The following is a 57,791-nucleotide window of genomic DNA, read 5'->3' as shown; positions in this document are numbered from 1 at the left end:
GCGCAAACAGGAAGAGGCCCAAACAAATTAATATGACTTTGGATCTAGTTAGCTTATTGGCGTTCAATTTTTCACGCCTGGCTGATGTTTTAATGGAGCGGGATGAGAAACTATCGCACATAGTCACATTATTTATCGGGCTCAAATATTTAGTCAACATGTATTTGCGTTTTGTGCTAAAGTATGACTACAGTAGTGTTTGTAAGTGGGTTTTATCCCTAACTCTGCCCGGGAGGGTAACCTGCTGCGCTAATCGAGGCACAGAATGTTAGTAGGAGTCTCCTCAAACTCGGCGTCGTGCAAGGATCGGAGCACAGACCATATGGCAGCGATCAAGCTCTTGATCTTCTGATTAATTTACCGGCCATGCCTACCCAGTTATTGAAATATAAAGCCATCCTAATACTACCCAGCCCTAAATTACTCTGGTATTTCTCACTTATATATAGTGTGACCTCAGCCTGATGATACAAAAACTTTAATTAATTAATCTCCTGATTATTTTTGCACAAATTAATAGCTTGCAAGAGGGTCACGGGTAGTCTCCAGATATTTGTGGCAAATCAAAAAATAGCATTATGCTTTGCTCCTTATGCGAGACATTCATGAAAGACCTCTTCGAACGATGGCTGAACATACCGCGCGACAACTTTGTCTTTACCCACCAACTCAATCACGAAGCTTTGGGTAGGTCTGCAAGAGACGGTTGCAAGCCCTGTCAAGTATTCCTCAAGGCCTGGCCACCACTAGATGTTGACTTCCGTGAGGCCCGCGAATCACGCTTCATGCATTTCAAGATCCCCTTCGCATCTTATCTCATAAATCAGACCCTCGGGGAGAAATTGCGCTACGACGTGGAAGGACTAGCGCTACGCTTGTGGACCTTACCCTAGTCCTGTGGACTCCTGGACCAATTAGATCACACCGAGGGAATTTCTCCCCGAGAGTCTGAGAGCTTATGGGCGCCCTTTGTATACAAACTCAAAGTTTCTTACTAGGCAACAACTCTTTGTTTACAACGCTGTATCTTAACCCTTTTATAATGTCTAATTATTATAAAAATACTATAAGGTAGGAGCTCGTTAGTTTCTTTATCCATTAAATATAGGCAGTTGGTTATATTTTCGTTTGTTAGTCATGTTTTCATTAGTTACATTTTCGTTGGTTGCATTTTCGTCGGTCGCATTTTCGTCTCATCAGTTGCAATCTTGCCTTACTACCATACCTTATATACTTCTCTACGTCTAATTATCTCTAAAATACTACGAGCTAAAAGCCCTTTTTCTTCTCTATCGCCTCTATATTGTGGGGATATTATAACTCTGTTCTACAAGGGGTTGGATATAGGTAGTCGGTCAGTTTTGATCGCAATCTCGCCCTACTGCCTCACTGCTATACCTTATATACTTCTCTATGTCTAATTATCTCTAAAATAGTACGAGCTGAAAGCCCTTTGTCTTCTCTATCGCCTCCATATTACGGCAATATTATAGCTCTATTTTATAAGAAGTTGAATATAGGTAGTTGGTCGGTTTTAGTTAAACATTTATTGTAAGGGTTATTTTGGTCCTTACTCGGCTGCATCGCCTAGGGGCTCTCAGGGGTCGCCAAGGCTAGCCTTCGGCTAGCCCTTGGCACCTCCTTATAAGCACCTCGGGCTTGCAGCCTCCTTCCTCCCCTATCGGTTCGTCTCAGTACGAGGCTATTGCCTACCTCATTACCATATCGTCCTCTTCCATCGACTCCCTATGTGACTCATGCTCGGCTTGCCTGCTCCCTACCGTACACCCTGGCAATACTGCCTTACATTTATTTTAGAAATCTAACTTACGTTCTACAACAATGTATCTTACCCCTTAGTATTCCTAGTAGGGGGGTATAACTTATATAAATGGAGATATAATTACCTAAAGAATCTATTACATCAATAAAATATGTAATAAATCTCATGGTTAGGACGTCGCTCGTAGAAATATATAAAATTCGATTTTTAAAAACATTCAGTTTGCACCAAAACGACACCTATAAGCTCTCAGACGCTTCGCAGAAGATTTGCTGGTGAGAGGGGGTACGCAGGGGGCTGAAACTAGTTCACGGTTCTGATTGGTCTAAGAGTTCGCAGGAGTTGGTATGCAGCCCGTGCGTTGCCCTAAGTCACCTGAATCTTCTGCGAAGCGTCGGATTTTTGTCTTAGCATGCTTAGACCACATAGGACGCCGGATAAATCCGGCCCGATGGCACTAAACCAGTTTAGGCCATCTGTCCCTGTGTGGTCTAAGACACTTTGGCTAACGTTTATAAAGCACGTCATAATATCCGCATAACTAATATTACGGATATTTACTTCTTATTCTTACGACAAGTTTAGGCAGCTTAAAAAATCCATTAATTATACACTAGGCTCCGGCGAATTAAATAGTCTATATAAGAAGTCTCCCTGCCTTCCTATTTCTAATATTAATTTTAAAATAGCCGTAACGCGGTTTACTAAAGTAAATAATTAGCAATATCCGCACTAATAACATATTAATCTTAACTATCTACTCTCTATCTATTATAACGTGTTTAAGTTCTCCCTACCTTTATTTAACCCTCTATTCTCCCTCTACTACTTTTAAGCGCTATTTACTAATACCTCCATTAAAGTAAATAAGGTAAAGAGGTTATAAACTATAAGCCAGTTAAGCAGATTAATAAGCTAGCAGTACGTAATGGGCTAGGGATTATATTAAAATAGATCCCTAGTAGTCTCTATAACTATATAGCCTACGAAGGGAGCTACCCTAGCTTATAAGCAGCTCTTATAAACTTTAAATAAGTAAGCTAGATAAAGCTATTACGGAGATATATCTATACCGCGGTTATACGGAGCAGCTTAAGGCCCTAAGGGTGCTAATATTTAAGCGGCAAGATCTTATACTTATAGTAAAGACGTCTTTTAGTAAGAGTATAATAATATAAGTACTACTATGTCTTATACCTAATATAGTTATTATTATTATTCTTCTATTTAATATAATTAGGTTAGAGTAAGTAAAAAAGATTATAAAGCTACCTTATATTTAACCTGTTTATATATAGAAGAAAACAATATCCGCTAAGCTAATTAAGGATATCCGCACGGGCAGCTATATATATATCCTTATCTCCCTAGAGCTTTTGGTTAGTAATAAGCTATATAAGGTTCTAATAGACCCAATATTTCGTTCCTATATTGCCCTTATAATAGTTAATAAAGTACACCTACTTGCTAATTAGGGAGAGACCTTCCGTATAGCGTATATATAACTCTTTAAAGTATATTTAGTCTTAGTTAATAAGCCTTAGTTTATATATACCATAACACTAAACCTATTTACATTTTAGACTATATATAAGCTAGCTAGGTTTAAACCTAATATATAAGTTATTAAAACTCTAATTAATTGGCTAGAGCTAAAGATTATACAGAGGGTTATAACCGCGCTAGAGAAGAAGGACTTTTAAGCTCTTTACTTTACTATTGCTGCTGCTCTAGTATATTTGTATACTGCTAGTAATAGTAACTAAGGAAAAGGCGAGCAATTAAGAAGCCGCTTAATATCCGTATAGCAAATATACCGCTAACAGTTTAATTAACTTTAGCTAATTCTAAAGATAATTATCTTCTTTAATTCTAAGGAGTAGATAGCTACCTATTATAATACTATTTGCAGCTAGTTAATCTATCGCGGCTACAATACTGCTATTATTAGAGAAGCGGTATAGAGCTACTACGTAACGCTTACGGATATTAATAAAGACCGCTTATACGCCAAATACGCGCGCCCAACGTCTTAAATTTGAATTTTTATTATATTAGATGCAGTAGCACATAGTATAAATATCCTAGATATCTACCGTTTAATCTAATATAGAATGCCTCGCCACAAATCCTATAATATACTGGCACAGCGGTTTAGCCAGGTAGGCCAAGGAGAAGGCCTCTTAGGCAAAGCAATCTTTATAGTTAAGAGCTACTAGTAGGGTTCTTATAATAAATTAGGTGGTTCTAAGTATATATAACCTTAGTATATAGGCGATCTTCGCGTAAGCGCGCTGTGTAATAATATCCGCGGGCGATAAAATATAAAGACTGCGGATATTACGGGCGATGCTTTATTTATAGCGTCAGTTAGTACTAAGTAGTTAGTAGATATAAGAAGCGGGCGTAGGTTAAGCCCTAGTAGTTCTACAGTACGCCTACCTAAAGAGCTTATTATACCAACCCTACGCCTAAAGAAGCGGTTAACTAATACGCAGTTATATAGTAAACTGCCGTTCACCCTATAGCGGCTAGTTAATAAGGATTAGGTATACTTATAAGTAATATAACTTATATACTATAGAGACCCACAGTCTACTATTAGTAAAGACTTATATTATAGTAACTATAACCTAGCAATATTTATGGATTGCGAGTATAATATCCGCACTAGCTATAGTGCGGATATTGCGAAAACCCGCTAGGAGCCTATATTAAGTAATATATAGAAGTAGTTTATATAATAGACGGAGGCTAGGTATTAGGATACATTATAAACGCCTATAGTTAATTATATTATACTAAATAAACAGCTTTATTACCTTTATAATATAGGGTAAGTTCTAGATACGGCATTATTAAGGTAAGTAATACCTAAGTGGGATTCTAATATCCTTAGTAAGGAGCTTTCGTCCCTTATTAAGCTTTTAGTAGATAAGGAATAAAAGTAGAAATAGAAAGAAATAGGGCAACTCTTAGGTTCTTCTAGGTTAATTATATAGATATTAAAGCGGTTTTCCTAAGCGTTAGAGTAGCACGCTGCTGCGGATAAGCGCTTATTATAGGCTCTTATACGGGCTTCGTAGGTTTTAGATAGGAGATTTAAAATATTAGCGCCGTGGCAATTAGCGCCTTACTATGGCGCTAATATATTATAGGCTAGTTAATAGTTAGCCATAAACCTCTTGCTAATAACTTAGAAAGAGAATATACCTATGCCTTTACTAACTCTTGGGTCTCTAGCTCCTACTCCTCTATTATTACCCTTATACTAGCCGTTAGATATATCTATACCGCTAGTAACCCGCTAGTTAGATATATCTTTATTAGTACCGTAAAGGTGGTTAGCGTAATTAAATAGAGGTAAATATATACGAAGAGCACTATAGGAAATTAACGGTAACGCTAATTAGTATATAGCGGGCTAATATTAGGTGAGGTTAGTTAATATTAGGTAGAGTTAGCTAATACTAGGTAAGTTTACCTTATATCCGCTAAGCAGATATTGCAACTATAGTAGCTAATATCTATTAAGATAACGCCCCCTCTTTCCCTTATACCCTATACCCCTAGTAAGCACGGCTTAGGAACTAAATAGATTAATTAATTAATAATATTAATTACTTAGGAATATATACTAGTACTACTAACTATAGCGGATATTAAACAGTTATAGTAATAGCTTATAGCTAATATCTTATATTACTTATTAAGCAACTTATATATAGGTTAAAGCTAGGTTTAAGTAAAGTTGGTAGGGAGTATAAAGCTATCTAGCTTATTATTATTGTTATAGAGATTAAGCTTATTAAACACAGCAGAAAGATTACCGCCTAGCCGTAAATTAAACTTATTAAGGGTAGATTAATTAAGTCGTTTAATACCTAGTTATAGTAGAGGCGGCGCTTCTATCTTTACTCGCTATACCTAACGGCGGATAATAAAACCTTTGGTAATTATATTAGTAAGCAATTAAATATCCGCTATAGGAGATTTAATAGTATATTAAGTAGACATCCGTTCGCCGAACGTGATCTTAAACTTTATATATAGTAGCCCTATATAATTAGTTATATAAATGCTCCAGTAAAAGAGTAAGTCTAGGTTAAATATTAAATTGCTATAAGTGTATATAAGCTGCTTTAGCTCCCTATTAAGTAGCTTATTATTAAAATCTATTAGGTAGTAACTATTCTATTTACCGCGGATATTTACTAAACTATTTACTAGAATAGCTTACTAGAGCTTAAGGGAATAAGCATCTATTAAAGTTAACTAGAAGAAACGTAATATCTCTAGTAGATAGTTCTTATTTTAACTACCTATAAAATAGATACAAATGCGGGGGAGCACGCGGCTGAGTAAGCCAATATCCGCAAGCTTAATAGCGTGCTTAAGGACCTTATACGTCTTTACCAGTTATAAAAAGCGGACGTACGTTAGAAACTCTGTATTAGTAGGCTTAGGAAGTATTTATAAGAATGCAGTACTACTAGCCTACTTAAAGTAACCCTTTTGCCGTAGTTCCGTAGGCTAGCTAGCATAGTTAGCCGCCTAAGAGACTTCCTAACCGAAAACTACTGTGTGGATATCTTTAACTACTGCTAATAGACGTTGCAGAGATAGGCTTTTAAGGTACTGCTTAATATCTATAGGCGACTTAGTATTATAAGACTTCTTAATCTAAGTATGGAGCAACGCTATAATACAAGCGTTAAAGCTATAGAGAATTAGCTCCTCTATATAATAAAATAGCGCGCGCTTAGCTAGGATATTTCTTTAACCTAGGTGGTTTATATAGGTATATAGCGTAGAGTACTCTTAGGCTAATTGCTTACCACTATAGTAATACCATATAACTATATACAGGTAGTTTAGCTTTAGGTGCTAAAGAGCTAAAATAGGCAGAGCCCAACGCAGGCTATTATAGGCGGATATTAACTTAGTACGTTTTCCCTAATATAACCAAATAAGCTTTACGGTCTTTTAATCACCATAGATTAGAAACAGTCGCTCCTTAAATGCTTTATTAGTACGTTATAGATTTATTTAATAGAGAAAAATGTTATCTAGTACCTTATAGGTTTTAGATATAGAAGCCTCTCCAGTTATAATAGGTCTTAGGTTAAACCTAGACGTCCGCGTGGCGGGTATTACATTAATAGAAGGCATACGTGGATGTTTAAACCGTAGGTTTTTACTAAGTAATATATTAAGGCCTAGGTACGCCTCTATAATAGCTTTATAAATTAAAGCTATTAAGATCTACTTTTATATCTCGTCTTATAAATTACCTAGAGCCTCTACAATATCTAAGAACTTAATTAGAATATCCGCATAAAGCATACTCTATTAAAGCCTACTATTAGGTATACTTATACTAAAGATAAGCTTACTAGTTATGCGCAAATAGAACGTCCTAGTATCCCTAAATATTTAATACTAAACTTATTAGAGGTAGCTAAAGTTATTATAGATAATAATAGTATTAAAAGCTGCACCTATTAAGTGGATTTTTACCTATATATAGGTTAGTATATACCTATACCGCGGAGATTATAGGCTAAACCTTAATTTTTAGGCTATCCGCTCCTTTTGCCGGTTTAAAGTAGTATAACTATTAATTAATCCAAGCCTATAGAGTATAGAAAGCACGCGGCGCTTAACGCCATTAGCTTAGAGATATATCCCTAGCAGCCATAGGATACAATTTATAGAGTTTCGTAAAAGGCCAAATACAAGCGTAGAAGCTATTAAAACCGCACGGCCTTTATATAGAGAATATTTACGTTAACCCTCTTAACATGCTATAATTATATACTCTAGTATAGGTGCGTAAGTCTTTACGGCTTAATAGTACTGCCTAAGGTTAAGCTGCTTAATATCCGCATATTGGTTAAAGCTGCTAAATAGTAACTCTTTCTCCCTTAGCTCTTTAAGCTCTCCCTAGATAGTAAGAGCAACACTAGCACCTACTATGCCGCGCTTCTCTATCTCTTTAGTATAGATATCTAGAATATTAGCATCCTCTAGGAGTTTGTTAAGGAGCTCCCTTACTCTTTTTTTCTTTAGTGCCTTGCGTAAACCTTTAGCCATTATAATCCATTTAAGCGCTAGGTCTCCTATAAACATCCACTATAGCCTAAGACGGTCAATAATTACCTAGACCTTCTCTGCAGCGGATATCTTCTTAGCGGATATTACGGATATTGCGGGTATTTTATTAACTCCTACTTCTTTATCCTCTTAGGGATCTATATAGTTTAGTAGTAGTAAGTAGGCTATTAAGGACCGCCATTAAGCTGCGGATAGCGATAGGGGAGATAACGGGGGAGACGATAGGGGAGACAATGGGGGTAGAATAAGACGGCTAATGCCCTTAGGCACTATATCCGCTGTATCTCTTAATCCTCTAGCAGTATTAGTTAATAGAAAGGGTAGTTTATTATTAAAAGCTTAAGAAGACTGGCTCCTGCTAGACAAAATAGAGGGGTTTCTTTGACGCCTTTTAGATGCGCCCATGGCTGGCAGTTAGTTCTAGAAAATCTATTAATTAGAGAGCTGATTAAGGTAATTCTAATGTAGGTATTAACAGGATAATAGACGTAGCGGTTGCTTATATTAATTTCGTTAAAGTTAATAGTTTGCCTTATATAAACAGACCGGCTCGGCTTCTAAAAGCTTGCTAAAGTGGCTCAGACTAAGAAACAGATGGATCGATTGAATAGGTTAGCTTGCGGATATTCATCGGTTTCTTGGTCTGAGCATGCTGAGTCAAGTCGGATTTATGAGATAATTCGCATTAGGGAAAACGCTTTGCCGCATTCACGCCATGGATGCGGACTTTGATAAAGAAATAAAGGCATGTAAAGTAGCCATTTTAGCTTCCACCCAGCAAGAACGGAATGAGAGTTTCGTGCTTAGTTTTACTGTTGGCTGGCAAGACGAGGATAGTTTTAACCGTGCACCCGCGGATGACTACCGCCACTACCATTTCTTCACAGACAGATCGTGGTTTGGTCCTAGCAGAATAGAGCCTATAACAGCTTACAATATGTCGACCTGAAAATAAGGTCATAAAAGAAGGACTTGTATGTAGATTAATCTACGAAGAAAATAGACTATGTATACATGAGATAGGTAGCAAAAAGGTAGACATGAGTTATAGGCTAATGTTAAAGCTAATGACGACAAATTGCCACCAGGTAGGTAGTCCCTAGCTTTAAACTCGGTTGCAGGTTAAAGCTGTATTACGGTAATGGTGGTCCGCGTTGGACTCGACCAGCAGTCAAGGAGGAATGTTCTACCCACGAAACCAAAGCCCGGTAGAAATCGGTCCACTCCAGCAGCAAATCACGCCTAATTCAACCCTCACATACCACATCCGCCCCACGCTTCCTAAATTCAAAGACTCAATGTACAAAGGCCCGTTGAACAAACGCGCCTGGATCCTTCAGGAGCGCGTTCTCCCCCGCGCAATCCTTTACTTCAGCCGCACCCAGCTGTACTGGGAATGCCGTTCCCGCCACTACGCCGAAGACGGGGACAGCCAGCCCGTGCACCCGCTGCTAAAATACATCGACGAGAGCTCGCAGGTGTATTTCGGCGAGCAGCTAAAAAAGGGCATATACCTGCTCTGCTACCATCTGATTCAAGAATACACCGGCCGAGCCATCACCTTCGACAAGGACAAGTTGGCAGCCTTGGCGGGCCTGGCGTTCAAGTTCGAAGAGATTTGTAAGACCCAGTATGTGGCGGGGCTCTGGAGAGATGATATAGAGAGGGGAATTGCGTGGTATGCTAATACCCGGGATTCATGNGTAAAAGGGGTTGAGTTTATCGCCTCGTATGATCTACGGATCTAAAATCTAGATCTACAACACCATGCGTCTATCTTAGGAAAAAGGCCTCCATTAAAGCCTCCAATTGAGCCCCCGCAGATATAGGCGAATATCACGAAGATAACGCGTGAACTTAATAAAATCTACCTCTACCTTTATAAAGCTCTTTAAATTATATTAAGTTAACCTCTTACTTTATAAAGTAGTGCCTATATATATATTTAATCACTTAATAAAAAGACGCGTTAATACTTATAAAAGTAGGCGAAAATTGATAAAGTGGGGGACTTGACAACCGCAGGGGCATATATACAGTACAAAGTGAGTGCCAAGGCACCCTAGCCGAATTGAATCAAGAACTGCCCACACCATCGCACTATATATTAAAACGGCCAAGAACCTCATTTTAACTGCCGTATATAGTAGAGCTTGCAAATTTAACGCGCTTACTAATATGTAGGAGCCCCATATTTAAAAGTCGTTAGATCTACTGAACAAATAACTTTATATTCAGATTTGAGCTCCATATCGGTTAAATATGGGAGCCCCCATATTAAATACGAAGTTGCAACTGAACGGCTCCTTAGTTACTACTAAACGGACATCTATAAGCTCTTAGACGCTCCGTTCTAGAAATTTAAAGTATAGGGAGCAGATATGAGCTTATCCTGCCTTGTAACCGAGCACATGCTGATCTAACTGAGTTCGGCTAAAATTCTACTACGGAGCGTCCGATTTATGAGATAATAATGAGGGAACCTATATTAAAAGGATTCCTATCCTTGTTGCAAACTTTCGAAAGCCAAATATGTAGAACTTAGTTCAGGGGTTCTACAGGGGGGTCACCCCCTACAAAAGCTGCACTTCTCGTCGAGAATCCTATCTAGTGCACACTCTCGTTTACGTTATAATTTGTCTGGTCTTCTCTTCATCACGGTGCGCTTTCCTTTCCAGAATCCATATGGAAAAGTTTCATGGCACCTTTTCAAGGTTGTGCTACTTGCTACCAATATGGTTGCTTATAGATCATTCGACTGCTACTCCAGCTCTTGGGTTTAATTCTACAGCAAATATATCCATCGGCACCACTTCATTTCCCGTTACAGCTGGGACCAACAGCTCAGAATGCTATCTCTCGTGGCAGTCCTATCAAAGCTCCCGAGACAGCTTCATGACCGAACACGCCTCATCTAGCATAGGGATTGCTACTTATTTCCGAGAAATCGTGTTTTTAGCTCCGGAACAAACCGGTGTCGTTTATACGACTTTATGCGACGGCGTCCCTCGTGCTAATGGAAGCCCGGTCTTCAGCACAAACACAACCTATCTCACCGTCGTGCCGAATACCACAACATTTTGGCCAAGTTATACAGTACCGACTCCGAACTGTTCATTAGACCCTCCAGCCTGCTCATCCTTATGGCAATCATATAGCCAAGCAGCTGTCATATTCTCAGCCGACAGTGAATTCCGTTCTCAATCAATCGTAACTACTCTGGGCCCGGTAGAGCCTCAACCACCAGCATGCGCTCCACCTACCTCGATCTGCGGTGGCTGCACCGTCCGCGGCAGCGAGGCGCGCCTTATATATTGGCCGGTTACCACAATCTCAGGCGACGTATGCAGCCACCCTGGAATTACGATAAAGCCCAACATCACTGGACTTGTTACCACTGACATTTCAGGCATAAAATTAACCTCACCAACCGCATATCTCTTCGTCAATGTTGTATGGGCCAATGATTTCTGCACCAGGAAAGGACCTACCATTAGCAACGCAGTTATACCTGTGCTTCCAAACTCTCTGTATAGCGGGGTGGGTTTGCACGGCATGATCCCAGAGTCCTTCAATCTTGCGGATCTCTATCCCGGTCACGTACCATTCTTGAACTATGAGCAGATGCGCGAATGCCCTTACTACCCGGAATTCTGTACCAAGACAATATACGAGGAGTGGTACCACCCAAATGTAATGATGCCGGCGGATGTTACAAATCTTGATCCGGCTTGGGCAACGTGCACGCCCTCCCATTTCGGCCTATTCGATCCTCCAGTGGCTGCAATGCCGGTTCCTGCGTTCATTTCGACTACAACAAATGTACCTCTTCAGAGCCAGACACAGAACCCAAGTCCCGGGAGTATAGGAACTACAGTAGTGAGCACCCAGGCACCGGTGGTTTCTCCAGCAGATTCACCCACAGCACCCAAAAGTGGTAATCCACCACAGAGTTCTCAAAATATTGCAAATCCACAACCGGCTCCAGCTATAGAACAAGCTTCTTCTGCAGGAGGCGGTATTGCAGTACCTAGCATCGGCCCTGGCGATCCTGCTCAACCAGCTTCAGGAGGAGGCGGCAAAGGGGCATCAGCTGAAACCTCGATGAAGCCATTTGGCGAATTCATATGGAGTGGTTTCGGTGGCATCTGGGTTGAGAACGGCAGCCCGCAATCCCTCGATCCTAGCGTAGCTATCCCACTCGACAGCCAGACCATCATGGCCTTCGATCCGCCTAGTGCAGCAGTTGTCATCGGATCCATTACCATCTCGGTTGGTAGGCCTACCGCGACAATCTCAGAACACGTTGTCAGCGCCGCTAGCAACAGCCCTGTCATTAACGGGGCGAGTATTACGTTCCCGAGCAGCGACGTGGTGACAGAGGCCTTGGGGGCAGTTATAACACTCGGAAGTCAAGTCTTGGCTGCTATGGATTCGTCCGGGATAGTAACGATCGGCTCAATTACCATTTCTCCCGGAGGACCAGCGGCGACCATATCAGGGCACGTTATCAGCGCAGCAACTAATGGTCTTGTGGTTGATGGCACCACCACAGATTTCTCGTTCGTTACGCAACCACCTGGGACTAGCACACAGGCTAGTGCTAAAGGTGGAGAGAACCCAGAGTCGGGGATGGCTACAACGACTAATGCGGCTCTTTATTCGGGAATAGCGCCATCCGGGAGAAGGCCTTCGCTCGCGGGGCTGTCATTGGCCTTGCTGCTTGTTGTAATCGTAGCTCTCTAATGATTAATGTTAAATGAAACCCTTTAATTCTAATTCCAAAGGAAATGGAGTTTTTTTGAGAATGGAATATCTATTGATCTCAGAAGTAAATTGTCGATCGGTAGTCCGTGCACCGATTGTAAGAAAAGAATGAGGACTCTGTCTATTGAATGTGGCTCTAAGAGCCTCTATATATACGTAAGAAAGGTGTAGGAAATGAGAACGAGAAGGGGGGAGGGGGTGACAATGAAAACAAGGAGTAGGTGACCGAGTCAATGGGAGGTAGCTGAGTCGGTGACAAGACAACCTGATTCAGGTCGATATAAATGCACTTCGGATGGTAATCCACGCGCTGTGGATAAAAGCGTGCACGCAAGAGCTATTCATTTAACCCTTACAATATTACATAAGATTTAGGCGAGGCCCTAAAGCGCTTCAATACTAAGTATCTGGAGGATTTTTGCGATCCTCTTAAGTACCCGAGGCCATTCATGACGTACAGCTAGGACAATGAAACTTAAATGGACGCCCTGGCGGCGCATAGGATAGGAATTCGTTGTTCTATTCTCTAACTCTCCTTTTCTCTAACATATTCAAGTCCAAGGATGTCGTCTTCCACAGTTGGCGTCATATATCTACAAGGTCAGAATTCTAGATTATAATGAGGCCTAAAAGTGTGCGTTCCAGTTTACCTTCTTCAATAAGCCCGGAGCCAGAATCCCCGCTGCAGCAGAGAATCCGACTGCGACCCATCCTACTATCTTCACATACGCAGTGAGGACGAGTGAGAGGAAGAGAAATGCCGCTATAATTGATGCTTGGAGGAGGAAGACGCTAGAGTGCCTGGACGTTCCCATTTGTCTAACGCCTTATCAGCATTTCTACTAGCCTTCTCTAGTTCGATTGTTATTAGTGAGGTAATCTATATTTTAATATATTTTTTTTATCTATTGTGTTAGCGACTCAGTCAATTAAGGCACTAGCACGGCAATACAATGCGCGCAAGCAGAGTTACGTGGGCTCACGCGACTCTAGGACCGCATAAAACTTCGAGTGGCGCTGCTTATCTTCTCCTTTCCTTTCTCTAGCTTTAGATCCTCGTTTATAGACTACCAATCGTCAGGCTTGCGCGCGTTGTATTGCCGTGCTAGTGCCCCGATTAACTGAGTCGCTAACACCCTTACTATAAAATAGTTAACTCCCTTCTTATAGGTAGTTGTCCGATATTCCTTAATGCCTTTTTCTAGTAATAGGCCTATATAAATTATTACTGCTAAGGATGTAAGAAGTTCCCTTAGGGAGGTAGGCTTTTATTTTTAAGGTCTTATAACCTTCCTACTTTTATCCTTATATTCTTGGTAGGGGTAAAGCCTTGTATACTCGTTTGTATATACGGTAAGCTCTTTAAGTAAGTCGTCCGTCTATATAAGCTTAAACGGTGCTAAAGGATTAGTAGGATCAACGTGTGGTGGTAGATGTTGGCCACGGAGGTAGCCCTACTACAGGGGTGCGACGGGTGCTGTTCGACGTCAGTTTCAACGCGTATCATCACTCTCTAGGGACCCCTGTAGGGGGTCAATTCTCTTATGTATATTAGGGCTCTTAGAGCCACCTTGAATAAAACAGATCACTCATTCATTTCTGTGTCTCTACCTATCAGCTGGCCTATGTCATCTATCGTGATACCTGCTCGGCTGAAAGTAGATTTGGTGCGCTATTAGTGTAAGGAAGGTTAATAGGTAAGGGGTCGAATTCGGGCAGTGGCTAAGGGTATGTTCGGTTGCAAATTGCCTCCAAATCAGAATTGTCTTGATCTGTGCATCCTTTGGCGTCAATTAGTAAGGTACTAGTGGCGTCTAATTTGATGGCTTCGTTTGATCTGTAATTGAGTCGATTGTTCGGTAAGGCTCCAGAAGAGGCTCCAAATCATTAATCAATTTTTGAGCCCATCTTTGCGCCCACCTTTGCGCCTACCTCTCTGCCCTCAGGCCTCTATCGCGACTTCCTCCTTTAGTGTCGTAATACAATGGGGTCTCCTACTCCTGCCAATCGTCAATCAAGTCGATTAAGGCCCTCTACCCCGTCACCCGTATCACGCCCGGCTCGCCGCGCGTGCGCAGGAAGACTCTAATTACAAAAGTAAGAAGGACGTCATATATAACGTACAGGTGCTGTATAAGGATCATATACGCAGGTGGAGTCGCCATATTTAACAAAGGCGTCGTCGCGTAGAGCTCCAGACTGATTCTGAATCTGGAGGTAGAGGTCAAGGCCTCAGAATATTCTGGTGCCAAGAGCTCCAGAACTACCTCATACGGTAAAGCGTGCAAATTTGACGCGATTGCCGATCTGGAGGAGCTCCAAATTGAAAAGTCGTTAGAATCACCGAACGATCGCGTTAGATTCAGATTTGACCTCCAGATTGATTCTGGAGTTGCAACCGAACATACCCTAAGGCTCAGGCGGTGGAATTTTGGCGGACAGGATACGGACAGTAACTCTTGGCAGTAACTTTACTGGCCGAATCTTTTGCAGATCAAGCGGAAGCTGGGGCGGTGAGGTAGCCAAGACACTACTCAAGCACCTATTTTACTAGTAAAAGCCATACAAATGCAATGTTCACCAAATACCCCGGCACCCCCCCGGCACCCCTACAAGCTATTGCACGATTAAATAAAAACACGAATTTTATCACCACCAAAATCGACGTCACGTTAACATTAACATCGATTAACGCCTCTTAATTGCCAACCACCCTCCATATAAATACGCAGCTATGGCGCCCCAGGCTCTACACCAAGCAGAACTAGATTCTTATTTAAAATAGACGCTCCTACTACCGCTATACCTTAAGTAAACCAACCAGTTAAATAGAAGGCCTACGAGAAGCTAAGAAACGAAGATGCGATTGCGGTAATACAGGCAGCTATTTAATCCATCCCTCCCAAATACTTACTTAAGCCGGAAGCTAGTAAGCACTATAATACTCGCGATTTAGTAATACAGCGCTTTAATAACTATGCGTTCTCTTAAGGCCGCGAGCTCTATATAAGTGGTGGCTGGGTTATATAGCGAGTCTATATAAAGTGTAGAGCTTATAGTAAAGAGACTTATAATAATTGGAAGCTTACGGAGGAGGACCGCCGGTAAATAGACGAGGGAGGTAGACATCTTAGGCGACTAAATAGGAAGATTTTAAAGAAGAGCTGTCCCTATTAAGTTTCCGCTTATAAGAACGTAGTTAATAAAGCTATTACCTGGCTTATAAAGATTAATGACGGTATATATACCTGCGCGGCTATACTAAATCCTCTTACTTTCCTAAAGTATAAGAACCGTTAGCCGGATTATATAGTAAGTATAGTAGAGGCTCTCAAACACCAAGCTGCCAATACATCTGCTGGAGAGGTACGGCGACTTCTATCCTCCAATAAGTTGCCACCAATCACTAGTTATAACTACTAGAATATAGGAGGGTAGATTTGTTAAGGTATATAGAAGGTAGGTATAATAAAGTAGGAGCGATTTAAGGAGCTGCGTTTAGCTCTCTAATAAGCCGGCTTCTATATACGCTCGCGTATCTACGCTAAAGTTAATCCTAAATTAGGTAAGCTTGTTACTTTTTTAAGACCTAGGCGGTAGTAAGATCTGGGCAATAGTGGGATGTTATTAAGAACAACCTTCCTTTGCCTTATTATGGTCGGCCAGATTAAGCCTCTATTAGCTCCTCTCCTAATAGTATAGATAGTGTGGTAATTTCTAATATAGCCAAGCTACTAATTAGTACTGTAGGCTTACTAAATATAATAGTTTAACCGTATGGCCGTGTAGCCCGGAGTGCTTAGATATTAAAGCATTTAGGATATTAATTTGCTTTCTTACTACTAACTAAATACTAACTTACCATTCCCCCTAGGTGACTATACCTCTTAAGTCCTCGTTTAAATTACCTTCTTAACTCTAGAGCAGATTGCTTTTGCACGTCGATTTACTTCCGGCTTCTATATTTGCACTAATGTAATATTCTTAATAAACCAGCTCCGTATACCGCTATTAACTATAGTAACTATAACAAATACTAGCAAGATAGTTCTAATTATGCACTTACTCGTCTTATCTAAGGCTAAGTAGGTATTTAAGGAGATATACGACTTTATAAACGAGTTTATGTTCTACAATATACCTGGCCTAAAAGTTTATATTGGTAATTAGGGAGCCGGCTTTATATTAGCTATAAAGAAGCTTGCGAAGGAGGATATCTAAATGCAGCTTTATGAGTGGCACATTACTAAAAATATTAAAACTATGTTGGTTAATAGTGGCGGTTATACTAAGGAGAAATGGAAGCCTATAGAAGAACTAATATGGAAATATATTAAGTTAGAGAATCCTATTAAACTCGAAGCTAATTATGCTGCATTTATATGTTAACTTAACCAGCTAGAGGCTCTTAAAGTTAAAGAACACTAGCGCCTAAAGGAAGCCTACTTTAATAGGGCATATACGCGCCGCTACTATAATCTTAATACTAATACCTTATAGTAAGGGGAGTTAATTTACCTAAGGATAAAAGCAAGGTTATATAAAGAGCTTAAATTACTAGAAGTTACCACCTAGATTAAGTTAGTAATTAATAAGAAGTTTATAGAGTATAAGAGGCTAAAGTACAAGGATTGTAGGGAGTCTTTCCGGCTTTAAGATACCTATATATTCTAGTTGCTATAGGGCTAGGTAACTAATAAGGCTATTAGGCTTATATAAGACGAATAAAAAGTCGTTAAATCTAACTATAGGTAATTTAGCCAACTTAATAAGGACTATTAAAGGCATAGGCCGCTTAAGGAAAGTTAAGTTATTACTTATACAAGTTAGCGACTCCTAGAGTTCTATACTTGTAGATTTGATACTAAGGACGGCCATAGCAAATACGGTTGCTATTTAGCACAAGGTAACTACAACCTTCCTATTTAATATGGCCTCCCATGTCGTTACTAGATAAAGAAGGCTATATAAGACTTAGCGTCGCTACTACTAAGTCTTCTATATCCGCGGTGGCTACTTAACAGGCCGCCTACTATTGCGTTTAACTAGCAACTAAGCTACACCACTTAACTTAGCGCCGATGATAAAGCTACTACTAATAGTAATTGTTTTAGTAACGGTGGAGTAGATATAGCGTTAGGTGCAGTAAGTGCGGTCTATAATACAATTATAAAGATATATCTACCTAAGCAAGTAGAGGTTCTTATAGACTTATTCCAGCGGCAGACTTAATAGCTTCTTCTTAAATTTAGAGAGCTACGGAATAAGGATAACCTTATACTAGTAGAGCTACCTAATGCTGTTTAAACTTTAAAGGTAAAGTTTAAGAAGAAGGGTAAGGCTAGAAAGCGTGGCCTTACTAACCTTAAGTAGGCTAAGAGAGTAGTAAGGAATAAAGAGCAGGTAAAATAATAGAAGAAGTAATAGAAGAATAGGCAGCGGCTAGCAATAGGTGTACGTAAGGAGCTTAAAATATTTAAGAGTATAAAGTTGTTAAATACACCTCCTGCATTAACTACGCCTAAAAGGTTACAGTACTTATTACGAGACTTACCGCAAGTAGCTACTAAGAAGCGGAAACATTAGTCACTAACCTTATCTACAGCCTCTGGAAACAAAAAGCCTCTATTAGATAACTTAGTTATATTACAGGGCAGCTTACCTAAAGCACCTACGTTAAGGGTAGAGCTAGAGTAGGAGTCTATGTTATTAAATATATTCGTTTATCCACTAAGATTACCTTCTACTATAATATTCTCCAGCCAAGACTTTAGCGACTCTGATAACTCTAACGACTCCCTTATACAGCTTAATACTAAGCTAAATTAGGAAAACGTACACTGGCTCGGAGTTAACCGGAGATATAGCTATTTAATACTGTTTCGCGGCTTTAGTGGATGCGGCTGTTCCCAATTAATAGTAGTGATTTATAACTCACTACCTTACTCTATTAAAGCCGCTACCTTACGCTGTGTTTAATACGCATATAAAGAAGTCCTCTACAACTTAGCTAGACCCTGCTACTAATATTGGTAATATTGATAGGGGGTTATCGATTACGTTCCTATGGCAAGCTTTCCGGCAATACAATTTTTGATGATCGCGATCTAGGATCTAGATACTCCTAAAGTTCGATACTACCCCAAGCACTATAGCTCTCCTACAGTGGCCGAGCAACCTTAGTCTCCTTTTAATACTCAGCGCTGAGTCTCATTGTATTGCCGCCAAGCCTTATTATATTGCCGCTGAGGCCCTTGGCCTAATAGGGCAGTAGGAGGTCGTGGGTTTAGTTCCCATTAGTGGCGTATTAAAAATATTAAAAAAAAAGGTTATTTCCTATTAAACCGCGTGTCAGCAAAGCTTTAAATTAATTGTATTATTCTTATTTTATTTTTAATGCTCCAAGTTATATTAAACCTATATATTTACATCGTGGTTTAATGGGCCACTTAAGAACTTCGGGAAAAGTGATATAATTATATTAGGCTAGCTCCAAATTAAATCAAAGTAATTGCAGAGCTTACTATACCACTGCGCCGCGGAGACTTTAGATTATAATGTCTATAATTTAATTGAATTATAACCCCTTCCTAAACCTTAATTGAATATTCTCGCGTATAACACCACGCTAAGGCTCACAATGTAGGTGCAGATTACGACTTAAGCATGGCTTAATTGCGACGCAGTGGCTTTACGCCAGTTAATTAATATACGGCTCTAAAATTAAGATCTACAACGCCAAAAACAAGCTCTAAGCCACTGATTTTACACCGGCAGAATCGAACTTGGCAAAAGATTCGGACAGTAAAGTTACTGCCAAGAGTTACTGTCCATATCCTGTCCGGAATTTTGGCCTTTTTGTTTTTAGGTACGATATATTAGTCAGGTTGGATAAGATCTGCATCATTGGAAGAACGTTGCGACCCATTGTGGTAGTTTAATTGAGGTAGAAAGCTATCTAGACACTATGGTTAAGACCAATTGCTGATGTTTTGGTGTTCGCGCACGGGCTATATTTCCTAAACGACACGACCTCAACAGCGCATGGGATAGCCCACTGCCTATAAAGTCCCCTTATCCCTTCGACCGCTGAGTTGGGCCCAACGTTATCGATAAGGGATCTAGCCAATCATATGTACTTCTGTGTAACTGCCATCACTGTACAGCTGTCCGTGCAGCCTTGGCGCCAGCGGTCGAAGGGATAGAAATCTAATAAGTAAATCTAATAATCTTTTTTAATAAGTTTAAATACCTTCTATTTCTTAAACATAATACTAAAGCTATGCTTAAACTTACTATAAATAGTATATATCTACACTGGAGCTCCGTGGTGCTCCTAGAGCCAAATCGTCTTTTTGGCCTCGGATCTACGCCGCTCTGGATTACTGCTCAGAAGAGATATAGAATAACGCCGCGGACACGTTTGACTTCCTGCTGCAACAAATAATAAGATATATCTGTGGCAGAATAAGCCGTAAAATATCGTTTAACTGATCTAGACTGTTCATGAAATGCTTGAAAAGATGCAGAAATGCCGAGGATGAATCAACCTACGAACACTTATATTCCCAAGCAGAATATGATAGGCATACCGCCCATACCGCCCGTACCGCCGAAATATTTCCAGCAATTATCGTCACAGATCGTGAACTGTACTATAACATTGTGATGATCAGGGACAGTCTAACACAGTGGTCTATTTGGACTGGCGTGGCGTGGATCTGAGGTTAAATCCACTCTAATGCTCCAGTCCAAATCCAATGCACCATACCTAAATAGGAATAATAGTTACCTATATGGGCTAGCCCGCCATTTTGGATCCAATTGGCGCAACGCCGGTCTAAATAGATCACTGGTCTAATATAGCTATATTATTTAGCATAGGGAAAAATCAATCACAGCCAGCATTCTTCCGAATGATGCCTTGCAATAGATAACGATAAAGGCGAGCGTTTCTGCATTGCAGTTTTCCACTGCACCAATCTTGAAGGGTTGATTGTAGCATTCCGCGTTAATTTAGAAGGGTGATTTAATATCACTACCGTGAGGAATTCTCAGTAATGGCAATAATCAGTTAGTTAGTTACGATTATATTATATTATATAGGAACATAACTAACCTAATTATAATCGCACCTGCTAATTATGTTACGTAGATATAACTATATAATTAACCGCAGAAATAGCGGAAATAAAAAGAGGGAGAGGTAGAGCTTTAAGGGGAGAGCTCTAGGTAATCTCTGGGGTAAGTGTATTATCTATATATAAAAACTTATGTATAGATAATATTACGTAGAGGCCCGTACCTAGGGGGTGTAATTAATATAACTATATAACCAAATTAGAATCACTTTCTTTAATTATATAATAATCGGAATCATGGGGCTGATTATGGTTATATAGTTATTGCCATCACCGGGAATTCTGTTCCAAATTCGAATCGCTGTCTTGCACGACTCATCACACGGGTGCTTTGATAGGTCAGTATGGACACCTCGCACATCCTTCCATGATTCCCCCTATGGTCTCCTTGATATCGCTGAGCCTAGTTTCGATGGCGGCCCCCTGAGCCCAACCACTCTGACCCTAATCTTTGGTATTCATCTCCTGCATCGTCAGGTTCTGGCTAAGGCCAGTATCACTACACAAGGATTCCTAAAAGCTGAGTTTAGAGAAAGAGCTGTTATATTCGGCAGCGAACCTAAAAAGGAGTCGCTGGGAATCTAGCCGCTTTGACCGTAGTCAGGGGAGATGCCCGTAGCACATGCTAGGTTTGACAGAACCTCCAACAGCTCTCGAAACGCATGGCGAGAGATCCTCTTAAGAACACACTCTAGAGCTCATCAACTCGCACGTAAAGATTAGAGAAGGGTCAGCCAACACAATGGAGTGATGAATCCCGCATCCTACAAGAACCAACCAAAGAAACGAACAAGGCAGGCTACCCGGGCCCGTGCAGCAATGCTATCACTCACTACTATAACACATAGCCCAAAAAAAAAACCACGCCAAACGCCAACGCTTACAAGAATTGCTCTGTTTGCCGTGCAAAAGTCTATTGCTTTTTCAAAAACCAACAGGAGGGAGAGGCCAGCCTAATCCAGTCGAACAAATGAATGAGTGAGAAGGTATCTCCGCCCGTGAGCAGCGTTACGAAGCAGCTTTAGTCTATATGAGGGGAGAGAGAGGGTATGTATACATGGTGCTACAACTTCAACTGAAACCTCGGATTCGTGCGGATGCGCTCGCCGTAGATTTTAAAGATGATCGGCACAGGGATGATGGCGACGCCAATAAAACCGAGCAGCGAATTGCCCCACCCGAGTCCTAGTTTGTCGTACATAGACAATCCGGCGAGCGGGAGTATGCCGCCGAAGATGGAGCGTAGAACCGTGTTGGCGGCCATGGCGGAGGCGGCGTGCAGCGTGAAGGCGTCGACAAGGTAGGTTTGAATGGTCATCTGTAAGTTCATGTCAGACTAGACCCTCGAGCTTACTTACGAGGGAGGAGGAAGTAGAAGGAACTGTGTGAGACATACCATGCAAGTCAGCAAGCCGATGCCGACGAGTGCGGTCCCGATCATGGGCACAATCCAGTGGGTGTGCTTGTCTGTCGACCAACCGTAGATGAATAGGCCGATAGGCATGCACACGCTGCCAGGCACTGTGAGAAACATCGGTAATCTGTGCTCTGGCTTCACTGCGGTGCCTTTGGCCTGTTGCTTCCTGATGACTCGGTCGCTGAGAGTGCCGAGAGCAGCCAGTCCGATAATCATGCCTACGCCTATCCCGATATAAGTAAGGCCGACCGTGCCGGAGGAAAAGTGGTAATGATCCTCAAAGACGAAAGTGATGGTCGTGAAGAGAAGGTACAGAATTCCGTATGAGATAGCCGTAAAGAGTGACATGAAAAACACAATAGGTGAGAAGAGAAGCATCTTGGTAGGTCGAATGATACTACGACGGAAAAGCTCTTTGGGAGAGATGCCAGAGTCGAGCTTGGAGCGAAGATCCTGGTTGCCCGTTTCCTTTCGTAGGCGTGCCGCTTTGCGCGCAAGGATGACGGGAGCGTATGTTTCTCGCATACAGAGGAACGTTATGAGGGAGAAAAAGCCACTCTGAGTAGAACATTATTATCAGTTAGGGTCTATGATTGGAGCAAGGATGGGGGCGCAAATTAATGTAACTTACCATTATTGCGATGAGGTAGAATACCCACCTCCATCCCTTGGCTTGCACTAGAAACCCACCGACCACAGGTCCTGCGACAGGCCCTACGAGCGGACCCATGACCCAGATAGCCATAGCTCCACCACGCTTTTCGGGTGGCATTAGATCCGCAATCGTGCCACCTCCAAGAGTCAGGGGCGAAGAGCCGACAGCGCCTTGAAGCAAACGAAAACCGGTGAGCATATTGAAGTTGCTGCTGACACCGCAGGCGATGGTGAAAATAATGAATAGCACGTTGCATATGTTGTAGATGTGCAACCGGCCGTACAACTCGCTCAGAGGTGCTATTACGAGAGGGCCAAAGGCGAAGCCCAGAAGATACACAGATACTACGAAGGTAGCAAGTGTGTTTGAGGTTTCGTGGAAATTAGCCATCACCAAAGGAACCCCGGGAGCGAACATTGACGATGCGAGCGGCCTTCATCTCCTTGTCAGTCTTTACTCCTGTACCAGGTATATATTCTGCCCGAACGACAGCGGAACTTACGTGATGAAAGTGATACCGGATAGGGCGGCTATGTTTCCCCACTTCAATGCCGTGCTCCAATTCATAGGATTTTGAGGATCGTTAGGTCCATCCCACCACACTACGTTGGGATCCTGCTCATCCACTGGATGCTGCGCTTCAGGATCTACTTTCGCTACCACTGTATCTTCTCCACTCGCGGTACCGGGATGACTGCCGGTCCCCTTTTCAGGGTCGGCAGTACTTGGCTCGTATAAGCCAAGGTTTGAGGGGATGTTAGCATCGTGGCCTTCTTCGTACGCGAGTTCTAGTTTGGGTTCTTTGAGGTCATCAATATGGCACGCTGGATCACTGGGGGTTCCTGGGGTTGCCATGGCGAAGGATTAAGCTGTCTCAGAAGCCATGATCAGTAACTGTTGCAAGCGCAATCTCTGTAGTACATAGAATTGTATGTCGAACATCTCCATAACCGTCTCTGTTCCTACTTTTCCTGATCTCTTCTTCACTGAAGAAATAGCATGTCCAGACGCGCCTCCAGCACATGCAAATGGAGTGAGGTAGCGGGAATGCTTACACAAGTCCAAGCGTTCTTTCGCAGGGAAGACAAAACTCATGCAAATGGAGTGAGGTAGCGGGAATGCTTACACAAGTCCAAGCGTTCTTTCGCAGGGAAGACAAGCCTTGGGCGGGGCGTGTCGGGGGCGGGTCTGCCGTTTCAGGCGATCGTCATTCGTCGAGAATCTCAATACAGTTTCTATGCTCTTTCGAAGAAATGGAAGAATCAAAGAATAAGTAACAAAGAATCCGCTCACACCAGGAGGAATAAAGTCTACGTCGGCGCCGTCTCTGTCCATTATTGCGCTTGCTTTGAAAGCGCGTCTAGTCGTCAGGGATTCCGGCAAGAACGGCTTGCAGCGTCTTGTGCACGCTTTGTGCGTTTTGTGCAGGCGTATAAGGCTGATCTGGAAGTCCAAGATCCCGAGGCACGCTAAAATCGCCATGAACCCCCAATAAAGCCTTGCCGTGTTGCCCATGGGCGCTGCGTTCTCGATTACGCCTCTCCGGATTTTAGTTGCAGAATCTCCCTTTTACATGTATTAGCCCCATCCGTCGTCGCCTCGCTCCGACAAATAAGTGAGTGCCTTTTATGAATCGCATCTCTTTTGACACGGGAGCTGTGATGACAGTCGCCAAGCAACATGAACGTCGGACTTTTTCTCGTGTCGGTCGTGGCTATGTGATAACAAAGCAGGTCAGCAATTTGCGATTTCGTGTTGGATGCGCTCAGTTGTGCGGTGAGTATTTGTGAGGGTAGTATGGTGAGCAGGAGTAGCGAGCGACAACACCACGACTTTTTATATCGTTCTGGCTGCCACTGCACCTTATATGTTGCATGCAAATCACGCGCACATGCTGTTAAACCCGGATCCTCAAGGATTTTTGTGCGCTAGACCCTCAGTTAGTCCGGGTGGCAGAAGTCCTTCCGACAGTTTTTCGTCCCGAGCCGACGGCAACGTTTGTCATTCATCTATCTTGCATTTTGAGTTTACCCGCAAATTAAATACTCTCGCTCTTATAGGCCATTCTATAAGAACCATAACGTCATTATGTATAACTACATATGTATTCAAGACCACCTCCACGTTGTAAATTCACATCATAACCCGGAGTGGCTCTTCAGAAGCGTGTACCAATTTCTCGGAATAGCTATGATGGCCGAAGAACGGATGCTTTGAAGGAAGTGTGTTAGTTCTGAGTAATTCCATGGGACACTTCGTTCCGAAAGGACAACTTACGAAGAATACTTGCTCTGAAGCAATGAAGGATCAGGAATTGTGTCGCGTTACGTTTTCCTAAACAGGCATGCAGTCGGATATCTGATCAATCCAAGTGGCTGCGGGGGTGGCTCACATCCTTGAACGTATACTTTTCTTACTCTATTTCAACAAGCTTGTACTTATCCGGCTCTTCTGGCCAACAGTGATCGACGAGATTGAAGCCATGAATGTACGCTTCGCCCATGAGGTGATAGCGACCGTTTTCGAGTGGCCTCAAGATGAGCGGAATTGCAGCGCCCGGGAATAGCCATACCGTATCACCATTTTGCAGTATTTTTGATCCAGTGCCAAAGAAGTTGCTCTCGGTTCGGAAAAGCCGTCTTGCGGAATTTCTCGACAACGTGCTTGGACAAGTTGCTGCGCGCTTACTCATGGTGTTATGCTCGGGGTGCTTTGGATCGTCGAAAATCCCAGCAATAGATTTGAGGGTGGAGGCGTCAGGTATTAAGCTGTCAGGGTCCTCTTTAGAAGCCTTGTCTAACAGGTCGTTTAACTGGACCAGATGCTTGGTTAGTCGAATTTTGTATTCTCCTTTAGCAGTTGACAAATTTATCAAGATTGTCGAATACACTCTCGCCAACCAAGCACGAAACACCAAAGGGACTTCTTCTCGGGTTGGCCTTTGGACATTGAATTTCTCAGCAATAATACCGCGCCAGAGCACCTCTGAGCGGTGCTGAGACGTCAAAGGGCATTTCTCTGGAAGATTGCAATGAAGGTGAAGCTTGCTTGTCAACCCTCCATCGAGGTCTCGGTCCTCCAGTGACTCCAACTCCACAATGTTATCAAGAAGCACGCCTTCCATACTTAGCACATTTCCAGAAATCGAAAGGTTGCGCGCATGGGATACTTTCCTCCACGGGCTCGTCCGAGAAACAGAGAAGCCAGAAGGGAGTGTCCAATCGGGAACCCAGGAAGGTAAGCTCGGCATTCGGTTCTCATGAGTTGGCCCCAGGTAGTGCAACACAGTGAGGTTGTTGCTGTGCTCTACCATCCTTCGTGCTGCTTCAAGAAACAAGTCTTCGATTTCTATTTCATAATCTGGCACAATCTGCTCGATTCCACATTTGGTTGCCTTAGTATCCTGAAGGACGCCCAGAAGACCGTAAATAATGTCTCTGGAATTTGAGGCCTCCGCGCCTCTGAAGTCCTGCAAGATGGCATCAGAGTACAAAGCAACGCCACTTTGTACGTTTGTTCTGAGCAGGTCCATTTGAGCGGGGGTTCTTGCCCAGTGATGTTCCGGGAAAGATGAATCGGAATGCCGGTTCTCGCGAGCGCACATGTTGATGCCTTTCCCCTTCATGGTTTCTACTAGGGTCCGGTTCCATTGAGTGTCCGCTAAGAATTTCGAAACCGCGACGATGTGTTTCCAGGGAATGAGCCATTCACCACATAGAACGAGGATGTCCTGAGCTAAGATGATCTCTTGTTTTATCCAGATTCGGCGAAACCACCTTCTGTGGAAGAATTTGCTTAGACACACCCAATCTTCCTTTGAAGGCATTTTGAATCCCCAGAGCCCGTAGAAGTGCGAACAGTGCATCTCAGATCTGTGTATTAACTTGAGGTTAACGGGAGGAATTGAAGCAAGATTAGACAATAGATCAATCGCAGTCTCAGTATCAGAAGGATTTGGATCGGCTCGTCCTAGCCAGACAATAACCTTTGAGGCCTTCTTGAATATCTTTCCCATAATCGTCACCTGGGTAGAGCGCTCAGCCATATTAGATTGATCAATGCATAGAGCATCTATCCATATAAGTTCGTTGTCAGCTGAATCATGTTCATTCCACAATTCAGCTGCGTTTTTGCGATCCCGCAATCGCAGGATTGCATCGAAGAGATTTTCGGTAATTTTGAAGGGTTGGTTGTCAATAGATATATGAAAGGAAGAATCTGAGTCTAAATCTTCCGGTTCTGTCCCTTTTCCAAAAGGATTGCCCCACACGTAACTCAGGGAGTCATAGGGCGTGTCATCTTGCAAGTCGGAAACCACTAATGAGCATCGGATGGAGTAGGCCTTGCCCGGATGGATTTTCAGCAGCCGTATTGAACTGGGCTTAGGTAGTGGAGAGTATATGGAGGGTTCGAGTTTAGGATTGCTGAAATTAGTTGGTGAAATTGAATGCTCTGAAGATTGCTCGGCGGATTGCGAGCTGCTAATGGTTGGTTGATTGCCGTGTTGAGACTCTGTCGAAGGTGGAGCATTAATCTTGCTGTGCCTAGCGTGATATTAGCGAATTCTTCTTGTGGGGGCTTGTTCGTAAAGTAATCAGCAATTTTTGTCTCTGGAGGTCCGTGTTTTGTTTATCGGATGAGAAAGTACTCGTAAGATGAGGTTGAAGCATTCCTAGCAGCTCCTAGATTTTGGACAAATCCGAACGATGCTCGAGGCTCTGAAGACAGATCGGTCCCAAAGTTTAAGAAACAATGTGTGATTCAGCGCAACTGTGAATACGTACCAACCGGTTAATCTTTTTACAGATTGTTTTAGAGTACGCCTGATTGCCATGTCTAGATATATCATAAATGTCCCCGTGCTCCTGTAGAGTATCGGCTTCGTGATGCAATCGTAAAAGGATGTGCGGCATTGATATGCGTGAGCAAACCAGTGGCTAGATTCGCACAGGTATCAGCGATAGGGGTAGTGAGGGTCTACGCTTCAGAGATAAAGTCACGGCACAAGATCTGCATCAAGGCTTTGGTGTTGAGTTTTGCGATGAGAAGGCTGAGAATCGCCATGACTGAAGCTATGTTGCAAAGTGGCTCAGCCACCACACCCCAGGTAACTTTGCTCCCGAGTCCTTTGCGTCTTGATGTCGAACCAATATCGCAGTATGGCATTGAGGAGGGTTAATTATATTAGAAGAAGTCTGATCATGCCATTAAATGAAACGGTAAGTTGCACTTAGTCAATCCGTCTTAGGGCAACAGAACGCTGCAGCAGCCTCGACCGAGGGTCCGTTCAGACTCGTTGCTTGTTTGGCGATGACTTAGAAATAGTCAGGGGCAAGTGTCTCACCAACTGCGTCCTCCAACTCACTCCAAAAAAAACTCGTAGAGGTCTCAAAAAGCGAAAATGACGTCGACAAACCATAAACTATTGGAAAAGATCCTCATTAAGGTTGCAAATCAGCTACCGCGCAACCATCTTGAATCAAGACCATGTCCAGATAAATTCAACGCACCAAGCAAAATGCAGTTAGTAGAGCCTTCCGATTTTAGCTAAGTTAACTTAGCCGCGAATATTATATTAAGCGACAGGTGCAATAAAAGGATGGGGCTGCTAATTTTACTAGCAATATATCTTTAAGAGTGTTCGTATATAGTAATGTAGATTCTAATCTATCTATATCTAATATAGGGCGAGAGCTTAGTCCAGATAGAATATCCGTAGTTTTACCTATGGATATTCTACTAAAGAAGCTAGCGTGGCGTCTAAAGACTAAAGCTAAGAAAAGAGCAGCTCTCTCCTATTATATATATGCTCTTATAAATAAGGAAAAGGGCTGCTTATAAAAGATTATATTAAAGAACTATAAGGAATAGTCTCTGTCTACTAGTAGCTAGGGTTATTACTCTAACTATAATCCTACTTTATAGGCTTTTAAAGAGTTTAATATCCGTAAGCCGTATATAGAGGGGATTTTAAGGAAGATATACTAAAAGGCCTTTACCGTAAGCATAAAAAACTAGTTCTATAACTAGATAGAGAAGAAATATTAGCACGCTATTTAGAATCTAACCTTAAGCTATATTATATTTAACAAGCAAATTGCTACCCTTTATAGCTGCGCCTAGTATATAACTGGCCGCAAGGCGCTTAAAAAAAACCTACCTAATTAGAATTATAATTAGCTTAGTAATAATCTAAAGAAGTTTATTACCTTTATTTAAGCGGAGGTAGAAAAGGTAAATTAGGTAGAGAGCTAGCTATTAGCACTAGTAAGCAAATTAAAAAATAGTATAAAGCGAATATTACCATAGTCTAGGGTAGCGGAGAGGCGTATAATATTAGTAGCTTAACGTCTATAAACATAAGTAGCCTAGCTACCTTAATTAATATCCACTAAAAATCCGTATATAGGGCTGCCAATACTATTACCTTCTTAGCCTATATCTAGCAGGAACGTATAGTTAGCTAGCTTAAACTTTAGCTAGTAGAACACCTCTAGGTTAAGTATACTAACACCCTATAATAGATATTAGTCCTAATAATATAACGGTTAGGTTTAGTTTTTAATATAGGGCGGATATTTAGGATCCTAAAGTTAGGCTAGGTATTAATAGCCCTAGGTATTACGGACGCTTTAAGTACAATATTATAACTGCTTAGAGAAGAGTTAAAAGAAGCTAGTTAGTTAATTTAAGTACGGTCTAGGATAGAGCTATATAACGAGAAATGGTAACTAAGGTTATATAATATTATACGCAGTATACGCAGTGTATAAGAGGAACGTACGTATAATATATATAACACGTACATTATATATAAGAAGGATTTTATAGGAGTATAGTTGTGTATTTAAGGACCCTTAGTCCTTACCTAGATAGTTCCTTCCTTATAGTAATTTTTAGAATATAATTAGAATTAATCTATTAGGCAACTACTCCACCAGTTATTATTACGTTATTAACTTTAATTTATATTACCTATATACCTAGCCTATTAATAAGCCTACCGTAGTACTTACTATAAGGTTCCGTTATATAATTACTACTTAGTTATAGTATTAAATATAGAGAGTTAAACAACATGCCACTAAAAGCAGCCACTATAACGCTATTGATGGTAGCAACTACTTTAAGGTTAGGAGGTAATACTAGTATACCGGATACTAACTTATAGCAATCTATAACGGTTAAATAACTATAAAAGATAGTTAACTAGTTAACGGCAAATAATGCGACGCTAGAAGAAAGGATTAACGGGATAAGAGCAGTAAAGATTAAGCTACTATTAATTAAGAGATACTTAGGAGAAAGATTAAAGCTTAAGGGATTTCTTATATAAATGTACTTTAAGGTTATATAAGAAGGAGTAAAGCTACTAATACCTATGGATTAAATTGCGTACGCGGGACTATTCCTATTAAAAAGGGCACTTAAGTAGTTTAAGCCTTACCTTATAGAAATATAAGTAAATAGAATAACAACTACTAATTAGGAGGTAGGGCTTTATAAAATTATAACAGAATCCCCCAAGAGGTACATATCCGATAAGACGGTAGGAGGTTTTATCTATGTCCTATCTATATTCCAGAAGACATAGTTAGATAGGTTAGGGGCGAAAGGTTTTACTAGCGTCTTAGAAGAAATATATAGGAAGCTAGTTCCCCTCTAGAGAAGAACTAGTAATTAGTCTCTAAATAGAAGTAGTTAAAAGCATTTATCCTTTAATACGTAAAACTTATTCTACCTTTAACTTACCTTTAACTTACCTTTTACTTACTAGTAACACTGTTAATTAAATAATTATACATTCCGGTTAGGCTGGCCTCTTATAATTCTAATTACTCTTAATCCGCTAGGAACGTACGGCTATTAATTAATAATAACGGACTATACTCCTATACCCTATAAAGCAACGCCCTTACCGTAAGAGGCTTAAAGAGTCTCCCTAGAGGAGCGCATTCCATCTTCTTATAAAGAAGCTATGGCTGGTCCGTCTAACCTTATAAGACCCTTAGAAACGATTACTACTAGGGAGTTATTAGAGCGGTCGCTATATAAGACCCTATAAAAAATAAAGGGGTTAGAGATATAATTAAGATAAGTATATTAAGACTACCAAGAATAATTATAAGGATAATTAGGGGAAGTATAGATACCCTAGACACGAAGCGGACTTAAAGGGGTAACGCTATACTATGCTATAACGTTAGAAAAACCTAAATTCCGTATAAAGGAACCTAATAAGTACTATAGTAATAGTCTTCGGAACTATAATTGTTTTATCCAATAATATAAAACTAAGTTTTAGCTGGATCCGAAACGTTACTCTAATAAGTATAATTAGATACTAATTGCTTTTACCTTCCTATATAGCACTGTTAAGAGTTTATAGACACGCTACGAGAAGAAACTTACTATACCCCTTAAATTTAGCAAACTTAGAACCTAGTTAGTTAATTAGGTCCAAGACCCTACTAATTAAGGGATGGACTATAACTAGTAATACCATAACGCTAAATAGTAGGATAGTTAGACTGTGGTCTAGTTTATAAACTACTTAGAAGAACTAGAAGATAATATACCCTACTTAGATCTATAGGATAATGCTATATAACTTTACTAGCTACTTACTAAGCTACAACCTAAGATTTAATAGGCTATATAAGAGAAGGGCGAAATTCCTACCTCTTAAAAAAAGCTTATCTCTAAAGCTACTCGGATTAAAAGTACTAAAAGAGACTATCTAGGTAAGCGAAAGGAATAAGACGCTAATAATAAAGAGCGTAGGACTAGACCTAGCTTTAATAATAGGGGTAGATTCCAACCTAACCGCTCTATAGAAGGATAACGTAAGTAGGCCTCGCAGCCCTAGAGTAACGCTGGTTAACCCTAAAATAATAATAGGCAGAGACCTAATCCGTAGGAGGGGAACTAGGAGACACGTACCTGTTATAACTACGGTAAGAAGGGCTATATAAGCCGCTTCTGCCAGCAAAAGAAGTAAGAGTCGGCCTAATTAGGAAAAGAGATAGCCTAATAGATCTTTACTCCCTTATACTAGGCTAGTAAAAGAAGGAGGGAGTAAACTGCTATATAGTTATTTCTATCTCTATTTAAGTTAATAATAAATAGGTAACGTAAGACTGCCTTGTAGACAGCGGCATAAGTATAGGGTTTATTTCTTAATTACTAGTAAAAGAATTAGATTTAAACCTTAGTAACTTATAGGTACGTACCATTTAAAGCATTAGAGGCTACCGGATTCTATACTATAGGGAATAAGCTTTTTCCGTAGCCAGCTAGGACCGCGATAGTCTATAGAATACGCAGGAGATACGCTTCTATGCCGTAGAAATTAAGGGGTATAACCTTATTTTAGGATACCTATGGCTTTACTAAGTTAATCTGGATATTAATTAGCCTTTAGCCTTATATTAATATTAGAAGTCTTAACCGCGCATTATAGTTAAAGATTAAGAGACTTTCTTAAACTATATATAAGAAGAAGGGTGGGTATATACTATATATACCACTTTTAATACTAAGAATGGGGACACAGGATATTTATTTTTGGATGTCTGGCTATATATAGTTAAGGAACTAGAGATTCTATAGGAATATATAGACTTAGAGGATATTTCTAGTAAAGAGGCTATATAAACCTTACCTAACCCTATATTGGTTAAGCACGAGATAGATATAAGGGATAAACAACCTCCTTTTAGACTACTATATAACCTATTAGAAAATAAGCTGGCGGTACTACGTTAATATATAGTAGATAATCTTTAAAGAGGATAGATTTGGCCCTCTATAAGCCTAGTAGGGGTACCGATTATATTTATACCTAAGAAGGACGGGATCCTTCGCCTTTATATTAACTATTAGGCGCTAAACAAGATTACTATAAAGAATTGCTACCTATTACTCTTAATAGGGGAGCTTATTAACAGGCTATTAGGCGTAAAGATATTTATAAAATTAGATCTAAAAGATATATACTATTAAATCCGGATTAAAGCCAGCGATAAGTAGAAAACGGCGTTCCAAATATGGTATGGCTACTTTAAATACCTAGTAATGCTATTTGGGCTTACTAACGCACCAGCGATATTTTAGGCCTATATTAATAAGGTATTATTAGGCCTATTAGACACGATATATATAGTCTACCTTAATAACATTATAGTCTACTTTAATAACTATAAAGCATATACGTACCACGTATAAATAGTACTAGAAAGACTGTGGGAATATAAGCTCTATATAAACCTAAAAAAGTGCACGTTCTATACTACTAGCATTAATTTTTTAGGCTTTATTGTTAGCGTTAACAGAGTGTTAATAGAGAAAAGTTAGGTGGACGCTATTAGGGAATAGCCCTACCCTATAATATTTAGAGAAGTATAGGTTTTCTTAGGCACAGCGAACTTCTACTAAACGTTTATTGTTTACTACTTATAAGTAATACTCCTAATTACTAATCTACTAAAAGGATCTAAGAATGGTAAGAAGTTAGGACCCTTTATATTTAGGGAAGCTGCTAAGTAGGCTATAGACTAGTTAAAGGATTTATTTACGTCGGCGCCTATCCTAATACACTTCTACTAGGAGCTATATATACCTTAAAACAGATACATCCGGCTTTACCCTAGGGGCAATTATATCTTAATTAAAAGACGGAAAATAGTATCCTGTGGCGTTTTAGTTAAGGAAAATAACCTCTATAGAGTAGTATTATATAACATATAACTAGGAGCTACTCGCGATAATCGCAGTAATAAAGTACTAGTAATATTATTATATAGGAAGCAATTATCCTATTAAAGTCCTTATAGGCCACAATAACCTAAAATACTTTATAACTATAAAGGTGTTAAGCGGTTAATAAGCAAGATAGGCAGAGGCACTATTATAGTATAACTTTAAAATTACGTACCGCCTAGGGAAGATAAATCCTGCCAATAGGTTATTAAGACGTCTGGATTATAAGATAGGGAGGATTTAGGATAGTATAGGGGAAATAATCCCCACATTGCAAAATTTGCTTAGGAAGAAAGAAGACTCTTTTCCTAAAACTATAGAATTTCGTAGTAGGGCAGAGGTCCTAGTGATACAGCTGCAAAGCAATACAATTATGGAGCCGTAGGATATAGTTATAGACTAGGTTATAGACTAAGCAGATATTATAAAGTTAGCGTACCCTAGAATTAGTGAGAATTCTATAGAATATACTAAAGGTGTCGCGGCACCTTTAACTTAACGGCGTATTAGCTATAAGTTTTCGGATCTAAGGGAGATAGGCGAGATGCCTATCTGTAGCGTGGTATACTATATAATGGTAGGAGAATCTACTAGCACTAATAGTTTAAAACGTCTTATGCTACGCCTTAAGTCTATAATAGCGGTAAGCGAAATAGAAATAAGTAATCTGTATAAAACCTTTCCGGATCTTCTTCTTTAAGCTTAATAAAGGGACGCCTTCGCCTTTAGGGAGAGGTGGAAAGATATAGTAGAGACTAACTTAGCCGGAGTTACTAAGAAGCTATAGTAGTAAGACTAAAAGGGTCTGTTGCGCTTTAAGGGTACTATATATATCCTAAAGGACTAAGTAATTTAAGACGAAATTCTAAAGGTCTTCTATAATAACCCTCTTAGGGGTCACTACGGTGCCAACAAAACCCTTAAGGCTGTTTAAAGGAAATACTTTTGGGACAGAATGTCTAAAGAGGTTAAGGACTATATATTAAGGTGTAATACGTACCAAAGGATATAGATATCTAGGTATTGCCTATATGGCGAGTTATTAGTGCTTCCTATTCCGCAGGGACCTATATTAGAATTAATAATAGATTTTATTATAGGCTTACCCCCTACTAAGATAAGAACTGGAGAGGTTGCTAATACTATCTTAGTAATTATTAACAGGTATATAAAGTTTTTAGGATACTTTGCTATTATAATAATAATTATAGTAGCAGAACTGGCAGACCTATTTTTAAAACGGTAGCTCTTATTTAGTATACTAAGGGGAATTGTGTCTAATAGAGGTACCGTATTTAACAGTATATTTTAGTCTTTATTCTATCTCTTATTAAAAATATAGTAAAGAATAAGCACTACCTTTTACCTATAAATAGACGGGTAAATAGAGCGTCTAAATACGTTGTTAGAACACTACCTCCGCTACTATATTAATTATTAACAGGATAATTGGATATTATAGTTAGCTCTAATATAGCATATATATAATATAAGCATTTATAGCAGTATAAAAACAACCCCTTATAAAGCATTATTTAGGGTAAAAGTAAATAACCCCTAAAACGTTAAGGACATCGTTCCTAAAAAAAAGGCACTGGCGGCGTCCAAAAGAATTAAGTAAATAAGAATTTATAGAAAGGAACTTAAAAAGCACTTGCTAGACGCCTAGGCCGTGCAAAAAAGGTACTATAATAAAAAATATATACTAAAAGAATTTAAGATAGGAGATGAAGTCTTACTATTTATAAAAAATATCTAAATAAAACGTATTAAGAAGAAGCTGGATTACTAGTAGCTTAGACCCTTTAAGATAGTTAGGAAAACCAAAGGAAACTAAGCCTATAAATTAGAATTACCAAAATCTTATCTAATATATCCTATATTTTATATTTCCTTACTAGAGCTATACTGGAGAAGAGATAGTGCGGAACCGCCCCTACCTAGTGAAATTAATAGGGAACTAGAATAGAATATAGAAGATATTCTAGACTAAAGATGGCGCTAGAAGAAGCGCAAATTTTTAGTTTATTAGGAAGGATACTTTTAGGTGTATAATAGTTAGGAACCTAAGGAGTACCTTTAGCTAGGATATAATACCGCAATTAAAACCTTTCTAAGAACTAAAGGTAAAGACTTAGAAATGGTTCCGGATATGCTATAGGTAAAGTAATAAGGAAGACCCTATAAATTAAAACTATAGGATTAAGTATAGGCATTAAGAACGGAAATATTTTGCTATTATAATAGGGATCCTAAAATCCTATAAGAGGAAGCCTATAGGGATCTATAGGAGAACTACTAGGGATACTATTTAAAAAAGACGCTATTTAAGAAGGAGTAGTAGCACTATAAGAAGTGGCCTTAGGGATTTAGAAAGATCCCCTAGGGATAAAAGGAGAGTATCTAGCCTAGCACCAGAGATATATAGTAGAGTTAATAGTATAAAGAGGAGTAAAAGGACAGCCTATAAAGAATTAGAAATTTTAAGGAATTATAAGGCACCTATAGGAATACTACCCGTTTATCATATATAGGGATTATAGTAGTGTACTACGTTTATATAGATTGTTACTAAAGCTTAGAATAAAGGTATCCCTAAAGTATAAAGTTAATTCCTAATAATAGGGCATTCTAGAGGCACCTAAGAGGCACTATATAAAGCTATTCTATAAGAAGAAGGAAAGAGCTAGGTAATAACTTAAATACTAGCAGTAGTAATAGGAGCCTCCTCTTCTATCTTAACGTTATTATTAACGGTATTATCGGCTCCTCTATCCCTAGAAGTATTAGCACTTCCACTAATATTCTTCTTAGAATAATAGGTACTAGAAGGACTAGCACAGGCGGGAGACTAGCGAGGAGAACGTTTATCTTATCCTTTATCGCTATCCTTAGTATCCCTAGGTTTTAAATTAGCGTCTAAGTAGGGATTAGAGAGATATTAGCTAAAGGAGTTAGTATAGTTCCTAAGTAAGTTACTAGAGAAACTCACCTAGCTAGAGTAGCCCGCGTAAGAGTATAAATATTATTATTAATAAGGACGAGCTATTTATATATACGCTCCTAGACACTATATGTCTAAGAATATTGCGTCTCTATAGTAGTAGAAACCCTTATAAAATTAAAGAGTCTGCGAGTAAGGGAAGATACCTTTTATCCCTGCCTGTTACTATTAGGATATTAGCGGAAATCTTAAATAGCGCGTTAGAGCCTATAAGTCTTATATACATAGATAGCGGGGATCTAGTATAATTAGCGAAATCTAGAATAGGACGGAATGAGAAATACTAGGACGCAGGTCTTTTTCCTACTACAATAATAGGAGTACTTAGATTTGTTTTTACTAAAGCGAGGCATCTTATAGACGTAGAAAGGATCTTATATAAGAGCATAAACGTAGCGACAATAGTATTTTAGGGAAACTGCCGTAGGAGTAACAGACGCTGTCTAAGGCGTTACTAGGAGATTAACGACACTGCCGCTGGTCTAGGGACGCGTAGAAGAACCACAAGCCATTATAAGAGAATACTCTAAGAAGTTAGCATCGTTATAAGAGATAAGGTAGGAATCCTATTGCTTATAAACGCGTTAAAAAAAGATAATAAGGTAGTAATAGAAGTATGGCTAAAGATATAGAAGCTAAAAGGCAAGATATAATAAAAACAGCCTATTTAAGAACGAGATAAATAGTGTTGTTAGTAGAAAGATAAGGAAGAGACGATAACTTATAAACAGAAAGAAATTAAAATAAAAGACGTCATTATTAAGGCCTATTTAGGTAAATAAGAATAGTAGTTAGTTAATATATTATACCGGATAACCTCTAGATCCATTTATAACAAATTCCCAAAATTAGAGAAGTAAATCCCACTAAATTTTTATTACTATTATTAAAATCCTATTATAAAAACACTATAAGAAGCTAGGGTAGGAAAAGAGTAAAGGAATAAAAGATAAAGTAAAGTTCCGCGCTAGTAAAGAGCCGGCAATAAGTCGCATTATAGAGTACCTTTCTACTAAGGGTTTCCCTAATAGTTTTAGCCAGAACTCTATAAAAGCTTAATAGAGGCGAAGTCTTAGAGGACTAAAACCCTAAAAGGGGAGGTAATTATAACAAAATCCCCTAAGAGGTACATATCCGATAAGACGGTAAGAGGTTTTATCTATATCCTATCTATATTCCAGAAGACACAGTTAGATAGGTTAGGGGCGAAAGGTTTTACTAGTATTTTAGAAGAAATATATAGGAAGCTAGTTCCCCTCTAGAGAAGAACTAGCAATTAGTCTCTAAATAGAAGTGGTTAGAAGCATTTATCCTTTAATACATAAAACTTATTCTACCTTTAACTTACCTTTGACTTACCTTCTACTTACCGGTGACACTGTTAATTAGATAATCATACGTTCTGGTTAGGCTAGCCTCTTACAGAAATCGGCCTCTATACCTCCACGCGGTGGAGCCCGGGAACCTGGTAGTACTATTAATGTTCTGTTAGGATCGTGTTAATAAACTACCAGAGCAAACGCAGAGACGTCCGTACGGCTGCGCACCGCTAGCGCTACGACGGGTAATCGCAAAGAAAGAAGTTTCTGTTAGGAGGGTAAGCCCTAATAAGGCTTTAGGAACACGACTAACTCGTCTTTATATACGGTCGACCTGCTTAAATTACGGCATCTAAATCGGCGTCCTCCTTCTATACAGTATGGCATGCTATGCTGCACGACCCTATATAGTATATACGTACCCTTATAGGCTAAAGCCCACGATAAGCCTCTTTATCTACCCACCTTCCAAAAGCCTCTCGTCTATTACCTTTTAAGGCCTCTTATTTACCCGCCTTTATTATTACCTAATAGCTTAGACTTGCCGCACGCGGTATATGTCCTCCTTTATATTATAAAGGACCTAGGTTAGGGCCCTAGGAGAAGACACCTAGCACTAATTACTATCCTATTATTTTAGTTTTAAAAAAAAGGTTATATAGGACTAGATATAAATGCATTATATAAGAGGGCAGTAAATTATACTAGAAGGTATAATAATAAGATTAGATTATACTGTAAGTAGGGAAGCTATAAGTAGCATACGTGTATGCATATAGGGCGGAGTAGGGGAAGGGCAGGTATATAATTCTACATAGGCAATAATAGATAGGGAAAGTGGTTTAAAAGGTAGATAGGGTAAGACAGGCATTTAAGACACATTTTTTAGGGGTCTCTAAGCAGTAACCTAATGGTGTTTTTCCCCCCGTTAATATAGTACGAATACTATTTAGAAGTATTACCTCTTACGTTTCCCTTAGGGGTTTTTTATTCACCTAAAAAATGGGGTTTTCTCAGTGTATATATTGAGTTTTTACTATAGGAATTAGTCTGTGTGGACCTATTAGGGGGACTGGGTTGGACGGTAAATTAAATCTATTATTAATTAGGAGGTATAGTTTATATTCTTAAGCTAAAAAGGGTTTACGGAGCGACTTATATAAATGTTTAAAGACCTAGAGGCAGTAACTACGGTAGAAAGAAAACTCTAAGATATTACGCAATAAACCTTGGCGATTAAGTACATAATATAGTTCTAGACGTTAGCTATATAAGTTAAGTGGAATAATAGGGCGCTTATAGCATAGTATAAGTAGGGACTTAAGGCTAAAGTCTAGGACGCGATTATCCTAATAGAAGATGCGGACACCCTATAAGATTTAATAGATTAAGTAATTAAGATTAACAATTAGATCTACTAAAGGGAATAGGCTAAGAAAGGTTAGAATAGAGTTTTATAGTTATATAAGGCGTAGAGCACGCAACAACTAAAGCTAAATTAGAAACTATGGTATAGCGTAGAGCTAATGGACCTAAGCGGTACTAAAGAAGCCTATAAGAGATGGAGTATAAAACTATAAAAACCTAGAGGTTAAGGATTTAGTAATTATAGGACTAAGGAGTAAAGGCTAAATTAGGGATCTTAGTAGCAGAAGATGTTTAGGCGGACTCTATAGTAAAGTTAATAGTTTAAAGATAGAGCTTATATAAATTGCGAAAAATAAGGTTATTTCGTAAGGGATTATAAAAATGGTTAGAGTTACTATGTAATAAAGGGAACTAGACTAGCAGAAGATATATATATATAAATAAGCGATAGTATACTATAAGGAATAAAGGAATGTTTAATTAGAAGTTTCGCGTTTTATTATAATAACGCATGCCAAATTTATAAAGACGCTAAGTATGGTATAAGCTATTAGCTATAGGAGCTAGAATCCTTAAAGTATAGAGGAACTAACAAACCATTATATAGATTAGATATTAAAGATAATAAGTTTAATATAGGTAAAGCATTTACAGACGATAAGGCAATAAAGGCAGTTTATTAGGAATGTATAATTCTTAAAGAAGTTATATTAGAAGTAGAGACTGAAACCGCTATAGAGTAAGGTTTAGTAACGGGTATTATAATACCGTTAAATACGGTATCTATTGCTTTATAAAATAAAAGGGAGAGTGTTTTATAGAGACTAAGTAAGTAGATAACTACTAGCGCTAATCTATTACTTAATAAAGGTAAAAAGCTAAAGGCTTAAGACTCTTAAGATGAGATAAGAGACGACTAAGATTCTTAAGACGAGATAAGGTATACCTAAGGACCTATAACGGAAAAAACCCGATAGAATAGGGTAATAGCTTAGTTTAAAGATATATAAATGAGCTCGGGATAGAGTTTCCTATAGGTATAAGATTCTTAAGACGAGATAAGTAAAATTTAAGACTTTTAGGATAAGATAAGAATACCTAAGCCTAGTTAAACTAAGGTAGGAGCGAAACTTAAAGTAAAAATAAGCTTATAATTAAGGATCCTATAAGACTAAGACTTTAAGATATAAATAAGGACTATTAACAAGATTAAGAAACAAAAAGACTTTAAAGATCTACTTATAAGACGTAAAAGGAAAGAAACTATAGAGGAATTTAGAGCAAAAATTACCTTATGGCAAGATTAGAAACTAGATAAGAGATTTAGTATACTAAGTTATATAAGGGATAGAGTACCCGTATAAAGAATTACTAATAGGCCTAGGATAGGCACACTAAGAGCTAAGTGGCTTACTAAACTAGAATAAAAAGAGGATTTAGGGATTTTAACTAGATTTGAGGAACGATATATAAAAGGCTATTATAACGCAGTAATAAGAAGATACTTCCTTACGGATAAGCCGTATACACTTAAGGGGTTGTATTAAAAGTAGTATAGATAATAACATAATAATAAGTAGGAAGATTTCTATATATAGTTGGACAAAAAGACTATTTAAGACTACCTAATTATAGAGAAGGCTATAAGTTATATTAAAGGAGCCTTAATTATAATGTTAAAAGACCTAGAGGAGTAATTAGAGGACTAGAGAAGTAAGAGGTAAATCTTAGTACCTATAAATAAAGTTGTAACGCTTAGATTAATAAAAGAAAGGTTTAAACTTAAGGATAAAGATAAATTAAGAGTTAACTTAAGACACTAAGCATATTATATATTGGCGTAAATTGTATATATAGATAATGCGTATAATATATATAGAGCACCTAAAGATAAGAACTAGAAGTACCTAGTAAGGATATATTAGGCACCAGATAAGGCAAAATATAGGAACGCTAAGTATATATATAGTTAGCACCTAGCGGAAGTATAAAGCTAAGGGGACTTAATACTTTAGCCAGGAAGATTCCTTACGGAAGAATGCCTAGACGGATAATAGTAGTAGGAGTGCCTAGAAAACACGTGTTTATAGTATATTAAAGATAAAAAGTAAACTAAGTATTAGCTAAAAGTGGACTAAGTATAAACAGGATTAAGTAGCTATTAGTTAGGAAAAGTAGAGGCCTATAAAACTAGAGGGAACCAGTGGTAGAGCCTTAGACCCTTAAAGGAATTTAAGGATAACACCTAAATTTATAAGTTAAATGGTAGGATTAATAGTTTAAAGTATTAATAAATAGTGGAGTAATAAGGAACTATATCTTATTAATAGCAGTTAAAAGAATAGGATTACCATATAGGAAAAAGGAGTACCCTTACCTATTAGTAATAATTTTAGGGGATCTAATAGCCTACGGAGAAGGTATTATTAACCTTAAAATAGGACCTATTTAGTTAACCATTAAAAGGAGATAAATTAAGATGTCTTTTAATATATTACTATTAGGGAATAATAAGGCAGTACTAGGAATACCTTAGTTACAGGAATATAATCTAAAGATTGATTGGATTATAGGTTAGGTTAATATTAGGAATACTTAACGACGTAAAATATAATAATAAGCTAAGTTAGTATAGTACTAAGTAGAAGCGACTTATAAAGAAACGAAAAGGGAACTAAGCTATATACTAAAGAGATACTATAAGTATAGTAGGAAACTATAGTTATTAGAAAGTAAGAAGCTGTTAGACTATATAGCATAGGATTATAAGATAGAATTAAAACTAGAAATAAGTCTAAGGTTCTTTCTAATCTATAAGCTTACTAAAAAAGAAGGTAGAGCACTAAAGGAGTTTATCTAAGAAAACTTATAAAAGGGATATATTAGACCATTATAGTTATCGGCAGGTTATCCAGTACTATTTATACTAAAGAAAAATAGCAAACTAAGGCTGTGTATTAACTATAGATAGTTAAACAGTATTACTAGGAAGGATAAGTGTCGGAATATATGGACAGAAGTTACGTGGTTACGTGTCGTCGGTCGTGTCTTTAATTAGTCACCCTTATGGTGACTAATCAGCCCCCTACTTAGGCACCGCGATCCTTACGATCCTCTGCTTTCTACACCTATTAGACAAGAATCAATTCAACAGTTAATAGGCCAATCAAGTGCACTTGGGTGATACCGACATTGATCAATGTTGGTTACACAAGGGGATATCACGTAGCTACGGTTCGTAGATAGTATGATAATTGTTCTGTGTTCTTCTTGAAGAAAGGGGTGAGGAACTTAAGGTTCCTCACCACGCTAGTGCCGCGGCGGCACGTGATGGCAACTTGCCGCACGTAACGGCAACTTGCCACACGTAATGGCAATCTGCCTCATATGGTGACCACTTGCCTTTATTCCCAACAATAAGTATCCTTTACCCTTAATTAGCGAAATTTAAGACAGGATAGGTAACGTATAAATCTTTATAAAGATAGATTTAAGATAGGCGTACCATCAAATTAAAATTAAAGAAGGCGATAAATAGAAAGCAGCCTTTAGGTTAAAGGAAGGACTATATAAACTATTAGTTATATAATTTAGGCTTATAAACGCACTAGTAACGTTCTAGAAGCGTATTAATAATATATTAGGAGAATACTTAGATAAATTTATTATAGTATATCTTAATAGTGTTATTATCTACTTAATAACTAAGGAAGAGTATAAAAAACACGTTAAATGGGTTTTAAAGAGACTATAAGAAGAATAAATGCTAGTAGTAATTAAGAAATGCGAGTTCTTTACTAGGAAGACTAATTTTATTAAATTTATTATTAAACTAGGCTAACTTAGTATAGATCTAAAGAAGATTAAGGCTATAGTAAATTAGCAGGAACTAGAGAACGTTATATAATTAAGATTGTTTTTAGGGTTTTATAATTACTATAAAAGGTTTATAGCGTAATAGTTATAAGATATTAAACTATTTACGCGATTAATAAAGAAAGAGGAACTATAAATATAGGGAAAGGAATAGTAAGAATTATTTAAAAAAGTTAAAGAATTATTTACCTAAGAGCTAGTTCTTAAAATCTATTAACTAGAACTAGAGACGGTTATAGAAATAGATATATTAGACTATATACTAGGGGCGTACTTTATATAGAAATATTAAGATGGATGGCACCTAGTGGTATACTATAGTCGAAAAATAATACCATTAGAGTTAAACTATAATATCTATAATAAGGAGTTATTAAGTATAGCTATAGTACTAAAGAAATAGAGGGCATTCTTATAAGGTATAAAGAAACTATTTATAATTAAAATAGATTATAAGAACCTAATAGGATTCCTAATAATAAAGAAACTTAACTAAAGATAGGTTAAATGGGCAGAGATGTTTATAGAATACTATTTTAAGATTTAGTATACTAAGGGTACAGATAACATACGAGTAGATACTCTAAGTTAAAAAGCTAAACTGAAAAATAATAAAAAGCTATTAGGGGCTTTACTGCAAAAAGACACAGACTAATTAGGTATAATTATCCAAAAATTATAATAACTTAAGAAAAACTAGATAAAGTTTACGAGTTACTAGAAAGCTTTTAGGCATAAAGGATCTTTAAGGTACAGCTAGAAGAGCAGCTGGAACACCTAGAAGAAGAAATACTATATAAGCATAAAGAGGTAAAGTATATCCTAAGAAGCATAGCAGAGCATTTTATAGAGGATTTCTATAAGGGAATAACTTAAGGATATAATAGAGCTATAGGCCTAGTGTTAAGACTCTAGGAGGAGTATATTATTAACAGAATCTAAGGTTTAGCGTAAAAAGTTATAAAGGAATATCTAAATTGCTAATAAAATAAACTAATAAGGCATAAGCCGTATGGAGGGCTATAACCTATTAAAATACTAGAAAGACTATAGGAAGTTATATTATAGGACTTTATCGTTAAGTTACTAAAATTAAGAAACCCTATTACCGGAAAATATTATAATATAATCTTAGTAATAGTAAACAAGCTTATAAAGTAGGGATACTTTATAGCATATATAGAGGAAATATTAGCAGAAGATATCGCTAGAATCTATATTAAAGAAGTGTTTATAAGATATAGAGCACTAAGTAAAATTATATCAGATAGAGATTTAAGATTTATAGCAGTATTTTAAAAGGTATTCTTAGCGGAATAAGGAGTTAGAGTAGTAACTTCTACCGCATATTATCTATAGACAGACGGTTAAATAAAAAGATTAAATTAGATACTATATTAATTACGCGCAGAATAATTAGGTATTATTATTACCAGTTATATAGTTTATATATAATATAATACCTTAAGAAGGAATAGGTATATTACTATTTAAGGCAAACTATAGATATAAGCTAAGAATATCGTTGTTACTACGGTAAGTAAAGAAAATAAGTAGTATAGCTAAAGAAAGAATAAAGATATTAATAAATCTTTATATAGACCTTATAGAATTAGTAAAAAAGGTATAAGAGAGAATAAAAAAGTACTATAATACTAAGAGATCTAAGGGACCAGATCATAAGGAGGGAGATAAAGTATAGCTACTATATAAAAATTTCAAGAGTTAATAATTAAGCAAAAAGTTAGACTATGTTAGACTAGGACCTTTTAAAATTATATAAAGAATTTTACTAGTTACGTTTAAATTAAACCTACTAGCTAAAATAAAAATCTACCCTATATAGTATATTGCAATACTAGAGCTAGTATACGGAAATATTAAGCCACTAGTTTATAAAGCAGACATATATAAAGGATAAAAAGAGGATAAATAGCAAGTTTTAAAGATTGTTAGTTATAAGGATATTAACAATAAAATATAGTATAAGGTTAAGTAGATAGGCTATAATAAGACTACCTAAAAGCTACTAGAAAATTTAAAGAATGCTATAGAAAAGGTACAGGAGTATTAGAGGAAATTAGGTTAGGTAGTATTAATAAAGAAGAATTACTAAAGAATAAGTCACCTAAGAGGGACCTAGGAAGAGCAGTTACCGAACTACTTAGATCTATTCCCTTTTTAGTTAAAAAAAAGTCCACTCTTTTATTATTAAGCTCCTATAGACCTTATTCTACAAGTTTCCACTCCTTAAAACGAACCTTTTTATAAACCTTTTTAAGACGGAGTAACTAAGCGGACGCCGTAATATAGGCTTTAAGGGCCTTCTACTCTATATTATAAGAACGTTTTAGCTTAGTAAGAGCTTAAAATAGTTTACTATCTAGCTGTATAGCAGTAGATTAAATATAAGACCCTAAGATAAATTAACTAGAGGACTAGGCAACTACTAAGATTAATAGGTTGCGTATATTTAGTATTAGAGATAAAGCAAACATTACAGGATAAATAAATATTTGCTTTAGTGCACTTTAAATAAAAGGATAGTTGTTATAAAGATGGGTTCGCTAATGCAATATAAACTAACCCCTTTTTTAAACAACAAGAATATAGAGACGGTATAATCTTACTAAAAGACAATATCGCAGCAATAATACGAGCACGACTTTACGCTTGCGAAGAAGAAAGGAACTTTAGGTATAATAAGTAATAATATTAACTAAATTAATTATAATAGATTCAATTTACCGTCCGACCCGGTCCCCCTAATGGGTCCACGCAGACTAATTCCTATGGGAAAAGCTTATATTACACTAAGAAAACCCATTTTTTGGGTGAACAAAAACCTCCAAGGGAAACGTGAGAGGTAATACTTCTAGATAGCATCCGTACTACATCAACAGGAGGAGAAAAACACTATTAGGTTACTGCTTTAAGACTCCCCTTACGCGGGAGTGTCTAAAATACCTGTCTTGCCCTTGTCTGCCATTTAAACCATTTTTGCTACGTCTATATGTTGCCTATATAAAGTCATATACCTATCCCTAGCTCCTTTTCCAAGTCTCCTGTAAATATCTCCTGTGAATATCTCCTAATAACGCTTATATTCCGCCCAGGCCTACATACTAAGGTCTCTTATCCATTCCTCTATTAAAGGGTTTCTATAACGGGGTGTATATAACTTAGTATCGCTTTTGCCCTAGGGCCCAAACCCAGGCCCTTATACCTATTCGTGAGGTATAGGAGGACGCTCTAGTATTTAATAGGGGGGACCAGTCCCTATAACTAGATACCTAGGTTACCGGATAATGTTAAATAGGGGGCCTCTGCTACGCTTAGGGCGCGGTTGCATGCGTATATATATATGCTGTGCGGTGTATATAGTATTTATAGGAGGAAGGGAGAACGCCGGAGGGATAATTGCTTGTCGATTTAAATGACCGAACATGTACAATAGACGTAGTAGCTATATTCAAACTTTTCGCTAGGGCTCACCCCCCAGTGAAAAATTTTCACACCACTACCACCACGTCGCTGCGCAGGCGCTGCGCAGCCGTACACACGTCTCTGCGTTTGCTCTAATAGTCTATTAACACAATCTAAATAGAACATTAATAGTAGCTGCCAGGTTCCCGGGCTCCACCGCGTGGAGGTGCAGAGGCCGATTTCATCGAGCCCAACTAAATTAATTAGACGGACATTATACCTCTAGTAAATAACTTAGAGATATTTAAAATCTTTAAGGACAAAGATAAAAAGGAGGGAGATAGTATTATAGACGCTTTAAGTACAATATTATAACTACTTAGAGAAGAGTTAGAAGAAGCTAGTTAGTTAATTTAAGTATAGTCTAGAATAAAGCCGATAGAGCTATATAATAAGGAATAGTAACTAAGGTTATACAACGTTATACGCAGTATACGTAGTATATAAGAGTAATATACGTATAATATGTATAATATATATATTATATATAAGAAGGATTTTATAGAAGTACGGTTGTGTATTTAAGGACCCTTAGTCCCTACCTAGATAGTTCCTTTCTTATAGTAATTCTTAGAATACAATTAGAGTTAATCTATTAGGTAACTACTCCACCAGTTATTATTACGTTATTAACTTTAATTTGCATCACCTATATACCTAGCCCATTAACAAGCCTACCGTAGTACTTACTATAAGGTTCTATTATACTAGGGCAATAACTAGCATTAGTTATTATTAGGTATTAAGTATCAGCCTTTTAGATATTAGGGTCTATACTATAACAATAAATATTAACTTTTTACAGCTCCTAGATATCTAAGTCTATACTATAGTATTAAAAACCAGTCTTTAGAGTAGCTTAGGTATTATAGCTTATAAGGCAGCTCCGTATCTTAACCCTTAGAATAATCTAGATATTAGAGCTTATAGCATAATATTAGGTCTTAGCCCTTAGAGTAATTTAGATATTAGAGCTTATAGCGAAGCATTAAGTTTTAGCCCTTAGAGCAATCCAAATATTAAAGCTTATAGCGCAGTATTAAATCTAAATCCTTAGGGCAGTTAGAGTATTAGAGCTTATAGTACAATACTAAGTCTTAACTTTTAGATAAGCCTAAGGTTTAATCTTTATAATATAGTACTAGATCTCCAATTATAAAAAATTCTAAAGTTTAAGATTTATACTATAGCACTAGTTCCTAAGTAGTAGGAAATCTAAAAATTTAGAATTTGCAATATAGCATTAGATCTCCGCTTTTAGAAAACCCTAAGGCTTAGGATTTAAGTTATAATACTAGATCTCCACTTTTAGGAAACTCTAAGGCTTAGGGTTTATAGGCTAATACTTAATCTCCGCCCTCTAAACTAGGCGTAGTTTAAAATTCGCGTGCTAATGCTTAATCCCTACCTTCTAAATTAGGTACGGCTTAGAATTTATAGTCTAATATTTAATCTCCGCTCTCTAAACTAAGCGTAGCTTAGAACCTATAGCCTAGTGCTTAATCTCTACCCTTAGTTTTAGATATAACGCAGCTTTAGCAGGTTAGTATTTAATATTCCTTAGCATTTTACTTATTTATTAACTTAACTAAGACTTAGGTAGAGCTCCAATTAATATTTAGGTATTAAGTATTAATCTCCGTATACGTATTTAAATAGTTTATTAAATTCTTATTTAGAGAGATACTAAGGTTTATACCTAAAGCTCCTAAAACCCGTAAAACCTATATCATATTAGCTATTTAGTTTAAGTGTCTTATAATCCTCTTAACTAGATATTATCCGTTCTTCTTAGGCTATTATACCTTAAGCCTCTTAGCTAATATTAGATCCGTCTTATAGTAAGAGAAAACAAAAGAATATATCTATATACTTTAAAAGTAAGAAATCCGCTTACTAAAGTAAACCTAATATTCGCTTATAACCCTTCTCTAGTACCTTAATTAAGCGGTAATTCTATATTAATGTTACTTCGTAAGTTAACTAGATAGCGCCCACTTACTTTAATTAGTAGTAACTTAACTATAAATGATTTGCGTGTTATAAATAAGTATATATAAGGTAGTTAATATTTACTAAGGGTAAGTCACTATAATAGTAATTATTTGTTAGTAAGCTAATTCAATAAAATCTACAGCGCGGATATTTACCTTTAATTAACCTCTATACCTTCTACCTTATAGCATCGCACCGTAAACTTTATTATTATTGTTTTATCTACTGTTTATTAGCATACTACTATCTATAATGCCTTCTTTTATACCTCTAAATACGTTTAACAGCTATTTAGTTAAGGAACTTAATACGCACGACGTTAATAATAAAATAATTAAGGACGCTTTTAAAGACGCTCTTTTTTTTACTAATCCTTTAGAATTTTTACCTAGAGAGTAAGCTTTCTAATACTAAATTATGCCTACAGCTAATATAATTTTAGGAAATACGTACTAAAGCATTCTTTATTAGATCTAGCAGAGCACTATAATAAGGTTATTATAAAATCCGCCAGAAATCTACTTACCTCTTTATTTCCTACCTCTTTGCCGCCTACTTTTTTACCACTTACCTCTTCGCCACCTACTTTTAATCCGCTTGTTTTCTCATCACCTACTACTTCTAAGAAGTTTAAGTTTAATCCTTATTATGCTTCTACTTCTCTTAAAAGGCAGGCTAATAGAATTGCTACGCAAAATGTTTAGTATAAGATAGCCTTTAAATCGTATATGTTAACTATACTCTTTTAGTATCTTGTTTACTAATTTACCTCTTATAGTAACCTAATAGAAATATTAGAGATTTTAGATAATAATAAAGAGAATAATCTTAATAACGCCGACTCTCCTAAAAGCCCTTCTTTATCCTCTTACAATCTCCATAGCCCTCGTAAGCTCCGTAGTATATAGATGGCCTAAGCTATAATATTAGATATTAACATAAACAAGCGCCTTTCCATTTAAGTACTGTTAGTAAATAAATGGTATACCCTAAAAGCTGGTGCTTAGGAGAATATAAAGGAAGCTCGCTAGCGGATATATACCCACATCTAAAATATTAAGGGTAGCTCTGGTATGCTACGCGATCTACTATACGCTCTATATGTTAAGTAAGACTATAAATATCGCGTTTACAAGCAGAACTTTGGGCTATATTTTAGAGGTACATGCTTAAAATATTGCTTAAGTAGTAGGTTGTGCGAAAAGGTGTATGCTAATAGTATACTATTATTTTATTAGCTAATACGTATATAGGATAGTTCGCTAAAACTAGAGCCAGTTACACCTTAGCGCAAAAAAGTACGCAATTAGCTTTAGCTAATAGTCCAGCTAGAACGCCTACTAAAAAGGTATAATATTCGTATAGCTTTATACCCATACTATCCCCCCTCTAAAGACCTCCCCTTTCTTTAAAACTCTTACTTATAGTAATATGCGTAGCCGTAGGGGCACCTATTCTGCCGCTGCTCCTTTTACTTTTTTACTAATTTCTAGTACGCCTAGTGCTGCTTTTAGTACTACCGCTCCCACTAGTACGGGAAATGTTAGGGTGTATTTAGCAATTACTATTTCTATATGCGTTAATATAGTTCGTAAATAGGTAACTGAGATAGTAAAAGATGTTCGGGCTATAGATCGCCGGTTAGGTAAGCTTAAAGATTCTTTAAGTAAGATAAAGGATAGGCTTACATTTATAGCGCGTGGTATTATAGCACTTATATATAACACTGGGTTACTAGATATAGAATTTAAGTAAATACCAGTTGGCTATTACTGCGGGTTAACTGTTATTATAGGTTTAGAGTAATAAAATAGTAGCTCTTACCTCTCTGCTACTATATATATAGGAATTAAGTCTCTACCTTATATTTAATAGATATAATTAATATTATAATATCCGTATAAGCTAAGATAAACATATCTATATAAGCTAAGAAAAAGATATTTATATATCCGCACTGTTAATAATTACTAAGGTAAGTTACTATAGTAGTAATTATTTGTTAGTGAGCTAATTTGATAAAATTAGTAGCGTGAATATTTACCTTTAATTAACCTCCGCACCTCTTCTTCCTCTACTAACCTTCCACCTTACAGCACCGCACCATAAACTTCATTATTATTATTTTATCCACTTTCCCTTAGCATTCTACTATCTATAATGCCTTTATTTACACCTATAAACGATATTAATGCAAATAATAGTGGCTAGGTAGTTAAGGAACTTAATATACACGAAATAAACAAGGATACTATTAAGCACGCTATAGCTGCTCTTACTAAGCCTTTAGACTCTATTTCTAAAGAGTAAGCTTTTTAATATTAAATTGTGCCTATAGCTAATATAATTTTAGAAAATATATACTAAAGCACTCTTTATAGGATTTAGTAGATAACGAAAATATAGATAGAACGAAATCCGCTAAAAATCCGCGCACCTTTTCACTACCTGCCTTTCCGTTGCCTACATCTTTACTATAAACCACTTTGCCGTCAGTTTCTTCGCCGTCCACTTCTTTACTATCTGCCTCTCTACTACCGCCACCTAATACTTCAAAAAGAAGACTTAAGAAGGCTCATTTATCTTCTTTTCTTAAAAAGTAGGCTAAAAAGGCTACTGATACAAATTTAAAGGCTAAGATAGCCATTAAATCGTATATATTAGTTATACTGTTTTAATATCTTATTTACTAATTTACCTCTTATAGTAACCTAAATATTTATAAGGTTTCTTTAAATAGCGAACCTTTAGACAGCGGCAAAGATAAAGATCTTAATAACGCCAACTCTTACTATCTCCGCAGCCCTCACAATCTCTATAGCCCTTATAATTTCTATAGTACTACAAATATAAATAAGTGCTTTCCTATCTAAGTGCCGTTAGCGAATAAATAGTATACTCTAAAAACTAGTGTTTAGGAGAATATAAAGGAAAGTCACTAGCAGATATTAACACACGTCCAGAATATTAAGGGTAGCTTAAGTAAGCTGCGTAACCCGCTATATACTCTATACGAGAAGTATAGCTATAAATATCGCGTTTATAAGAAGGATTCCGGGCCTTATTTTAGGGGTATATACTTAAGATATTATATAGGTAGTAGGTTATATAGAAAGGTATATGCTAATAATATACTGTTATTTTATTAGCTAATACGTATATAGGAAAGTTTACTAAATTTAAAGCCGGTTATACCTTAGGGAAAAAAACGTATAAAGTTAGCTTCTGCTAATAGTCTAGCTAAAACGCCTATTAAAAAGGTATAATATTTACGTATTAATAATACGGATATTACTAATATCTATATAGCTTTATTCTTACACTATCCCTACCTATACCACTACTCCTCCCCCCATTAAGACCTCCCCCCTTATTAAGACTCCTACTTATAGCAGTACGTACAGCCGTAGAGGCACCCACTTTACTGCTATTCCTTTAACTCTTTTACCAATTACTAGCACGCCGGGTGCTGCTATTACTACTACCGCTTTCGCCAGCACTGGGTCTATTAAGGTATATTTAGCAACCGCTATTTTTATACGCGTTAATATGGTTTATAAATAAGTAACTAATATAGTAAAAGATATTTAAGCTATAAACCACAGGTTAAATAAGTTTAAAGATTCTCTAAGTAAGATAAAGGATAAGCTTACATTTTTAAGGCGTAGTATTATTGCACTTATACGTAATACTAGGCTACTAGATATTAAATAATAATAATAATAATAATAATTTATTGCTTAACGTCCAATTTAGATCCCTATTAGGCCTACGCGGACTACTCCTTATATACATATAGGGAGAAAACTCTATTTAAGAAAACCCCGTAATCTATCTCCCCGCCTTTTAGGACTCGCCTATAAGGCGCCTACAAGTCACCTATAGTGCTCCTACTACCTTACTTTTTAACCTCCTTAAGAACCACTGCTGCCGTAATAAGCCTATAAACGCGCTAGTATCGCAAACTTTACTCTACTACTGCAGAGTTATTAGGGGGCGCCCGTTACTTACCCTCCCACCCTCTATTACTATTTCCCTTATAACCCAGAACTAGTTTAGTATATTTTAGCTAATAAGCCACTAGGTAACCGCCTTAAGGCCTTTTTATATTAAGAGCAGTATATTATAGTTCTCTATACTAGCTACTAAAAGCATTACTTCTTAGTTAGTGCGTAAGGGGCATAACAGTATTACGTGTTTTGGTGTCTATCTTAGCCAGCCATATTTGCATCTTAGGCTACCTACTAGAACACCTACCCAGTAGAGCCAGTCTTTTAGTCCTATTATTCCTATTCTTAAAAGTATCGCTATTATATTTTCTGCCTTTATTAGGCCTTCTTAGAGCCCTAAAGTATTTACCCCCTATAGCATTAACTATGCTACGGCTTAGGTTTCTCTTATCTTAGTTAGCCTCTATACCTTTAACTCCTATACACCTCTCCAGCGTTGGTTTAACCAGTATTATATTACAGTAGATAGTTTCCTAGCATTCTTTTATACTCTACTTTAGCTCCTTTTTCTTTCTTACTATTATCTTTACTAGCCTCTTACGCGTTTCCCTTCCTCCTCTATATAGGCCTAGGCCCTAAAGTAGCACTATTCTTCTTTTACTTTCTTCACCTATTTCTCTAATATATCTTCCCTACTTTAGGGTTATTAGTTTATTCTCCTATAGGGCGCCCTAGGGTCCTTCCATAGTTTATTTAGGCGTATCTTAATATACTTTATAACATTAAAGTTACGTTTATTTTAGGCCCTTTATATTACAGCAGCTTTAATATATAGTTATAAGGGGAGAATATTGGCTTCCTTCTTAAGCAGTGCTAAGGCCGTTCGCTTATATCCGCCTATTATACTCTAAAGGTAGGCTGTTTAGACCTTTTAGAGTAGTTTAAGGAGTAACTTAGGGGGGCCTTTCTTAGATTCTCTAATAGCCCAAATACTGGACCTATACGTTATAGTTAGCCGGACAACTACTATATATAGTAGGCGTAACCTCTAAAAGCATAGGCCCTATATAGAATTAACAATCCTAGATAATGTAATATACTATACTTAGCCCTTACGGGCCGCTTACGCCGCATATACACTCCATTAGAGCTTACTATCTACCCATACTCCTAATACCCTTAGGCCCTAAACTGGTTAACCCCTAAAGCCTTAGATATAGATTATATACTAAAGATCTACAGATTAGTTACGTTTTCTTATAAAATAGATTAGCTGGTATTTCTCTAGTAAGAATTAAACTCTATATTGTCTTACCCATTCTATATAGGTGTTATAAGCTTTCTCTAGCATTCTACAATTCTCTATGGCTAATGGCCCGTATATAATTAGGTTTATATTGTTAATAAAGCCTATCCCCTAGGTTGCCCCTTTCTTAAAGGAGTTAAGCAGGTTGCTTATAAAGAAAAGGAAGAGTATAGGCAAGAGGGGTAATCCTTATAGTATTCCTATTACAACTGTAATAGGGGGGCTCTAGTATCCACTAAAGACTAATAATATTTCTTTCTAACCTATAAACCCTTAGACAAATTATACAATCTACTCTAAAAAGCCTTTTGCCCTAAGAATATATAGGAGACGCTTATAGGGTACGTTATTATAGGCACCACTAATATCTAGGCTAAGCATTAATACTATAAAGTCCCTTTACATTAACTATACAGATTTAATAGTGGCAGCGAGTAGCGTAAGTGCTAATAGTGTTAAGCGGTTCTTTCTTACCCCTATTTAGCTCTATAGTAGTAGGGCGTGTTCCTTAGCCGTATCTACTATACGGTCCACTATTACCTTTTCTAAGATCTTACTAAGGGTGTTTTCTAAGGTAATAGGGCGGTAGCTTCCTGGGATTAAGTAATCTACTTTACCTTCTTTTTACAGAACAACCGTTATTATAAATCTTCTAAGTTATAGGTAGTAGCCTATAGCGAAGCATACTCTGGCTACATCTATAAGCTAGGGTGCTATAAGTAGTCTATAGGTCTTTAGGGCCTTATTTAGAATCCCATTTAGACCTAATACTATATTATTTAAAAGGCGGCTAATAGTTCTAGCCATTTCCTCTATTATTATATCGCTATTAACCCACAGGCGAGTTACTAGTGCTTTACCTATAATATTACTAAGGTCTTCTAGAGCCGGTTAGGGGAAAACCCTTTCTATAAGGATCTTTGCCTTCTTATTATTATTATTTATAGCCTATAATTCCCCTACTCTTCGTAGGGGTAGTAGGTATAAGTCTTCTACTAGTCGCCCTACCTTTTTCCCCACCGATTTTGCTATAGCCTATAGGCCCCCATTATAGAGGAGGCTTAGGTTAAAAGTATACTTATTTATAAATCGTCTCCAGTTATTCCTTACTTCTTTTTTTAGGGTATTCTTTAACTGGTTTCTTATATCTTTATATCGTCTCTTATCTTTAGGGTTATAGCTGCTTAAGTATTTCCTTTTTACTTATTATTAGCTAGCTATAAGAACCGCGCATTATATAGACCATACATATTATATATAGGGGCCCAGTCTTAAAAACGGGCAGTGCTCTTCTAGCCTATTTTTAATCGCTACCTAGATCCTTTCTAGTCTTTGGTTAATTTCCTTAGGGGTAGCTAATAAGCCTCGCTTATTTAGTATCGGGTTGATTTCTTCTAGGTCTTAGAGTTATTATTTAACTATATTAAGGAAACTGTCTACCTTAAGCATCCTTATTGCGTATCTTTTACTATTTAGTTATACCTTAATATCTAAATCTAGCGGTATCTAGATGGGGATATAGTCTAAGGTAAATGCCTATTCTTCTTTAGGGTTGCACCTTTTAAGTCTCTGGTATAGGCCTTCATCTATAAATATAAGGTCAATTATACTTTTAGCGGGTCCTTATTACCATATAATTACTCTAGGGAGGGTAGCTAGCTTAAGGCCCCAGGTATCTATAACTTTTAGTAGGCACTCTGCCTATCGTTTAGCAGCAACATAGATGCCCTCCTACTACGGGTGGTAGAGGTTTATATCTCCTAATAGGATAAACTCTATACCTTTAGTTTCGAGTAAGCTTATTACTAATATAATATTCTCTATTTATAGGACCCCTTTAACCCTAGGGTTATATATATTAATAATTTATACCGGTCCTCTATATATCTAAATTATTATAACTATAATATCTAGATTAACTGCCTACTATAACTATAAGGACAGGCTAATAGTCTTACTAATTATAAAGTATACGCGTATAGCTGCTTTTAGTTTATATAGAAGCTAGAATCCTTAGGGGCAGTATATTAATTATATATAGGTATTATAGTACGGCTCTTATATAGTAAGGATATAGTATTTCTCTAGGTCTAAACTATCTAGTAAGGGCCTTACAAGACAGTAGTTTATATTGCCATAGTTATACTATATAATAGATAGGTAGCGGACCCCCAGTAAGGGTCCTTCGCCTCTCTATTATTCCTCACTTCTTCTATTTCTACTTTTTTTAGAATATTTAAAACTTCTATCTCTTATATCTGCACCCTAGTTACTACTCATTTTATATAAAGCTTTCCATTTCTATATCTTATATTCCTACTAGCGCTTCTATATCTAAATCTGTTATTATCTCTAGTTCTTCCCCTATTCTTACTAGTTAGCTATATACCCTTTAAAAGTCAGCTATAAATATTATATTTACCGCGTTAAGTCTAATTCTTAANTATCCNNGTCTTAAGCTTACTATAGCTATCCATAAGGGTCTTCCTATAGGGCGTCCTCTCCCTTATACCCCCTATAACCCTTATATCTCTATATAGTCTAGTAATATCGCGCGGCGTTACTTCTAGCCCGTTAAGGCTTAGGATAGCTAGCCTAGCCCCCCAGTATTAAAGGTAGGAAACGCTAAAAAGGCACCTACGCTCCCCTAGCTTATCGCCTATTATTTCTATTTATATAACCTAGCGTGCAGTTATTCCCGTAGCTATTAAGCCCTTACCTTCCATCTCCTATATTTAATATAGTCTTCTTTCTCCTACGCCTTATATGTGCTTTAGTAGCAGTTTACACATTTTATTTAATCTTAATTTAAGCAGTATCTTATATCGTGGGGGCCTATACAGTAGCCGTAACATACCTATGCTGCGTATATAGATTAGGTGTGCCCTTATTATATACAGCGATAATATTATTTTAGGCGGAGTCTATAGTTATAGAGCCTTACGTCGTATATAAGGCTATTTATAATAATACCTTTTTAAATAAGGAGTTTTTGCATTCCTAGTATATATATACTAATAATAAGGGGGCTATATGTTTAACCGGTGTTTCCCTAGCGAGTCTCTGGCGACCCTTATATTCTTTTATTATTCTTATTATATACTTAGTTTATATTTTCCTATTAAAGCCATTAAATTCGGGTAATCTTAAGTCCTGGTATAAGGCGTTTCGTTTATTTTACTATCTTATATATAGTTGCTATATTGTCCGCCTAGCGTCCCTTTTCTACCCTAAGGCTTAGGGAAACCGCTAGGACTTTGACTAGGTAATCTTTACAAAGCACTTTTATGCCAATATATTCTCCTAGCCTATCCCCTACCCTAACGGCTTATTCCTTTACCTATTAGTCCCTTAGGGTAACTCTAATATCTCTACTCCTAAGGTATTGGACTATAATAGCGTTATAAACCTCTTTATAAATCTCCGTAAGGACTTCTATTTCTAATTATCCCCTAAGCCCCTCTACTTTTTCTATACTTAGTTATATTATAATTATATACCCGGATATTATCTTTAGGGGGGTAGATTCCCTATACTATAAACGCACAGCTACGGCGGCCTAGGTGCGGTTCGCCAGTAAAAAGGGTTTTTATTTATTTTTAATTTTGTTTAGCTGTTAGAGGATTTAATTAAGGGTTTACTAGAGGGGCGCCTAAGGTTCGCTAAACTAGCGGAGCCATTCTACTAACTGCATTAGTTCGTTATAGCTAACGGTTACTCCCCTATAACTATAGATACTAGACGCGTCTAATAGGCTTTATATTTTATTAGATGCCTTTTTAATAGAGGTCTTTCCACTTTATAGTATAGTATTCGCCCATTCTTATTATAGAGGGCTATTACTAG

General features: G+C 37.6%; 6 protein-coding genes across 6 annotated transcripts; 3 read left to right on the top strand and 3 right to left on the bottom strand.

Annotated features, from left to right (window-relative positions):
- Window positions 1-9,010: 9,010 nt before the first annotated feature.
- On the top strand, window positions 9,011-9,721 carry K441DRAFT_694797 (uncharacterized protein). Its single transcript, XM_067652752.1, has one exon. The coding sequence runs from the start codon at window positions 9,082-9,084 to the stop codon at window positions 9,646-9,648; it is 567 nt and encodes a 188-aa protein (XP_067506252.1). The 5' UTR covers window positions 9,011-9,081; the 3' UTR covers window positions 9,649-9,721.
- A 738-nt stretch (window positions 9,722-10,459) lies between these two features.
- Window positions 10,460-12,666, top strand: K441DRAFT_656755 (uncharacterized protein). Its single transcript, XM_067648054.1, has one exon. The coding sequence runs from the start codon at window positions 10,586-10,588 to the stop codon at window positions 12,644-12,646; it is 2,061 nt and encodes a 686-aa protein (XP_067506251.1). The 5' UTR covers window positions 10,460-10,585; the 3' UTR covers window positions 12,647-12,666.
- Window positions 12,667-21,871: 9,205 nt separating this feature from the next.
- Window positions 21,872-23,735, bottom strand: K441DRAFT_550863 (MFS general substrate transporter; the record flags this gene model as incomplete). The annotated part of the gene is made up of 4 exons (XM_067643067.1): window positions 21,872-22,126; window positions 22,205-22,783; window positions 22,857-23,313; window positions 23,383-23,735. The coding sequence occupies 4 exons, from the start codon at window positions 23,733-23,735 to the stop codon at window positions 21,872-21,874; spliced, it is 1,644 nt and encodes a 547-aa protein (XP_067506250.1).
- Window positions 23,681-24,705, bottom strand: K441DRAFT_656752 (uncharacterized protein). The gene is made up of 2 exons (XM_067648053.1): window positions 23,990-24,705; window positions 23,681-23,918 (listed from the first exon to the last, which is right to left on the bottom strand). Exon 1 carries the CDS (start codon window positions 24,393-24,395, stop codon window positions 24,003-24,005), a length of 393 nt encoding a protein of 130 aa, XP_067506249.1. The 5' UTR covers window positions 24,396-24,705; the 3' UTR covers window positions 23,681-23,918; window positions 23,990-24,002.
- A 123-nt stretch (window positions 24,706-24,828) lies between these two features.
- K441DRAFT_694794 (HET-domain-containing protein) lies at window positions 24,829-28,021 on the bottom strand. Its single transcript, XM_067652751.1, has 3 exons — window positions 27,665-28,021; window positions 25,158-27,424; window positions 24,829-25,091 (listed from the first exon to the last, which is right to left on the bottom strand). Exons 1-2 carry the CDS (start codon window positions 27,727-27,729, stop codon window positions 25,294-25,296), a joined length of 2,196 nt encoding a protein of 731 aa, XP_067506248.1. The 5' UTR covers window positions 27,730-28,021; the 3' UTR covers window positions 24,829-25,091; window positions 25,158-25,293.
- A 10,048-nt stretch (window positions 28,022-38,069) lies between these two features.
- On the top strand, window positions 38,070-38,333 carry K441DRAFT_656750 (uncharacterized protein; the record flags this gene model as incomplete). Its single annotated transcript, XM_067648052.1, has 1 exon — window positions 38,070-38,333. A coding segment is annotated over one exon (183 nt), but the record flags the coding sequence as incomplete, so codon positions are not given.
- Between the last annotated feature and the right edge of the window lie 19,458 nt (window positions 38,334-57,791).

Source organism: Cenococcum geophilum (genome assembly GCF_001692895.1).
Source record: "Cenococcum geophilum 1.58 unplaced genomic scaffold K441scaffold_12, whole genome shotgun sequence".
NCBI lineage: Eukaryota > Fungi > Ascomycota > Dothideomycetes > Gloniales > Gloniaceae > Cenococcum > Cenococcum geophilum.
Note: the sequence above shows the minus strand (reverse complement) of the source record. Positions and strands in the feature narration are given on the sequence as shown.

What these genes read in the sequence shown, in the direction of transcription:
- K441DRAFT_656755 (XM_067648054.1), top strand. Translation starts at nt 10,586, where the DNA reads ATGGAAAAGTTTCATGGCACCTTTTCAAGGTTGTGCTACTTGCTACCA.
- K441DRAFT_656752 (XM_067648053.1), bottom strand. Translation starts at nt 24,395, where the DNA reads ATGGGCAACACGGCAAGGCTTTATTGGGGGTTCATGGCGATTTTAGCG.
- K441DRAFT_694794 (XM_067652751.1), bottom strand. Translation starts at nt 27,729, where the DNA reads ATGATATATCTAGACATGGCAATCAGGCGTACTCTAAAACAATCTGTA. An exon ending in GTAAAAAGATTAACCGGTTG is followed by an intron (nt 27,425 to 27,664) that starts GTACGTATTCAC and finishes ATATCACGCTAG; the next exon opens with GCACAGCAAGATTAATGCTC.